Raw genomic sequence first — 70875 nt, 5'->3', positions numbered from 1 at the left:
TTTTTTGGTTACAAGAGGAAGGCTATTGTAATTTTTAATTTAGATTTGTTGCTAAAATGATTAAATTAAATTACATAGGAAAATTTAAAACCTAAAGCAATAATTTCAAGATGTATTAATAAATAAGTATTAATCTAACCAAGTAGAACGACGCAGTAGTTCATCACTTTATTCTTTAAGACAAGTGTTTTGGGGAATAAATTATTTAGTTAGTTTAGTGTGTTGATTGTGACTGTGAGGTAAGAGTTAGTCTCACGGCTACCAAGTGTGTATATACTTGTAAAAAAAATCAAAATATATTACAAATTACGTACTCAACATGTGAATAATGCTTAGTTGACATATGTTTTCTACTTCCACCATGAGATATGTGAAGAACAAATAGAGAAATGACTGAATGATATATGATGTGTAATACAAAATACAGAGAAAAATAGAAAGAAAACATGTTAAAATGAAATGAAAGGAAATGAAAAGTTAACATAGTTACCTTTTCTGATTTTGATTTATTGAAGAGTCTCTTTATTGAATGGCCTCTTTAATTTTATTTAAGGATGAAAATTAAAATTTTGATTGAGGCCTGGGTTGCATTGGGTCCGTCCGTGGGGCTTTTACCTCTTCACGCGGGAAATGTGGGCCAGTCACGGGGTGAAGTGGGGTCACGTTTTAAAGTATGATAACTTTGGGTTTTGGTGTGACCCACTATACTGGCCTCTTCACCTTTTGACTATTGTCCACCCTCGATTTTCACAATAACAGCTTCTCAAATGCTTTTCTTTAATACCAAAATCTAGCCCCTACATTCTTATATCTAGAGATAATTTATGCATTGAAATTAACATGATTATGCTCTTGGACTTGGTGCTCTTATTTCGGCAATATAATTGATATGCAAATATCATGATGTAAGAATAGTAGTATAAAATATTGACTTCAATTTATATGCATTTAGTTAGATTTAATCTAGTGAAGTTTAAAATATAAAATTATGTGACGTTTTAAAAAAGTTACATGATATTTTCTTTTTGGTAATTGGAAAGATAAATTTCACTAGTCAGAAATCTAGGGGCGGAGCCAGAAATTCTAATAGAGGGGCGAAGATTTAACACATGACTTATAAAAAAGTTTATTTGTTTTAGGAAAATTCTTCCTTCACACTTTGTCTCCACTTAGTTTTTTTTAAACAGTCTTCACTTAGTGAGAGTAGGATAAGAAGAGGGAGAAATGAGAGATATGATATTTTTTTGTTAGAAGAGAAAAGTACGAGAGATATGATATATGATGTAATAAAAAATATGGGAGATAAGAAAAAATGAGAAAAATGAAATGAGAGTCAAAACTCATTTTTTTCATATACATGATATGTGCAATAAAATTGATAAATAAATAATTTAAGTAACAATACTTCAACAAATAATTACACTGTAAAGTTAAACAAAAATGTTTTAAAAAATGGTTAGTGTTAAATTTATATTACTAAAATTATATGATAAAGTGAAAATGAAAATGTATAAATAATATTGATATTATTTTAATATCAAATAAGAATATTCATTTTGTCCTAAAAAAGCTAATAAATAATTAATGATGACATGCAATTCGGAAATGAGGGGCTCTATGATGTTGAGTAGCAATGTGGGACTCATATATTAACATAGCCATTTAAGCCACACACACACCCTTTTATTTCTTTAGTTAATAATGATGAACTAAAAAGCTGGGGGTGACTAAGCACCGGTGTGTCACCCCCTAGTTCCGCCATTGCAGGAATCGATCTCTGGACCTCCCCCTACCTAATTCATATGTTCCCCCAGCTCCTACCACATGAGCTATCATACAGGGACGTTATATGATATTTTCAAGTCGTCATTTGACTATCGCTTGATTATTAAATTATTTTAATTTTGATAATTCATAATAAGATTAAACAATCATAATTTATTTTAATATTTTCATATAAAAGGATCATTCTCATAAGATACATTATAGTGTTTTATACATATATTTGAGCTAACATGATCTTCACGACCTAAGGATGAATACACGATTTTTGTTTGAGTTAAATGAAGTGTCGGTGTGATCTTTATGCTTGACTGACTAGATTGATAGGGGATCACATTTAAAATGAACTTGGATTTGATACTCAAGTTAGTAAGTGTATGAGAGTGTCCCTTCATGGATTGATATGTTACTTGAATCATGATGGAAGACCCTTTATTTATATCTGGGGATGACTAGCCTGTTGTAGGTGATAGAGCGGTATTTGTTACAGTTAGTATGAAGGAGATATTTTGTTATATAGGAGATGACCAAGATATAAGGAGATATTCCATTACTTGGTGGGGATCAAGATGTGAAGAGGTATAAGTCGTAAGGGGTACCCCTCGGCCGAGTGGGCTGAGGTCATCGCCTTGTTGGGCTCAAGTTGTCGCCCTATTGGGTCGAGGTCAAAATCTCATGGGCCTAAAAAAGTCCCAAGAGTCTAGATTGGAACAAGAATCTAACAACTGAGTAGTGTGAATTATCTGCTTGGATGTATGAACCAACTCTTCGACCGAGGTGTGACCTTCGTCAAGTGTCACTAGTTGACACTCCTCCATGCATAGTTTGGTTGGTATCCCAAAGTGGTATTGAGATATCCCTTTTGCGGAAATATTTGTCCTTCCAAACTCTAAACAATAGGAATTCCTCTGCCGTCAATAGCCGTCACACTTGTTTTTCTAACAAGACATTATTTAAATCCTCCAAATCTATGAAACCCAAATGTTTCTGGCCCCACCAGAAATTTGTGAAGGAGCTTTCTATTTTATTACATATGCTTGCAGGTATATGAAAACAACTAATAATATAGCTTGGAATATATTGGGCTACTGATTTCAAAAGCACTTCCTTACCCGCTTTGAAAAGAGTCTTCCCCTTCCAATCTTGGAGCTTTCTCCACACATTTTTTAACCTTACGAAAAATGACCTTCTTTGAGCGACCAACAATAGTAGGAAATCCCAAGTATTTATCATGGATATCAACATCATTTACTTTCATCCAATTACAAATCATCTGCCTACTAGTTTTTTGCACATTTCGGCTTATTAAAATCTTCAACTTATCTATGTTCACCAACTGGCCTGAGGCATGCTCATACAATCTGACCAATCTCGAGAGGCATTTTGCTTCCTCCTTTGTGGTTCTAGTGAAGATAAGGCTATCTCTTGCGAAGAAAAGGTGGTTAGTAACCGATGCTTTCTGTGCTACTCAAACACCATGTAGAGTCGATCTCATTTCTACTCGAACACCATGTAGGTTAATAACATATGGAAATAGAACTCTGCATCGAGTCTTGGTAGGTCAGTTGGTGTCCAGGAAAAAGATCCAAGTTGCCACATAGGAATTGCATCAGCCTAACCTAGAGACGACAGTCGATCATGTGCAAAATTTGTGTGTATTGCTCACGCCGTTCTTGGCTGGTTTTTCGATTCATGCGTTTGGGCTACACTATCTATCAATGGCCTTTCTGATGAGCTCCTTGCTGCTATGCTCACATCAGCTCAATTGGGTCATTCGTTTGATGGTGATTCAAGGCCTCAAACACTTGAACTTTTGGAGCGCACGTCTGATCAGATTGCTGCTAGAAGGCATGCGCTACATGAATTTTATCGGTTTATCCTCAATTATTTGACCCTGGAACATTTGTGCCAAGTTCTTTTTCAATTATTAGTTGCAAATCCACAGAGGCTACCACTTGGGGAACAAAGAAAAGATGAGATGAAGAGGTCTTTTAGAGAGGAATGGTTCACTGTGACAGTCCAACATCTCATTTCTTGGGGTGAAGTGTTGGTTTCTTCAGAAGATAGGTTGATTGGAGGAGCCTTTCGCTTGGACATAGTTAATGCTTTTGTTGGGCAGAGTGTTATTGATTCTATAAGCATTATGAAATGGAAACAATGTTCCAAGCAGCCTTCATTTCTCGCCCAAGCAATTCCTCACCCTTGGCAAAATTCGACATTGTTTCAATTATGGTCAACATATAAATCAAGGGCGAAATTTGATTCACCGAAATTTTTGCTGCAAGCCTCATCCTTATCATCTCTCTAACCGCACAAGCTAGGAGAGCCACATGCTCTCACAATGACTTTTTCTTCACTTGATGCCTCCATTTGCAAGGGCCCATCCCACCTATGTACTTCTTGATAATCTTTTCTGATAGGTCAATACCTGTTGAGGTTCTCCAACACAGCTTACTTCTTTGGCAATGTCACGTACTGGGGATCATTATTTGTGGCATACCATTGTTGTGGAAAGGGTCCATTAAAGCACCTTTGGCAATTGGACATGGCTTTGGTTCTTATTTCTTTGAGTTTCAACTCAAAATTCATGAACTTGAATTGGACAAGTCAAGCTTGGTTTAGTTCAAGCCATAGTTCACTTCACTGACCTTGTATTCCTTCCTTAGATTTGGCTCACATAGCATTACACAAGATGAAAACCCTTCCGAGGAGAATGACAATGTTAATTGGGTTTCTGCTGTTTGGAGAAAACCCTTCAACCGTTAGATTAATTTTATGGCTGAGATTAAATTGACAATTGGTCTGATATGGGCGAATCAATGTATCTGACAATTGGGCTGACCAAACTTATGTACCAAATGGGCCGGGTAACCCATGGTCCAACCGGACTAAAACCCAAGCTATAAATAACAGGCACCGCCCAAGCGGTGGGGGACCTATCATTTCACGCATTTTTACTCGTTTGTTTACTTCTTGTTTTCTCTCTAGTTTGATTAGCCCTATCGGCAGTTCCATACCGGAACATTGGCGCCCACCGTGGGGCCGAAGGATACTTTCCTAGGATTCATTTTTCACTGCAATGGTGACTCGATCCGGTGCGAACGGAGAGAGGAATCATGTCCAACAAGATAATGTTCCTCCCGATGTTCTTCAGCGGATCATGGATGATCTCAATGATCTCCGTCAACACAATCAACAGTTACAAAATCAACTTACTGATCTCAATCAGACTCAGGGCTTACGAGAGGGCGATCGACGAATGGCTGAGACGGTGGTGGATTTCCAACCTTTCACAAAGGAAATAGCAAACACCGCCGTCCCAGATAATTTGAAGACACTAAAGCTTGATTCTTACTACGGCGACCCGGATCCAAAGGACCACTTAGTGTATTTTAATACAAAAATGGTTATTGTAGGCGCATCAGACGCGTTGAAGTGCAAAATGCTTCCATCAACTTTCAAGAAGTCAGCAATGATTTGGTTTACAACTTTGCCTCCAAGGTCAATCGTCAATTTCACGGAGTTATCAACAAAGTTCTTGTCTCAATTTTCAACTAGTTGTACTCAAAAGGTGACTCCAGCGACATTATTCAATGTTCGTCAGGGACCAAATGAGACTTTTCAGTCTTACATGGGGCGATTCAACCAATTATCTGTTCATTTGGAGGATAAGATGCCGGAAATTTGCATTGCAGCTTTTGAATTGGGTTTGAAGCCTGGAGGCTTAAACAACAATTTAAGTAGGAAACCTGTGGAAACAATGGCGCATTTACGTGAAAGAGTGCAAGGGTACATCAGGGAGGAGCAAAGCGACCGGATAAAAAACAACCGCCCAAATGCAGCGGTTACGGGGCAAAAACAACAGTTAGAGGCGAAGAAGGGAGCGGTTACGGATCAATATTCGAAGGGATGGACTGAACGTGGAGATATAGGATATAATAATCGAAACCGTTATGATAGTCGATTTGATAACCGTTCTCATTTCAAGAATCGTGCTCAACCGTATGGAGTGCGTGGGCCAGGGCATTCGATGGCGTGGACTCGGAATCAAAATGATCGTGCTGCACCTTTAGCGGTTAATTTAACCGATGCTTTGCACACGTGTTTGGAGGCGAACATTATCCGTTTTCCGCTGCAACCAAAGTCGTCAACAGGTTATGTGGATAAGACGAAGTGATGTGAATATCATAGGATTTCGGGACACAATACTGATGATTGTTTTACCTTGAAGAAAGAGATAGATAAATTGGTGAAGGTTGGGTGTATGAAACAACTGGAAGGGCGAAACAATTCAGATGAGGCAGGAACTTCAACAAAGCGAACTGAAGATGGAAAGGAAGTTGAGAGTGATAGTCAAAACAGACAATCAGAAGGGAAAGCGAAGGGACGAATTCATTCTATCTTTGGTGGATTCCAAGGTGGTGGAATAACTAATTCAGCTCGAAAGAGGTATGTTCATTCAATCAATGCTGTTTATTCTAATGATTGGGGAAGTTGGGCAACCAACCAGCTAGATATTACTTTTACTATGCGAGATTTTGAGGGAGTTCAGCCTCATGAGGACGATCCAATTGTGGTGATGCCGACGATCGCTGAATATGAAATTGAGAGGGTACTGTTGGATCAAGGGAGTTCAGCGGATTTAATTTATGGAGATGCTTTTGAAAAATTGGGGCTGACAGAATCTGATTTGCAACCTTATGATGGATCTTTGGTGGGTTTTTCTGGCGAAAAGGTGTTTGTCAAAGGTTATGTGGAGTTGAGCACTATTTTTGGAGAGGGGAAAAATGTGGAGACATTTGCTATTAAGTTCCTAGTAGTAAAATATACTTCACCATACAATGTGCTTATTGGGAGGCCCTCATTGAATAGATTGGGGGCTATCATTTCTACCAGACATTTGACAGTCAAGTATCCGCTGAGCAAGGGAGGAGTTGGAGTCTTAAAGGATGACCAAATCGTAGCCAGAAAATGTTATTCTGAAAGCTTCAAACAGTATGGTCATATGGGAAAGAAAGCTGTGAAAGAGGGACATCGGGTTTATGAGATTGAAATGAATCAAGGCGAAGCAAGTTTGGATCCTTGTGATGGATTTATAGAAAGCAAGATGACGTCAGAAGAGGAAACCAAAGTAATGGCAATTGGCGAAAGGAATTTAAAAGTTGGCACGAGTTTAACAGCAAGTCAGCAAGACAGGTTGGTTAAACTTTTGGCTGAGAACATGGATTTGTTTGCATGGAGTGCGAAAGACCTTCCTGGAATTGATCCGGAATTTATTTGTCATAAGTTAGCCTTAAATCCAGGAGCAAAGCCAATTGTTCAATTTAAAAGGAAGATGGGCGAAGAGAAAGCAGAAGCTGTAAAGGTAGAAACTAACAAGTTATTGGAAGCTGGATTTATCAGAGAAGTAAAGTATCCAACGTGGTTGGCGAATGTTGTTATGGTGAAAAAGGCTAATGGAAAGTGGAGAATGTGTACTGATTATATAGATTTGAACAAGCATTGCCCGAAGGATTCTTATCCTTTGCCAAATATTGACAAACTTGTGGATAAGGCGTCTGGATTTGGAATGCTCAGCCTTATGGATGCATATTCTGGATGAAGGTATGAAAAACGGTAGAAAGGGGGGTTTGAATAACGTTTTCAGTACAAAACTACCACCTTAAAGATTTTGACAAATCTTTCGAGAACTTAAGTGCTAAAGATAAGAGATAGAAAAGCACACAAGGATTTTATCCTGGTTCACTTGATAAATCACTCAAGCTACTCCAGTCCACCCGTTAAGGTGATTTCTTCCTTCTTAGAATGAAGGCAATCCACTAATCAGGTAAGAGTTACAACTGCACTTGAAACCTACAAGTGACTAACAATTACACTGACTTAGCTCACACTAAGATTCACTCTCTTAGTCTTCTCTAGGATCCGATCAACCTTGATCTCCTAAAGGAACTAAACAAACTGTTTTTCAAAGAAATGTTTACAAGAGATTTGCTTCTAAAAAGCTAATAGTAAACACAATGAATTTCAGATGAAAGAAAGCTTAGAATATTTTGAATATCTTGCGCGTGTGTGTTGCTTCTAGCCGCTTCTTTCAATCTTCAGCCTCTAAATATACTCCAAGGATTAGGGTTGAGCGTTGCATGGGAAATGCTACCGTTGGAGGGCAGTTCTGGAAAATCCAGCTTCTGCTGTGGCTGAGAACGTTAGGTAGGTCGTCAGGAAGGTACACTTGCTTTTGTACTTGGATAGCGACTTGACCTTTTAACCTAGGAGACTTCTGATCAGGGGAATACTTCATATTGGAACTTGTGAAGCTGGTTGATCAGAGTCAGAGGGAAAGCACAGATCCTCTGACCATTGTATCTTCTGATTCTGAACTCAGAGGGAAGAACATGGCCTTCAGAGTTTCTTGCTTCTGGACTTCAGAGTTTCCACTATTCAGCTTCTGGATCTTCAGAGTCTTCTGCACCATCAGAACATCTGAACCTTCAGTGTTTCTTGGTTATCAGAACTTCTGGATCTTCAGAGCTTCTAGCGACTGAGTCCACATCAGAGTTTGTATAGCTTCAGAACTTCTGAAGCTTTTCCACTGTTCATACTGAACATGGTGAATGCGAAAGCGTTGCTTGGGTTACCCTTTATACACAGTGCTTCTGATTTGTGTGAGATTGAGTTGAGGTCAGAGCCTGTAAATAGCACACTCAGAAAAACACGTTAGAGTACCACAATTGTTCATATCAAAAGGTTAACTTGTAATCATCAAAACATAGAGTTGTACTACTAGATCAAAACTTGATCTTACAATCTCCCCCTTTTTGATGATGACAAAACTAAGATTTTTGATGAACAATTCTTAAACATTAAACTGAATTCACTCAGAGTTTAGAGATATAGAATAAGACTTATCCTGATGTGAATAGTTTATCTTGCTCATACTGAATTCAAGTCACTGCTTGATTCTGAGCTTAGCTCCCCCTGAATCTAATACTTGATGAAAACGTTAGTAAAGTCTAGATTCTGAGCTAAAAATATAAGAGTTCAGAGTTAAAAGCTTATGACATAGATGAAAAACGAATAATCAGAGCGCATAAGTGATCAGAGTCATGGACAAGGTATCAGAGTCTTGGGTATCAGAGTCAACTTAGAATCACTTCAGAAGAAGTGAAATGTATTCCTTGTATTTGCCCAGTGACACATCTATGGTCATGAAGGTGGAACTCTTAAAATCTCCAAAAGAAAAATAAATCACACTAACACATCTTACACATCAAAAACTGGGTGTACTCCCCCTTTTTGTCATAAGCAAAAAGCTTGGGGTGTGAAAAACTCAGCTTGAAGTACAAGGTACTCCCCCTTAGAGAAGGTCTAAGTTTAAAAGAAAAAGAAAACGATGTAAGAATCAGAGTTAGGCGAAAATAAATAGAAGAGTTAATGCAAGGGATGAGCGTTTACCACCGGTCAAGTGAGTAAATAGAAGGGTCAGTTACCAAGAACTTAACCTCGAGAAACTGTAAGAGCATTAACTTTCAGAGAGAAAGTGAAGCCTATAAAAAGCGTTGGAGAGAAAGGTAAGCTTCACACCTCGAATAATTTTCAGAAGACAAAAAATGGCATCATACAACGTAGCACTAGAAGAACTGAGGAAGAAGGCCTTTGAAGAGGACTTGTTCCTGAACATCAGGCATCCAGAGGGGAAACTACCATCGCGGAGCTGACACGGACACTGCTGGAAGAGGACCTGCGTCCAGAGTTGGAGAGAGACCTGAAGGAATTTCTTGCCTTCGTGGAGGAGGTGCAAGAACTCAGCCGGCTTGAACTCAAGCTGCTGGAAGAAAAAGAGAGTTTGGAAGAGAAGCTCAAGACTTCAGAAGAGATTCTGGAGAGGGATGAGCTAAAGATCAGACTCAACAACATCCAGCATGTACTGGATCGTCTGGAGAAGAATAGGTCAGAGCAGCGCCAGGAGTGCAGAAGAATGAGGAAGGATCCTCCATTCTAGAGTTATATGATGTAAAGAATGTGATGTAAACATAGAACAATTATGAATAAAACAAGTTTTGCAAACATATGTGACACAAATATATATAGATATATGCATATAGAATCACAAACGAACAAATGAAAATAAGTAAATAAACAAGAAACAGAGTTTAACAAAAAGGAAAACAAAGTAAACGAAAGATGAAAAAGAAGAGATCCTAAGACTAAGGTTTGTCAGTGCGTCGCAGAAGTTCCATCATCATTTGCTTCATCTCAATCAGCATGGATTCATGAGTATCAAGACGTTGTTCCATGATGTCGAGTCTGGATGAGCTTGTCTGAGTAGAGCTGGAAGGAACGTTCTGAGCAGCTTGAGGTTCTGGAATGGAAGCAGAAGCAGCAGGAGTAAACATAACTGGTGCAAGTCGCTCTGCCTCAGCCTCAGCTTCAAGACGCTCTGCCTCAAGTCTGGCTTGTTCAGCCTGAGCTGCTGCTTGACGTGCAGCTTCTTCTGCTTGTTCTTTCTTTCGCTTGGCTTCTTCAATAGCTTCAAGAAGCTTATTTCTCTGTTCTAGTTCATGAAGAGCCACCCTTCTAGCAAACTTTTGCTTTGCAGCCTCAATCCTCTGACTTCCCTCTGCATGCAGGAGCTGCATCATGATTGGAAACTGAGCCACTAGCCAAGTGCTCAAATTGTTCCACTCATCAGCCACATTTTCAGCATTCTCACTGAGGTCAGTCTGACCGTGCACATGGCGGAGCCTCAAGGAGGCTTCATGATAGAAAATATTGATGCACTCAGAGAGAGATGTGGGTTGGAGGTGAGTATAGGGAATGATGGAGAGGTTGGTTTCAGGAGAGGCTGGGTGATTGCTGCTATGAGCTTCAGAGGCACCTTGTGGAGAACCAATGTTAATTATGGGAGCATTGGGTTCAGAGGTTCCACGGTGAGGGTCTGAAGTTTCAACCAGAGGGTGAGGTGATCTAACCGAGGATTGGTTAGACACTGATTGTTCGGGTTCAGGGTCTGGTTGAATTGGCTCTTGTTGGTCAGGGACAGGGTGAGCTTGTTGAACTAGGGGGTCTGCCTCTTGGATAGGATTGGCCAAGATAGGTTCATCTGGGTTAACTAGACGTTCAGGTCTAGGGCCAGGATATTGCCTAGGGCTTGGACAGGTAAGATAATATTCCTCTAAGGCAGACACTTTTTCTTTTCTAACCTCCATGAATTTTCTATTAGATTCAGAGTTATTGGAGGGAGAAGAATCAGCAACATTGATTGGAAAGGATACAGGGGTGAAGGCTGTTGAAGAGTCTGTATCCGTGGTTCTGGCGGCAGGACGTGCTGATGCTCTGGGAGCAGAGTGATCAGACGTTCTGGGTTGTGGTTCTGTTTGGTTGGGCTCAGGTTGGTCTTGGACGATTGGTTCAGAAGATAATGGGTCGTATGGAATGGTAAGGAGAGAGGTTGGATCTTCTGACCTAGAGGTTGGGTTCTGAAGCAAATTCCAGAGTGGTGCTTCAGTAGGAGAAGGTTGAAAGAAGGAAGATCTTGGGGAATGTGGTGGAGAGGTGGTTTGTGCGGCTGGTTGGGATTCAGGAATAGGAGTGAGGGGATTTGAGGAGTGTTGAAGCAAGGCAGAAATAGGAAGTGCATCAAATAAATTCAAATCATCATCAGAAGCAAGTGCAGGCTTACTTGAATGTGCTGATGATCGAGTCACTCTGGCAGGAGCTTCAGTCCTTCTGACCACTGCAGCAGCTGGTTCCACCCGAGTAGGCTTCACCACAATTCTGACTTTCTTCTGCTTCTTCTTAGGAGGACCATCCTCACTATCATCACCATCATCATCATCAGGCTTGCTCTTCGGCTTCTTGACCAGAGGGACATCAGATTCCTCTGAGGATTCTTCCAGAACCATCTTCCTCTTGGTTTTCTTCTTGGGAGGAGAAGGAAACTCTGGTGCTGGTGGAAGTCTGCTGACAAAATCATCAAGGTCAATCTCGAATCCTTGAGCCCTGAGGTCTTCAACATAGCATCTGATGGCGTCAGGATGGTCTGCTTGAGTCCACAGAGGGTAGTCATTCAGAGGCATTCTTCTTCCTCTGATCTCAGAAGATGTGTCTTCATGAGCAGGAGCAATCTTCTTCTGGATTAAGCCCATCTTCTTCAAAGAATTTGCAGTGAAGACATCGCTGACAATTGTGCTCAAGTCCTCTGTGCAACCAGCATTGATCAAATCTTACACCAAGTTGCTTTCAATGAGAAAGTCTGAGAGCAGCCTCCCAAAAGGGATATATTTGATTGCAGACTTGATGGAGGCGGTGGTGCGAGACTTCCGGATGCATTCCTTCAAATAGGAGAACAGGAAGTAGGGAAGGCAGATCTTCTCCTTGTCTTGAATGAAAAACAGCATCGCCTTCTGGTTGAAGTTGATGTAATCTGGAGAACTACCCTTCGGTCTCTGATTGATGCAGTTGAGCAGGATCTTGTGCCAGATTCTGAGTTTGGGGTGAAGGTCCATCACCTTGTAACTCGTCTTGCCCGGTTTGAAGGTGGTGTACAGGGCCTTGTTGACGATGTCCTTGGTGCTGGGTTTCAGCTTCGATTCCGTCAGTTGGAACCGATACCCATAAGCAGTTTCTGCTCCTAGCAGATTCACGAATGACTTCTCCGTGATGATGATCTTCCTGCCAAGAATGTGAGAGACCACCTGAGTGTCATCGCAGTCTGCGTGCTTCCAGAATTCCTTTACCAACTTCTCATACACCGGTCCTCGAAGTCGATTGAAGTAGTTTCCCCAACCTTGAGCTTGGACTTCAGGACGAAGATCAAACCCATTTGCAGCCAAGTTATCGAGGTTGAATCTCCATTCTGCCAGGTCTTGGAGTTCCTCAGGAGGAAATACACAGTGAACGGCACAGCCCCGTTCTGCAATAGGAACAACCTCCTCTTGAGCTTGAGCTTGTTCTTGTGCTGGGTTCTCAAAGCCCCTTTGACCCGTTGCCAAACCGACTACCATGTGAGGGAACTGAGGTGCATCTGCAGTAGATCTTCTGGTTTGTCTCACCATTTTGAAGAGGTTGAAGGTTTGAGGTAGAAGATGAAGTTTGAAGGATGAAGAGAGATCGAGAGAGAATTCGAGAAAAAGGCGGTTTTGAAAAGCAGAGAGTGCGAGAGTGAAAACCGGAAGTGAACGAGAACGTGTGTGTATAGTGGGTTTTATCAAATAACCGTTGTTGATTCAAAAAGCACTTTAAGATCAACGGTTGAAAATTAAAGATAGATAGTAACAGTAAAATACACAATCACACACAGGAGATAAGCATATCTACACGCAATCATAACAGACTGTCACACGGGCACAAGGAACTATGCATCAGAAATTCTGACGCACGTGTTGTTGTCTCAGCTTCAGAGTCAGTGCCAGTGGGCACACACACTCTGATTGAGTTACCTTCTGGACTAGACATCTTCTGATCAAGAAGTATCATAGTCAGAGGTTCTGATCCATCTTCACTCTGGACAAAAGTCCATGTTTAGATTTTTCAGAATAAAATTAAATCTATCTTCAGCTAAGGGCTTTGTAAAGATGTCTGCCCATTGATGGTCAGTATCAACAAACTTCAGAAGAAGTACGCCCTTCTGTACATAATCTCTAATAAAATGATACTTTACCTCAATGTGCTTTGCCCTTGAATGCAAGATAGGATTCTTACTCAATGAGATTGCAGCAGTGTTATCACAATAGATTGGGATATTGCTCTCAAGGATCTGATAATCCTCCAGCTGATGTTTCATCCAGAGCATCTGAGTGCTGCATATTGCTGCTGAGATATATTCTGCCTCTGCAGTTGATAGTGCAATGGTTGATTGCCTCTTGCTTGCCCATGAGACTAGATTGCCTCCCAGAAATTGACAATTTCCAGAAGTACTTTTTCTCTCTGTTCTATCTCCAGCATAATCAGCATCACAATAACCTGAAAGCTTATACTCTGATGTTTTCTTATACATCAAGCCAAGGTTAGTGGTGCCTTTCAGATACCTTAGGATCCTCTTAACAGCAGTTAAGTGGGTTTCCCTTGGATCTGATTGGAAACGAGCACATAAATGAACACTAAATAGTATGTCTGGCCTAGATGCAGTTAAGTATAGAAGTGAACCTATCATGCCACGATAGAGCTTCTGACATACTTTACCACTTGTATCTTCTTTTTCCAGAATGCATGTTGGATGCATTGGAGTCTTGGCCACTGTAGATTCCAGCATATTGAACTTCTTCAGAAGTTCTTTAGTATACTTGCTCTGATGGATATATGTTCCTTCTGGTGTTTGATCAACTTGTATTCCCAGAAAGTACTTTAATTCTCCCATCATACTCATCTCAAATTCAGCCTGCATCATCTCAGAAAATTCTTTGCATAGAGATTGATTAGCAGAACCAAATATAATATCATCAACATAAATTTGCACAATTAAGATATCATCTTTATAAGTCTTGCAAAAGAGAGTTGTATCTACTTTACCCCTTACAAACTCATTCTCCAGAAGGAATGAGCTAAGTCTCTCATACCATGCTCTGGGAGCTTGCATCAGACCGTAGAGTGATTTCTTCAATTTGAACACATGGTCTGGTTTCTTTTCATCTTCAAAACCTGGGGGTTGATGAACATAGACTTCCTCTGAGATATAACCATTTAGGAAGGCACTCTTTACGTCCATCTGATGTAGAACTATGTTGTGATTTACTGAGAAAGAGATCAACAGTCTGATTGCCTCCAGTCTTGCTACCGGAGCAAATGTTTCAGTGTAGTCTATTCCTTCTTGCTGGCTGTAGCCTTGAGCAACTAGCCTTGCCTTGTTTCTGACTACATCTCCTTTCTCATTTAGCTTGTTTCTGAATACCCATTTCGTTCCAATAACATGGACATTCTCAGGCTTCTTCACTAAGCTCCAAACATCGTTCTTGGAAAATTGATTCAATTCTTCTTCCATGGCCAGAATCCAATCCTTGTCCTGAAGAGCTTCATCTATGGACTTGGGTTCAATTAAGGACATCAATCCTTTCAGACTCAGCAAGGTCTCTTCAGAGGGTCTGAAGGCAGATCTGGTTCTGATTGGTTCATCTTTGTTGCCTAGAATCAATTCCTTAGGATGAGCTGCAGTGATTCTGCTCTTCTTCAGAGTTTGTGAGTTAGAGGGACCAGCTTCTTCCTCTGGTTCAACTTCCTCTGGAGCTTTGCCTTTGTCAGAAACATTAATGCTTAAATCTGCAAACTTTTCAACTAGCTTTGACTGGTCAGAGTCAAGCTTATCATCAAATCTAACATGAATAGATTCTTCAATAGTCTTAGCATCAGTATTATAAAATCTAAAACCTTTAGATCTATCAGAATAACCAAGTAATAGACACTTAGAAGACTTAGCATCAAATTTATGCAATCTATCCTTAGTATTGAGAACATAACAAACACAGCCAAAAGGATGAAAATAAGAAATGTTGGGTTTTATGTTCTTCCACAATTCATAAGGAGTCTTATTCAGAATTGGTCTCACAGAGATTCTGTTCTGAATGTAACATGCTGTATTTACTGCCTCTGCCCAAAAGTGCTTAGCCATGCCAGTTTCTTGGAGCATGGTTCTAGCCATCTCCTGAAGAGTTCTGTTCTTCCTCTCAACAACACCATTTTGTTGAGGAGTTCTGGGACAAGAGAAATCATGTGCAATTCCATAGGAATCAAACAGACTCTCAAACTTGTCATTCTCAAACTCTCCACCATGGTCACTTCTGACACGCACAATCCTGCAAGCCTTCTCGTTTTGCACTTGAGCAATGAAGGTAGAGAACACAGCATGAGACTCATCCTTGCGGGTTAGAAACTTTACCCATGTCCAGCGGCTATAGTCATCAACGATAACCATCCCATATCTCTTGCCACCTATAGACTCAGTTTTCACTGGTCCAAACAGGTCGATATGCAGAAGTTCTAACGGCCTTGAGGTTGAGACAACATTCTTTGCCTTGAAAGGGACTTTTGTGAATTTGCCTTTCTGACATGCTTCACAAAGAGCGTCTGAAGCGAACTTCAGATTGGGTAAGCCCCTGACAAGGTTTAGCTTGCTCAGCTGAGAAATCTTTCTCATACTGGCATGCCCTAACCGTCTATGCCATACCCACTGCTCTTCATTAACAGACAGAAGGCACTTCACATTCTGAGCCTCCAACTCAGATAATCTGATCTTATAAATGTTGTTCTTCCTCTTGCTGTTAAACAGAACAGAGCCATCGATCTGACTTACAGCCCGGCAGGACTTTTGATTGAATATAATATCATAACCCTTGTCAGCTAATTGACTTATAGACAATAAGTTATGTGTTAAGCCATCTACCAATAAAACATTATCAATGCATGGACTACTATCTACACAAATAGTGCCAGTACCAATAATTTTACCCTTTTCATTTCCTCCGAAGCCAACTTCGCCTCCAGGCTTAAGTTTCAGCTCTCGGAACATACGCTTTTCTCCCGTCATGTGACGCGAGCATCCACTGTCCAGATACCATGATTGGTGTTTCAGTGGAGCTATCAAGGATATCTGCAACATAGATAATCTTGTCCTTAGGTACCCACTTTCTGGGTCCTCTTTTGTTAGTTACCCCAGAGGTTCTGATCACCTTGGGTGTCTCAACATAATATTTTAAAGGAATATTTGCATGATATTTAGTCATAGAGAAAGATCCCTTTTTAAGAGGGTTTTTAGCAACTTTAGCAGGTACAGGATCAGACAATATGGTACCAGAGGGAACAAAGCATTCATACAAGGATTTAGCTTTAGACACAGAAGGCTCATTTCTAATTGGTTTAGAATAGCCAATGCCATGCATTCCATTTCTGCTTACGCCATAGATCATTGAAGCCATTAAGCTTCTATCCACGCTTTTAGCTAGGAATCTTTGAAAAGACTTTTCATACTTAGATTCATTTCTACAATCAGAGGCATCACAGGCAACAATTTCTTCTAACTTAGCAATCTGGTTCTTAAGCACAGAGTTAGAATTTACCAAAGCATGATTTTCATTTTTCAAATCGGAAATAATTTTCTCATGTTCAGAAGGAGTCTTGGAGACAGCAGATAAGTTCTTTTTCAACTTTTTATGCTTAGACAATAAAGAGTTATACTTATCCATGATATCAGACAAAGCATGTTTCAGTTCAGAGGTAGAGAAAGAAGCAAATACCTCATTTTCATCGTCTGAGTTAGGATCTCCTTCTGATTCTGAGTCAGAGTCAACAGCTTCCTTTGACTCTGCTCCTTTGTCTTTGATAATGGCCATGAGTCCTTGGACTTCACCATCAGAGTCAACATCCTCTGACTCTGATTTATCAAATGTCACCATCAGACTCTTCTTGGTCTTGAAGTGCTTCTTTGGCTTCTTGTCCTTCTTCAATTTTGGACAGTCACTTTTGTAGTGCCCTGATTCTTTGCACTCAAAGCAAGTGACTTCCTTGATTGATGACTTCTTCTGACCTGAGGATTCAGACTTTCCTCTTGCCTTTCCAGAGCCTTTGAACTTGCTCTGCCTGTGCTTCCAGATGCGGTTGAGTCTCTTGGAGATCAGAGTCAGCTCATCTTCATCAGAATCTTCTGATGCTTCTTCAGATTCTTCTTCTTCAGCTTGGAGAGCCTTTGACTTCTCAACTTTAGCCTTTTCAGATTTGGATTTCAAGGCTATGGACTTTTTCCTTAGATCTTGCATCTCTGAGCGCTTCAGCTCATGGCATTTCAAAATGCTGATGAGTTCTTCTAAACTCATATTCTCAACATCTCTCGTGAGCTCTATTGAAGTCACCAAAGGCATCCAACTTTCAGGAAGACACCTGATGACCCTTATGACATGATCTTTTGTTGTGTAGCTCTTGTTGAGAGGTCGTATGCCAGCTACAAGCAATTGAAATCTGGAGAACATTTCTTCAATTGACTCATTTGGCTCCATGATGAAGGATTCATACTTTTGGATCAAAGATAATGCCTTTGATTCTTTGACTTTCTTGTTTCCTTCATGAGACATCTTCAGAGAATCAAAAATGCCTTTAGCAAACTCACGATCTGTAATCTTCTGGTACTCCTCATAGGAAATAGCACTTAGAAGAATTGCTCTTGCTTTGTGATGTTGTGAGTACAGCTTCTTTTGATCTGCAGTCATCTCTGACCTTGGGATCTTCTTGCCATCTGCATCAACTGGACGCTCATAGCCATCCACAATAATATCCCAGAGATCTGCATCGAAACCCAGAAAGAAACTTTCCAGTCTATCTTTCCAATATTCGAACCTTTGACCATCGAACATAGGAGGCTTTGCGTTGTAACCATCTCTTTGAGTTTCACTGGTGGTGGCAGCCATTGTTTTTCACACCGGCCCGGATCACTGAACACTGTTAGGTGTGGTAATCAGAACTTGCGCTCTGATACCAATTGAAGGTATGAAAAACGGTAGAAAGGGGGGTTTGAATAACGTTTTCAGTACAAAACTACCACCTTAAAGATTTTGACAAATCTTTCGAGAACTTAAGTGCTAAAGATAAGAGATAGAAAAACACACAAGGATTTTATCCTGGTTCACTTGATAAATCACTCAAGCTACTCCAGTCCACCCGTTAAGGTGATTTCTTCCTTCTTAGAATGAAGGCAATCCACTAATCAGGTAAGAGTTACAACTGCACTTGAAACCTACAAGTGACTAACAATTACACTGACTTAGCTCACACTAAGATTCACTCTCTTAGTCTTCTCTAGGATCCGATCAACCTTGATCTCCTAAAGGAACTAAACAAACTGTTTTTCAAAGAAATGTTTACAAGAGATTTGCTTCTAAAAAGCTAATAGTAAACACAATGAATTTCAGATGAAAGAAAGCTTAGAATATTTTGAATATCTTGCGTGTGTGTGTTGCTTCTAGCCGCTTCTTTCAATCTTCAGCCTCTAAATATACTCCAAGGATTAGGGTTGAGCGTTGCATGGGAAATGCTACCGTTGGATGGCAGTTCTGGAAAATCCAGCTTCTGCTGTGGCTGAGAACGTTAGGTAGGTCGTCAAGAAGGTACACTTGCTTTTGTACTTGGATAGCGACTTGACCTTTTAACCTAGGAGACTTCTGATCAGGGGAATACTTCATATTGGAACTTGTGAAGCCGGTTGATCAGAGTCAGAGGGAAAGCACAGATCCTCTGACCATTGTATCTTCTGATTCTGAACTCAGAGGGAAGAACATGGCCTTCAGAGTTTCTTGCTTCTGGACTTCAGAGTTTCCACTATTCAGCTTCTGGATCTTCAGAGTCTTCTGCACCATCAGAACATCTGAACCTTCAGTGTTTCTTGGTTATCAGAACTTCTGGATCTTCAGAGCTTCTAGCGACTGAGTCCACATCAGAGTTTGTATAGCTTCAGAACTTCTGAAGCTTTTCCACTGTTCATACTGAACATGGTGAATGCGAAAGCGTTGCTTGGGTTACCCTTTATACACAGTGCTTCTGATTTGTGTGAGATTGAGTTGAGGTCAGAGCCTGTAAATAGCACACTCAGAAAAACACGTTAGAGTACCACAATTGTTCATATCAAAAGGTTAACTTGTAATCATCAAAACATAGAGTTGTACTACTAGATCAAAACTTGATCTTACACTGGATACCATCAAATCAGAATGTATGGACCGGATGAGGAGAAAACAGCTTTCATGACGAATCAGACGAACTACTGTTATCAAACCATGCCATTTGGGCTCAAAAATGCAGGAGCAACTTATCAAAGGTTGATGGACAAAGTTTTTGATAAACAGGTGGGGCGAAACATGGAAATTTATGTTGATGACATGGTGGTAAAATCAGATGAAATGTTAACGCATTGTTCAGATTTGAGAGAGGCTTTTGGGGAGCTCAGAAAGCATAATATGAGACTTAATCCAGAGAAGTGCTCGTTTGGAATTCAGAGTGGAAAGTTTATGGGTTTTATGATCACAAGAAAGGGTATTGAAGCAAATCCTAATAAATGCAAAGCTATTATTGAAATGCAGAGTCCCACCTCAGTGAAAGATGTGCAAAAGTTGACGGGAAGAATTGCAACCCTGGAGAGATTCTTACCATGTTCTGGAAATAAATCAGCTTCATTCTTCCAGTGTTTGAGGAAAAACAAGGCGTTCCAATGGACAGAGGACTGTGAAGTGGCGTTTCAAAGTTTGAAGGAGTACTTATCAAAACCACCAATCTTATCAAAGCCAGTGCCAGGTATTTCGCTGTCAATATTTATTTCAATATCTGATAGCGTTGTTAGCTCAGTTTTATTGCAAGAACTTAAGGATGAACTGAGGATCATATATTTCGTGAGTCACGCACTCCAAGGAGCAGAATTGAGATACCAAAAAATAGAAAAGGCTGCTTTGGCCTTGATTATATCCGCCAGAAAGTTAAGACCTTATTTTCAAGGCTTTCCAGTGGTAGTCAAAACTGACTTACCACTTCCCCAAGTGTTACAAAAGCCTGACTTAGCAGGAAGGATGGTTTCATGGACTGTTGAATTGTCTGAGTTTGGAATTTCGTTTGAGAAGAAGGGACAGGTTAAAGCACAAACTTTGATTGATTTTGTTAATGAAATGTCTCCAAACGAGAAAAGTGAAGAGTCAGGTGAATGGAGTTTATCTGTTGATGGCTCGTCCAATATTAAGGGTAGTGGACCTGGAGTAATTTTAGAAGGACCAGGGGGAGTAACCATTGAACAGTCATTGAAGTTTGATTTTAAAGCCAGCAATAATCAGGCAGAGTATGAAGCTATAATTGCAGGGCTGAGATTGGCGGTCGAAATGGGCGTACAAAGCATCAGGATCAAGACAGATTCACAAATAGTGTCAAGACAAATCCAGGGAGAATATCAGGCGAAGGATGCACAGTTAGCAAAATACTTGGTGAAGGCTCAGAATTTGATGAAGTAGGTGGCGAAGGTGCAGATCAACCATGTTCCAAGAGAAGAAAATACGAGGGCTGACATCTTGTCAAAGTTAGCAAGTACCAAGAAACCAGGGAACAACAAGTCAGTGATTCAGGAAGTTTTAAACAGTCCCAGCATTGAAAATGAGGAAGTTATGGCAATTCCAATGGTGATAGATCAAGACTGAATGGGTCGAATCAAGCTGTGTTTAGAGGCGGAATGAGCTGATTTGCTTTTATTTACTAAGGATAAGATTCGATAAGCGAGCCACTACACCCTTTTGGGCGATCTATTGTACAGAAGGGGAGTAGGAGTTCCACTGTTGAGGTGCGTTTCCAAGGAAGAGGCTGACCGAATTATGTTTGAAGTGCATGAAGGAGTGTGTGCTAGTCACGTAGGTGGAAGATCTTTAGCAGCAAAAGTCTTAAGATCAGGGTTTTACTGCCAACACTGAGGTCAGATTGTATGGAATATGCAAAAAAAGTGTGTAAAGTGTCAGATGTACACAGATTTGCATAGAGCACCGCCGGAGACGTTGAGTTCAATGAGTTCATCATGGCCATTTGCAATGTGGGGCGTGGATATCTTGGGACCTTTTACTCCAGCAGGTTCACAAGTTAAATTCGTCTTAGTGGCAGTAGATTATTTTACTAAATGGATCGAGGCGGAATCAATGGCGAAGATAACAACTGAAAAAGTTAAAAAGTTTTACTGGAGGAAGCTAATTTGTAGGTTTGGTGTTCCGGCTACCATCATTTCAGACAATGGGACATAGTTTACTAGCAGAAGTGTGAAATTTTTTTGTGCAGAAATGGGTATTGAAATGCGTTTTGCTTCGGTGGAGCATCCACAATCAAATGGGCAGGTAGAGTCCGCAAATAAAGTGATTTTGAATGGAATCAAAAAGCGTTTGGGCGAAGCAAAAGGATTATGGGCAGATGAATTGATTATTGTTATTTGGGCATACAATACAACTCCACAGTTCGCAATGGGCGAGACACCTTTCAAGTTAACTTATGGGGTTGATGTTATGATCCCAGTGGAAGTTCAGGATGTAACATTCAGGGTGGCGACTTATAATGAGGAACAGAATGATATGAATAAACTTGTTGATTTGAATTTGGCTGATGAGACTCAGGCAGAGGTTCGTTTGAGACAAGCAGTGGTAAAGCAAAGGTCAGAAAGGCGATACAATACAATGGTGGTTCCAAGAAAGATGGAAGCAGGTAATTTGGTGCTGAGAAGAAAGGCAAGAGGACCAGACGATTCAAAGTTGTCACCAAATTGGGAAGGACCTTACAGAATTCTAAGGGAGTTAGGACAAGGGGCGTATCATTTGGAAGAATTGTCTGGGCGAAGGGTACCGATGGCTTGGAATGCACAGCATCTCCGTTACTATTACAGTTGAAGTGCAAGATGTTCGTCCAGCTTGCTCTGTGTTTGTACAGTTTGTTTTAGTTTGTGTATGTTGAAGACTACGTTCGTTGTTTCAGTTGTGTGTGTGAAAGATGGTATTGGTTCTCCATGTTGTTTAGGATTATGTTTGTTGTGTAAGACTAAGTATGATGTGCTCTTTTCTCTACCTGAAAAGGAGAGTTTTTAACGAGGCATCACATATTAATGAATAACGGGTGTGCACTCTTTTCTCTACCCCAGGCGGGAGAGTTTTTAACGAGGCATAACCTTTTAAAAATGTTCAAGGGCGTAACATTTTATTTTTTCCTATAGCGGAAACGTATCAACTAAGGTCTATTAATTGGGCGACGTCAGACAATTGAGAAAGAGTAAGTCTCTTAAAACAAGAGCATTTGACCACGAATTCATAAGCACAGCCTTAAATTGGATTTAAGCTTGTCCAAACTAAGCACAAGTCTCCACGCGAGCATATTAATGAAATCAAATATTGTGACTTTATCCACAATTCGGGCGTAGGGATTCGATCCCTCATAGTTGATAGCCAGGTCAGGATTGAGGAAGGAGATTTGCTGCATCGCCTTGGCGAAGCCGGCTTCCAGTTGGTCTAGGATAGAGCACTTTAGCTCGGCAACTTCTGTTTTCAAATTGGAATTTTCTTCAAGCACTTGGTTGTGCACAACAGTCAGTTGGGTAAGATCCACCTTCACCTTCTCATTGTCTTTAGTCAATGCTTGAATAGAAGCATTGCTCTCTTCAACAACCTTCTTCAACACTCTAACTTCTGAAGCCAAGTCAGCGACTTTCTTTTCATTAGCTTTGTTGGATTTTTCCAACAGTTTCATTGTTGCTTTCATCTTTCCAATTTCTTTTTCTTTCTCTTCAATAAGTTTGGCACTGGCAAGGCCATCAAATCTGGCGGACTCAAGATCGATCATCTTGGAAATAGCAGCGATCTCCAAACCCTTAGTCATCATGGCTTGACAAGCTTCCTTCAAACCAATCTTCCTCATTTTCTCCCGGTCCGCCTCGAAAACCAGGTTCGTCTCCACCAGAGAGTTGAAGTCGATTTTGGAGTCCCACAGTGAAGTCACTTCCTCTGAAGTTAATTCTTCAAATTCCTTCAGCAAATTCTTCCAGCAAGGGGGCGGCACGCTTGACGAACAACCTTTATTCGCCTCAGCAGCATCACCTTTGTTCATAAATTGTTCTAGTGACGTTTGGTTTGAAATCTTAGTCTTGCCAGAAGCAGGGTCTTCATTATTCTTCTTCTTTTTTGCGGGGTGACCAGTTTCGGTACCGGAATGACTGGTATCATGTGGCCAGAGACTTTGCGGGATTTCTCTTCTCTCGAGCAGCTTGTTGTTCACGACGGAAGCGAAGGATATCCTCTTCAGACAGGCGAGCCATTTTTCCTGCAACAAAATATGCTGTTAGAATACTTGGAAAATTTTGTAAGTTATGCGAAGGCGGAAGAATAAGTTAGAATCCTTACCAACATATGCACCCACTTCATTTTTAGAAAGGGCAGCCATAAAGTCTTTAAGATTTAATCCTAGGCCAGACAGAAGTCGACAATCTACTAGCTCTTCTTGAGTCAGGGCATCATCAGGAATTTTGACGATAACTTCATACTGGTTCATCCAGTAGAAGGGAAATCGAGGACTTCCATCGTCAAAGTAGAATATGTCTTTGCAAGCTTCAGACTCGCGAAGTTTAAAGAATTTTCCTTTAAAGTGTTTATAATGGCTTTTGAATAGAGTAAATAGCCCTAGACCCCTAGCAGTGGTGAGTGAAACATACTCGCCCTTAACGTTCCGCCCACAGGTTTCAAAGAAATAGAAAAATTTATTACTGGTGGGCTCAATATTCAGCACGTGACATAAAGTTTCAAAGGCTTTTAGGTAAGCCCAAGCATTACAATGAAGTTGGGTAGGGGCTACGTTTAGGAGAGTTAGGACGGAACAAGTGAAGTCAGAAAAGGGTAGGTTGTATTTTAAATCAGAGAATAGGTTTTCAAAGAGGTAAGTGAAGTTTCGCCCTTGACCATCTTTTTCACCTAAGCAGCATGGTTCGTCGGGGGAGCAAGGTAGTATGTCTAGGTGGGCATCTAAACCATCTTTTCGAAAATTATATTTAGTGACTAGATATATAACAGCCTTAGGAGTACAAATTTTTGAAAATTGTATTTTGATTTTACTAGCAACCCATAAAGAGTCAGCAGTGGTTTGAACATTAAGCGCAGAAGTTTCCCTACGAGTTCGTTTGGCAGCCATTTTTTCAGAAGGAATCCTGAAAGTAAAATTTTAGAAAGGTAAGATGAAGGTAGAAGTTGGGTTTAAGTTGTAGGTTCGAACATGCAAAAGATTCATAACAAGTTTCTGGGTTGAGAAAAGTTTAAGTTTCTGGGTTTGAAAATGCAAAATGTTCATACAAAGTGTAGTGCGAGATTAGACATGTTAAGTATACAGAAGGAAAAAGGGAAGGGAGATTTACCTTGGAAAGATGAAGACTTGAATGGTTTCTGGAGATGTTGCCACTGAATGTGGGTGGAAAATGGTGGGTGTCATGTGAACTCGGTGAGAAAGGACTAAAAGCTTGTATCTTTGTTAGCTATGGTAAAAAGAGATAGTATGGATATGGGAAAATGAAAGTGTAGAAGAAGGGTAGGAATGTTGGACTTTATATAGAAAGAGGAGTGAAGATGAAAAGGTGAGTTAAATGGTGAGTGAACGGACGCGTGCCTTCATACGTGGGCCCGAAGCACGAGTTCTAACGATCGGATCAAAAGGACACGTTGGTCAGGGAAATTTGAATTTGAAGGGATGTGATTTGTTGAAAGGATAGATTGAGGGGGTATTTCAGTCCGGGGGATGTGACGCTTCAAAATTAATTGTGTTTCAGGAAAGGGTATGACCTTTCGTTTATAAATTTAATAGCACCTTTATTACATTACTTCCGTCTTGATGATTATGTTAGTGGAATTTTAAAATGCACGATAATATTGTAGCACAAAGTTCCCAAAAATATGCAGGATATCCACTTGATGTACTTATGGCAGGTAAAACAATAATGACTTTGAAATTTGCCACGGTAAGGGCATATGAAGTGACAGCTGAGGGGATCTGACAAGTTTGATTCTACACGCAAAGATGATTATTATTATCTGTTTTGTCAAAATTTACAAGTATTAGAATTTACACGCCCTTTGTTGGCATTGTATGTGATTTAATAGTTGAGGGCTTATTAAAGACACATTCGCCTTATACTAAGTCTTAGTGTCTTGAGGGCTTGTGGTCTGATATGAGCAAATCAATGTATCTGACAATTGGGCTGACCAAACTTATGTACCAAATGGGCCGGGTAACCCATGGTCCAACATGACTAAAACCCAAACTATAAATAACAGGCACCGCCCAAGCAGTGGGGGACCTATCATTTCACGCATTTTTACTCGTTTGTTTACTTCTTGTTTGCTCTCTAGTTTGATTAGCCCTATCGACAGTTCCATACCGGAACAACAATATATAATTATTATAATTCATGAGTATAATTTTATGGACCACAAGATGAATCTGACGGCTACCAATACTGCAGGAGGGGTTGGACAGAAATTTCTGCAGGAGAGGATCCAGATTCCCTTGAAATACATAGACTTCAATATGAATCCCACTTTAAAGTTAATGTGTCAAAATTTTATTTCTCCAATTCACGTTAAACTCAATGTGTCAAATTTAAACTTCTTCATTAATGCATTGAAATACATAAAATTATGTTTACCTTAGCTAAAAAGCCAAAACAAACATCCACTTAGACTATTAAAATCCAACACAAGTTCACAATACTTGGAAAAGTTGGATAATACATCCAAAATTCTTCTAATTGTTAAAGGGTTTTTCTATTCTCAAGCTAACATAAAACCAAACAAACCTTAAAAGTAACGACATTTTGAAATCTTATCTTAATTTTATAAAAATGAAACAAACAAACAATTTAAAAGTTGTAAAAAATATTATTTTAATAATAAAAATAGGTTTCTTCAAAAAATGGTAACCAACATGGTTTTAAATTTAAAATCCATGATAGAATGGCAAGGTAACACGTGCCATCCCTCAACACGCGTAACTCAGTTAATGGATAAATACTAAATACTAAATACTAAATAGTGAGACCAACACCACTTCGCTAAGATAGCGTTACGCTTCGTTTCAGTTTGTCTCGGAGCGCGTGATCGGAATCGGAAAATGGGTGGCGGAGGAACCATGAGGTCGGCGGCGAAGATTGCCGGAACCACCATCGGCATGGCCAGGTCAGGTTTCAGAGGCTCGCCGTCAACGGTCGTGACCGAGAAGTTTTCTCGGAGGCCGTCGTCGCGACATGCGTCGCCGGTGAGGGTGAAGACGTCGCAGGGAGGTAAAGCGGCAGAGGCGGCGCCTCTTCATACTGCGGCGGCGGTGGACCTGAGTGACTGGGAGTTTGCTGATGCCGGCGATTTGGTCATTTCCGCCGGTGAGCCCATGCCGAGAGTGGTGTTCGGCGAGGTTCCTAGCTTTCAGGAAGCTAAGGAAGCCACCATTGAATTGAAGGACGCTATTGAGAAGTATGTTGTTTTTTCAATTTCAGTTTTTTGTTGAAGTCTTTGGTTTTTCTTTGTACTGTGATTTTCTGTAGTTTTCATTGCTATGCTGTTTTTGAAAGCTTGTTTTGGTTGGTATGATGATTGATGAGTCTTAGGGTTTCAAAATGAGTTGCAATCAACGAAAAATTGGGGTTTTCTTACTCTGTAAAGGATTGAAATTAAATTCTATATGGAAAATCCCTTATGGAAACTCAATTCTGATTGAAAAAGAGTTATCTTGTTTTCATTGTGATTGAAGTTAGTTATAGGAGTGTGACATGGAATTGATATTCTGGGAAATTTTACTTTCTATTTTTGGTGCTTCATTTAATTGATGTGAATTATGTGAATGTGAGCTTATGTTCTGAGTCAATTATTTGATAAGAGATATATAAGCTTAGTTTTCATGGCTATATTAGATGGATTTTACAATTGGTGTGATGCCTTCCTTAGTAGAAGTTTTAAATGTATGTACTTGTGACTGTGCTAAGTATTTTCCTTTTTTAGTTTTCAGAGAAGTAAGTTTGAGCATGATGATTATATGAATGGTTGGAACTGTAGGCACATAATCCATTGATTGTTCTTGGTATCATTAGGCTTGAAATTTGTTGAATGTTGGCTTTGAGGTTGGACACTAATAAATTTATGCAGGTAGTAGTAGGACTCTTTCTTAATCTTTTTAGCTCGTTTTATCCTATTTCTAGATACTATTATCTCAGTAAGTTTGGATGATGTAATTTGTATTGTTTTTCAGAATGCTCGAAGTTGACTTCTTCATTGTTTGTCAGTTCAATCTGCGTATTTAGTTGTGGTCGTGATAGAGTTGTTGCTTGATGGAGTTATATCATCTTAATTCCCTTTCCTGGGTGCTGAATGCAATTGTCAGGAAGGATAGCATTGCTCTTATCTTTGAACTTTGGATACTTATGAGTTTTTTTTTTTTGTTTCTTTCAGGATGTACCTTTCCTCTGATTCTTCTCAGTATGAGGAATCATTTCCTGATAATCAAATCTCAGTTCTGCCTCATACTCTTTTTGAGCCTGTGAACAAATCATGCGATGTTGAGGGGGCTATTTCAAATCTTTCAGTGCCAAAGCATGCCATTCAGGCTTTTGAATTGCTCAGTGCAAGTTCTGAGGTCCAGGTAACTGCCTGATGTTTTGTGTCCAAATGAGAGCTACTCAATAGCATAACCATCTTCATAGTAATATAATATTGTTCTGTGCAATCTCTGAAATGTTTACTGAAGTTCATTTTTGAATTCACTTGTCTTTGATTTCAACTAGACTGTTGTGGCTTCGATTGCTTCTGACTCGAATGTTTGGAAAGCTGTCATGCAAAATCCTGCTGTCAGCTCTTTCTTCCAATCACAACAGACAGGTATCATTATATACAGTTCGTCTGGTTTATGGTTAGATAGTATGTAAACTGCATCAAGATGTGTTTTTCTTTTTTCTTTTTTCCATTTTCATATTTTTGAATGGTCAACCAAACAGATAATGGTTTTCTTATTTTCTCGCATGATGTTAATGGAAATTGTGTTGCAGTGGCTGATTTTGAAGCAGAGGGAACTACTGCAAAGGTGGTAGAGCTGACAGATGATGATACAGTTACTGGTTCTGAAGAGCCTGAGATTCACTCGGGAATTGCTTTCGATTTTATTGGTCTTCTGCAGAATTTAAAGCTTACAGTTGCTGAAATGGTAAGCAGAGTGTCCAATTACCTTCAGAACATATTCCCAACAGGTGAGAAAGAAAAATCGTCTGGTGATGCTGATGGAAATACAAAAGCCAATGTCATGGATAATATGAATGTCATGGGAGGAAGTTTCATGGGATTGGCAATGCTGGTGATAATGGTGGTACTTGTGAAGAGAGCTTAAACTCTGGTTGGCTAAATTACAATTTGTCGAGCTTTCTAATCGTCGTAGAGATTGTAGTTAAATAAGTTGTACATTTGGAGTGACTGAGTATGAAATGGTTTGCTGCTCGTTAATTTATCAATTTGGTGATATGATACTTTGCTCTTTGCTTCTCCAATTTTCAACTAAAATTTCCCCTATGCTTACACCTTTTGGTTAAGTTATGTGACATGGCTTTCAAAAAAGAAGTTATGTGAAATGAAGACTTTTGAATTTTCTTAGGGAATTGCACACTCGGTGTTGAAAATACCAAATTAGAGTAACTTGACTGCAACTGATTGAAGCTCAATAAGAAACTGCTTGGAATTTTATAATGGTAGAAGGCACCAATAAGTAATAACTATCAAAACGAACAATGAGGAGTCTCACAACTAGACTAAGCATGGCACAGAACTTCTATCAATGTTGATGAATTATTTTGAAGTTGGGCGCAAAATTGGAGTGATGCGTATTTTCAAAGAAGTCTCTCCTATACAGTATACATAAGTATCTAAATTGGGAAAAATCTAGATGATTATAAATGAGTTGCATAAAATTCATGGATATTAAATGGAATACAGTAAATAAGGTGTAGATAACATATGAATGAAGCTACATTTAGTTATTTACCACCTCTAATATGGGAGCGTGGAAAATAAATTCAACTAAGGGAATGTGTAGAGTTCATATGTCTAGCAAGATAAAATATCATCCCAAAAAACTTCTCTTAGTAATTAATGTAGGGTTTTTTGTTTCACTTTTCTAAATTTACCATTTCTACTCTTTTAATAACACAACAAACGTTTCTTCCTTCTAGTAGCGGCGATTGCTTTTTTATTTTTTTTTCACATTTCCAAATTTAAATGCATAAATCTTTATCTAAATAATGGTTGATAAAAATTATAACTAATATTTTCCTAAATAAATTTACATTATTTAAAAGGTGTGCAAGTGCCATATGTAAACCAAGTGAGATTCCGAGGATATAGCATTTCTCGGTGAGAGGGATGAAGGACTAGTTTGATTGCCGTTGTTTTTTGCATTTAAAAACAGTTCTTTAGAGCTGTTTATGAAAATTGTTTCTCAAAAGAAAAAAAAGTTACAATTAAATGTTTTACAATATGAAAAAAATTTATAATTTGAAAACTAAAAACTGAAACAGATGACATCTGTGAGCTGTTAATTATAAAAACTGAAAAAGAAAACTGTATTTCTATTTTGGTCAATGAAAAAATTTAAAAAAAGGTTTTAAACAAATTTTTAAAATTTTCAGTTTTTAAAAAGTAAAAACAGAAACAGTTTACAAAAAGTTAAAAACAGTAATCAAACAACCCTCCCTACTTTTCCTTCTGAAACAAAAAAAAAAAACCCTCCCTAAATCTACTTAAAAAAATTATTGAAGGCCTAAAGCGTAATTAAGCCAATAAATTACTAACAACTTTTTTTTGAAAGTAAATTACTAATAACTTTAAAAATGTGAAATTTAATTTAACAAAGAATATCCATGATCCAATCCGGATTTAGAGTAAGAGGATCGGCAACAACATGGTGTGTTGTACGTAGCGTGTTGGGTGGTTTGTGGCAATACTGACAAATAGCATAAGGCATAAGCACCTTGAGATAGGTGGTTGGAACTTGGATACAGATAAACAATTGAATGAGAGGAAGTGCTGCAAGTTTGGCTTATATGCTATAGGAATTCAAGGAAGGTCACTTGCTTGTTCTTTTCTAAGAAAGGATTCAAAGACAAGTATTTTTTTTAGTGGAGCTATCATAATCAAGGGAACTTACATGTATACAAATAAAGTTTGTGATTGTTTTTTTGGATAACTAGCATTTCTCTTATAATATTCTCTCTATTTAACTCCTTTTAACTAACTAAGAAAGAGGTAACCAATTTAAGAAGATTCTATTGTCAAATATGTCACAGATTTTATTCATAGTTTGCGCAGGTTCTAATTTGGTCTAACCAGTCAAAATTATGAAGCTGCATTTATTCTGCATTTTTAAAACTGATACATGTTAAGTTTAAAAAATTACACCGCCATAAGTCCCCATCAGATAGGGAGCCTTTGCACAACGGTAAAAAGTTGTTGTCATGTGATTGAGGTCATGAGTTGAAGTTATGAAAACAGCCTCTTGTGTAAAAAAACAAGAGGAGGCTGCATACATGTTATTAACTGTTAATATACATGATGTCTTCCTCTTTAATATGCATCGACCCTCGTTCTCTTCTACCTTTCGCTTGGTTGTTGTCTGGTTGGCCTCGCTGTAAGTTCACACGGAAAAAACCCTTTTCAACTCTTTTGCAACAAGTTTTAGAAGAAAAAGTTGACATAAGATTGCATTATCAACATAAAGCAGGACCCTCAAGTATTTTGTTACTGACCTTTCTCAATACAAATGTCATGTATATATATGCTGCATCCCATTCATCAGCTGAGAGTGTACCTGATGAGATAGAAGTAAAACACACTATAAGGATTCTTGTTATCAGGATAGCTTAAGAGTGCTTTCCAAGCTTATGTTTGATGAAATTTAATGGAAATTGAAAAGAAGATAGCTGCATAGGCATACTCTGGTCTTGGTTGCCATCCCCCAATGCTCCAAGTCTTCGCATGAGCTCCACGAATTCTGGTTTTTTCAGATACTCATGCACAAATTCATGCGAGTTCTTGGCAAAAACAAGCTCCATACCATACTGCAAAGGATAAATTCATATGAAAACTCTAGTATGGTTGTGGGGTTGAGAATTCTTGGGGTGGATGGGTCTTCTTATAATTTGACAGTTTCTCAGACAGTGATATATACCTCTTCAGCTAATCGCTTGAATACATTGAAGGGGACAATCCATTCAGGACAATCAACTGCATCCTGCAATTAGAGGTCGCATCTCAAATGGTAGTGTACGTATCAACAACATGCAAGAGTTAAGGAGCTCTAAATAAGAGGAAAACGTCACCAAATGATAACACTTATTATGCAAAGCTTCTCTAGTATGTGCTTATACCAACACATACATCTCATGGTAATTTGACATGTAAAAATGTAAAATCCAAATCAGCAACAGCTATTTGATGCTAAGTAAAAAGGATAAGAATAAAAAGAAAGGATACCTCCAAATGGAAGTAGTACTTGATTCCAAAAGGGTTGGAAGCTTTAAATTTCTGAATCACACAGGAATTTTCAGGTTAGAAGAACAATTCACAAATGTTCCAGCTATTAAAAAATAAATGAAGCAGCAGCAGGATGAGGATTAAAATTACCTTATCTTTAAACTCTTCATCAAAACGCACCCAATAGACACTGTTGCCAAATGCTAACCCTTCAGCTGCAAATTCAAAGAGAAAATAGAAATCTCAAATACAGAATGGCAAAAATGGTTTGCTATGCCAAACAAAATCCACACGTATAGCATAAAAACTTGTTGTTTATCAATTGAGATGGAAATGAAAAAATACATCACAGTAGATTTCATTTATTGTTAATCAATAAAAAGATCACGACAACAAACAAAAATAGACCTTCAAAGCCATTGTTACTTGTGAAGCCTATGTCCTCACAAAATACTTTCTACATCAATTCAACTGAAATTAGAAAATCTCACATGCAACGGGAGAAGAGTGTGAAAGCGGAAAATGCTATTCCTGGAATATATTTTTCTAGTAGATAGCACCAACATGGGAATTCCATAGTAGATATCATAGTGAAATATGATAAGCGGAATAGACTACTAAAACAAATTAGGCTTTTATTTGTCTTGAGAAAATTCACATGACAAAGACCAAATAACAAAAAAAATTCTTAAAACATATAAGAAAACCCTTTGTGAAATGTCTTCATAAAAAACTTATCAATTTCTGTTTCGTTTATTTGAAAAGAACCACAGCTCTAAGCTTATCGACAACTTAATTTATTCTACAAGAATAATAATAATAGTAATAATAATAATAATAATTGTTCTGCACCCTAACCTGCTCTAAGCTTCCTGACAATCACATTGGCATCTGGCATAGTTCCAATAAAAACTCCTCCAGGGCGAAGTAAAGCTGACACATTGGCCAATGCTTGCCGAGCACGGGCCTCTGTCGACCAGGAGTAGTGCAATGCAAACTGCAGCATTTGAAACGTTCATCCGATTAGAAAGCAAACAACACTTTCATATGGAAGGATAGTCATCATATCTATGTAGTGAAATAAAAGACAAACAGTATACACGAACAAAAACAGTACGGTGGTTTTGCTTATTGAAGAAAAAATAACAGTCATCAGGGTGGGAGGCAGTCACTAAATTATTTAATTCGAATTAGGGTAGCAATAATAAAATTAGACATCAGATGAATCAAAGCAATAATTGTAATAAAATAAAAGCATAAGAATTTTTAACAAGAATATATGGATCAAAACTGACGCAAAAACAAGGTAGTAAATTGGAGGCCACTTCTAAAATTATTACATTTCTAGAAGAATACAACAATTTCTCTTTCTGCATTAATACATGGATGGTTTAACTTTAAAGTTAACTCAAGAAGACATTGTTCACCTGGCAACTACAGATATCAAAAGGAGCATCATCTGCAAGAGCTTGGTCTAAGCGAACCTGAAATTTCAATGATGTGAACAATCAAATCCCATTTTCAACACCTAAACAAATTTACAGAAATTAGTATTGAAGCTGAAGATCACACGATTACTTTCTCTAAAGGAAAATTTTACTTGATCAACAACTATTGTATAAGGTTCCTGTCGACCTACACAATTCATTAAACCAGAACCCGTTATTTAATAATCTGAAAAGGGGAGGGTGGGGAAGGCTGGAAGTAGGTGTCCTAAAGTTCTAATTTTGAAATTATAATGCCAAAAGGTATGGAAGTATAATTGTATAGTTGCTAACATGTCATGCACAGCCAGAAGAAAACAGCAAAAAGAGAAAGAAAAAAAGTTATTAAGGGGGAGTCAAAAGTGATAGCCTCAAAACTTTCTGCTCCAACTTCGCTGAAGTTATTATAGTCAGTTTGAATAGAGTAATTTGGAGGGGAGTGAATCTGAAGGAAAGAGAAAAAATTTGTGAATCAAACATTCCATCAATTACTCATGATATCGTTCCACTTTCATTTCTTCCATTTTCATTCCCTTCTCAATTGTATCCACCCAAACCATTAATGTCTGTAGAATATACAGCATGGTAGTCAAACTCGGGATTATGACCGTAATCAGGATTGGGGTGTTAGTCGTACCTCGCATAATCGTAAGCTTTAGCCGATTTACTATTTATGTGTGTGTGTGTGTGTGTGTGTGTGTGTGTGTGTGTTTGTGCATATAAATTCATATATGCATATCAAGTAACATAAATAACAAGTAAATGAATAAATTGAAAATGTTAAATTGATTAATATTCAAAAATCAAAATAAACAAAATAAATGATTAAATTGAAAATGTTCAAAGTAAATAATACCCTTCCTGGACCCTCTCATCTTTCCCTTTACAGCTTCAAAACACTCAACGCAATCCTCTCCCAGCCACCCTCTTCTCTCTCTAATTCTCTTGATTCATGTTCAATCATCAATTCATCCAAAACAGAGAAATACAATCTCTCACATGAACTCACCTCCTTCATGTCTTTCATTCTCACATCAACTCCGTGAGAGCGTTTGGAGGGAGACGCGAGCTTAGGTTTTCTCCAACAGTTTAGCGCATAAAAAATATGTCAAACCCAGAAATTTTTGGATCCTCCCTTAATCGCAAACTCCCCCTAATCGGGATTTTGCTACGATTAACGGAGTTAGGGTGCGATTTCAGTCCGATATAGCTAGATTACGATTTTTCTTACGATCAAACTTGTTGGGGGGTCATGCGATTTTGCGAATCGCGATTTTGCAATTTAAATCGCGAATTATCATGATAAACATAGATGAAATGTGAAGTGCACTTCAAAATATAAGTGAGGGAAACTCTTTAGGGATCTAATGATGTTATCAAGCATGAATCAAAGAAATACACATTTTTTCCAAAGGATAGAAATATCAATCACCTCAAAACAATCTCCACATATGAGGCGAGAAGGAAATGAAAACTTTTTGCGTCGCTGATGATGGTCAGCATCACCATTGTAACGTGTACGACAGTCTTTGATCTGGACAGATTGTTGAATTCAGGGAACAAACAATGAGGACTACAAACACATGATAACTACAAATAGTTTGACACAATATGGTATACAATGTTTCATAATTGAACAAGGACTTGTGCTATAAAATATAAGTTTATCGCCTAAAATTATAGAAATATATAGTTGCAATGGCAAATTTGCTAGCAGGAACTTTATAGCACCTGGTTTTCCCTTTTGTAGTAATGTGAAGAAAATGAAATGAACTTTTGGATATTGTAAAAGCAAGCCCGAATACTATTGTGCAAAAACTAAGGTTAAGTGACAAGTGTACGCTACATTGTTGTCTAGAAATAACTTTGATGTTAAGTGATTATGGAACCGATGAGATAAGGAAAACTAGTGGAGAATTAAAGTAAATTGTAACACTTACCGAGCCTTCAGCTATGTCAATACCAACATAATATCCAATTTTGGCCTTGTCCCATTTGATAAGATCACCACCCTGGCGAAAATTTATAAAATAAAAAAGAATGCTTAGCAAGAAACTGGGAATGACTTGTAGTATATAAACAAAAACAGAAGATCATTAACACCTTGCCACATGCAAGGTCAAGTACAGCATCTCCTCGACGAGCATAAAGCTGAATTAAGACGCTTTTAATCTGTTAAATAACAAAATAATTGACAAAGCCATTAGTCAAAAATCATGTTATACTCTGGTGGCAACAAATCATATATTACCCAATAAAAACATACCCAATTATTGAGTTTCTTCAAATGAATTATTGGACTAGCCTCCCGCTCTTCTAGAGTCTGGTTGGATCTTGCACTGTAATGATCAGCCACTTTCCTAGCAATATTCTTGGTGCTTACATCCTCCTGAAAGTTTGCATCACCTATACAGGATATGTCAAATGAAAATAAGCTCGAGAACCACAATCCCTTATCAGCTTTCCACAAGGAACCAGCAAAGAAAAATATGGATGATAGCAACTTGTTAAAGTCATCATATATTCGTCATCATATATTCACTAGAGGGAGAAAGTTCTTTCCTTTACTTCCCACACCAAAATCATACAAACCCTTTACATGCAGGAATTCATAATGCCAATTAGTGCGAACTTTCATTAACATTCAATTGTTAACTCAGCAATGTCCAATGTGACTTTTTTGATAATAAGTTACACATACCAGGGGCAGAAAACCTATACATTTTAACTTTACTTCCCAAACCATAACCTAGTCTCAAAAAACTATCAACTCAGTATTACAGACAAATCTCACACCCAATACAAAATTCAGAATTTTCCCATCTCCCTCACAATTCCACTGAAAATTCCACCTTCCCATTGATTCATGAGCAACCAAAAGAAGCATAAAGCACCAAAACCAATGAACCCCAGATCCACATACCACCAATATTACCCTTCAAAACGTGAATTTGAAACATGGGAACAAATGGGGTGGCGCAAAAATCATAAAAAAGTTACCTTGAGGATCATGTCTAGCTTTGGAATGAGGTGGACCAAATGAGGTTGAAGAAGATTCCGGGTATCCTCGTTTCATGGGGGGAAGATGAAGAATGAAACTACACGATGACACCCACTTCTACATACACTCACGCTGTGACAATCGTTGTTGGTTTCAGAAGAAGCTGTGTCTTCGGAGATACAATGGTTTTCCAAGTTTTTTGTCTTTTTGGAGAAAACAAGGTGGAAAATTGGGTATTGTTTCTGGGTTGTGTAGTGTTTGTGGGGTTTGTCTGTTAAAAGAGAGGAGGAAAATGTTAGAACAACAGGGATTGATTGAGTTGAAGTATTTATATGGGCAATAAAGATGGTGGCGGACTGGCGGTGAAGATGGAGTGGGACCAATTGATCTTGAATGATATCTAGGATAATAGGTTTGTCTTTTTTTTTCTAATGCTTGATGGTTTCTCACTTTTGGATAGTTCTATGTTGCATTGATAGGAGAGGTGGAATGTGATTGAGTGATAGAGTGTATTATGTTCAATTGTTTGGTTTTGTTAAATGTCGATCAAATGAAATGGAAGGTGGTGGTATCAATTCCATTACATTCCATTATTCCATTAGTTACCATCATTTCTCATACCTTTGCAGAGGTACTATATCATTGTTTTATTTCATTTGGGCATCACAATAAAATGATTTCTGCCACCAATGTGCTCCTCTTGATTCTTTGCTATGACGTGCTGCTACATTACGTCCTTCTTAGGTGGCTACCCTCAAGTTAGCCGGTTTCTAAGGAGCTTTCTTTAGCGTGGGTGCGACCTCCTTAAAATTTGGTGACTATCAATTTTAATGCTTATGTTATCACGTCTTAGTTCAGGTGATTTTTGTTTTATTGTGCGAGAAGCTAGTGGTGAGGTTCTCCCAATGGCGACTTCATCTTCTAGTTCCTTTGCAATTTTATCCTTGATGCTTGTTGGGGTTGTGTGCTTTCGTTGAGCTCTTTCTCTAACTTCTAATCTTTGCTTCCATCGTGTATGTTTTGAGACAAATTGTATGCTTCTATTAGAACCTTAGAAGAGACCTTTTGGAGGACACTCTTATTTATCTACTATTGTTCGTGGCCGTCTTGCTTTAGTTTCTTATTTTGATTTTGTGGATTTATCTTTTGTTCGTTGAGCAGGTAAATGTCATCTTTGAGGATTCTCCATGGACTGAGGAGTATTTCCTACAGCAAATCCCGATTTTGATTTCGGAGTGTGATGAGTACTTAAGCCCTCCTTCCCTCTTGGTCTCTGCCATTCTAGCAAGCTTTTTGGGTCTTTCCCGAGTGGTGCTACAGTTAAGCTTACACTGATGACAACTTTGATGTGCGCAAGCAACTGATTAGTTTTGGGGACCTTGTTCGCAATGCTTATGGTTTTTCAAACTCCTCCAATTGGTCGTGTGCGCTCTTGGTTGAGTTGATGACCATCAAACATGGTTTCCTCTTATTGAGAGTTGGTCTTTCGACATGTCGTTTGATGCTGTTAGGATGTTGGAGTCTACTCCTTTGACGTCCAACAAGGGAGCTTTGTTGATGGAGATCGTTGAATTTTTACTTGTATGCGTGTTAGCTTCTAGCATGTTCCGCGGGAGGTTAATATGTATGCTGACAAGCTTACTTCGTAGGGTTTGCACTTTCATTTTGATCCCTGAAATTAGTCATTGTCCCGTGCTATTTTGAGTCTACTACTTATTTCGGAGCGGCATTGTTGTTGTGCTCATCTTGTTTAGCCCTTGTTTTCTAGTTTCATTGATCCAAAAAATATTTGGATATCAACTACTAGCTACATGTCTCTCCCCCACCACCTTACCTCGGAACTTGCCCTTTTATTCACATCCCTACCATCCCCATCCGGGGGTTTGGGTGGTTGACTTGAACTAAAGTTTGCGACCTATGTCCATCATATCGAGCGGATACTACCAAGAAAAATTTGATATTTGGTACGTTACTATTTTTTACTCATTTGCTAATTTCATTTCGTTTCATTCATTAATTTTCAAATAACTTTACAATCACAAAATGAGTTTGATCATGCATGACAAAGCAATTCAAATTTCACTCCTGTTCTCTGCTTCAAAACTGAGTATGTTCTTGAACCATTGCGCCGAAGCTTTTGGTATCCTAGTAAGATTGTTACTATAATCCACATAGTAGAGTCCAAACCGTACAGTATATCCCAAGTTCCACTCCCAATTGTCAAGCAATGACCACACAAAGTAACCACGTACGTTGCAATCATCTTGCCTGCATTGAAATCATGTTATCTCATGATTAAGAAAGCATGCAACAAAGTTATGTTGCAAAACCTAGATGCAAGGTTTTGCAATAGAAGGAATTCAAGGACTTGCAACAATAATACCTTATAGCAGCAGATAGGTTAGAGAGATAGTCTCTATGGTATCTTATCCTCTTGTCATCTTTTAATGCCTTTTCTAAGGTCATAAAGGGTCTGCCTGGGTCATCCATTCCTGCCATCAGAAATCTTATGTTACAAAAACTATGCTTGCGTTAGAATCAATTCTGACATCTAGAAGCTGCTCAGTGCGTGTTTGGATTAGTGTTGTCTAAAATTGATTTTGGTAAAATTGAGTTGAACTTGAAACTTGAAAGTGATATGTGCACATTTATGACCGGATACCTCCACGAGAAACGTGGTAATGCTGTGAAATTCTGCTGTAAAATCTCAAAATTGATTATGTTCAGCGCATAAACAACTCTCTCTAGCTTACAACAGAATTGATTTAGGGGTTGAAATCAATCCTCCAAAGATTTTCCTAAACATTTATATTCTCATCCAGAATTGATTTTATGCTATCAGAATAATTATAGAGGGCTTGATTTAGGCCTTAGAATCCACTATAGAGGGATTTTCAAACATACATTATGATTAGCTTTGCAACCACAAAACTACTCACCATTCTCTGTAATAATTACTGGTGTGTTCCCATATTTGCTTTTCACATATTTTACCAACTTTCTGATGCCCCATGGAACAATGTGAAGCCAATGTGAAGCTGCCTGAAAAAGAAGAATTTTTTGTTGATTTAGCATGAAATGTACATGTGCATTCTAGCATTAGTGGTTTTCTGAGCATACCCTTTCTCCAATTGCAGATCCTCTTCTGTATGCTAGGATGCAGAAAAAGAGGAAACATGAGAAACTTCATTCAGCTTCAGTTATGTGTTTAAGGCAAAGAATAAAAGAGTTTCACAATTTGCATTAATAGCTCACCGGTTGTGATGACAGCAGCATCAGATGCAGCATCCTGCATAATCAGTTTATGAATTCGAGTCCTGTCATTACGAGTATACACTGAGGTATAGTGATTTATGCCAATAAAATCTGAAGATCCCACAAGCAAGTCTGAGGTTGTTTCAGAAATCTCTGGCAATCTCTCACCCACAAGATTTTTCATTGAGAGAGGATATTTTCCAAAGATAAGTGGGTCAAGGAACCTGATTCACATTAGTGTTGTTACACATCTTTTAGGTGGAAGATAAGATCTTCCTGTTTGTCACAAGTTATTAACTTTTATGATGATCAAGGGTTCTAAATTGAGGCCGCAATGTAATGGGTTTTGAAATCTATGCAAGAGCATCGCGACTGCAATTGCAACTGATTCGACCCACTTTTGTTCACATTTCCGCAACATAGCCACAACTTCAACCGCGGCCGCAATTGAAAACCCTAATCATTATACTAAAGTTAGAAAGGTTACCAATTACCATCCAAGTGAAAAGTCCATAGCTCTTGCTGCTGCATCTTTATCTTCATCAAGTTCAGTTATGGGTTCATACCAAACTGCATCTAGTGCTATCCCTATTTGACCTCCTTGTTGTTCCTGAATTAACCATCACATAACAATATTACTATTGATATCTTCAGCTTCTTTAAGACTGCTTATAACATGTTTGCATCAGCTTCTCTTTACTCAGAATCAATTCTGAAACCAAAAAGCTAACCACATAAGCTTCTTCACAGAATTGATTCTGATTTTAGAATCAATTGTAGAAGAATGTCCAAACATGCAATTACAGGAATTTTTGTTTATGTATGAGTTGTGAAGATAATCTTTTGAAACCTTGAAATGTTGTTGGTAACTTCTATAGGCAGCAGCGTGGGATAAGAGAATGTTATGAGCAACAATGTATGGTTCAGTGGATGATTTTCCCTTCTTGCACACAAGATGACCCAGAAGGGAACATCTTCCTGGTGCTTGAATGCCTAAATCATAACCATGGAGAGCAAAGTTATGAGGTTCATTGAAGGTAATCCAGTGCTTGACTCTGTCGCCAAAAGCTTCGAAGCAGGTATAGGCATAGTGCTCGAAATCTTTTCTGCAAGTGAACAGAACATGAAGCTCAATTCAACCATTTGTCTCAAAAGATCAATAGCATTTTATTTACTTACATGATTTGTGTGCTTAACCATCCTTCATATTTATCTTCAAGCATCTGTGGAAGATCCCAATGATATAGAGTCACAAAAGGTTGTATTCCTGATTGGAAAGAAGAGCTAAAATTTTAATCCTATTGGTATTTTTTTTTGCTATACTAAGGTCAAATTTCCAGAATAAATTCTCAAGTAACCTTTTTCCAGTAAAGCATCAATGAGGCTGTTGTAATATTTTATTCCCTCTGTATTGGGTTCCCCTGTTCCATCTGTTAAGTTGTTACAAATACAGTTAGCATTAAAATAGACTACTAACATGTTTTGATTTACTTATCTTTCATCAAAATCAATTCTGACAACGAGAAGCTACTTGGTGCATGTATGGAAATTCTTCTACCATGATTCTAGAGTCAAAATCATTTTTGAGGAGAAGCTTATGTAAGTAACTTTTTAAGTATCTAAATTGATTTGTAAGAAATAAAAACTGATCCAAACATGCTATCATAGTAACTTCTCTCCAAAATTGATTGATTTTGGCTTTAAAATGAACCGTAGAAGAATTTTCAAACATACACTAAATTACACAAAAATTAAAAGGATTTGAAAATACTACAACTTACTTGGGAAAATTCTAGGCCATGATATGGAAAATCTGTAGGAATCCATTCCCAAATCCTTCATTAAGTTTATATCATTCTGCACAAAATGGAATTTGTATCTCCTTTAATTGACTGTTTATATTTTGTGTAATGTTATGACAAACGACTGAAGATAAAAAAAGAAAAAGGAAAAAACCAAAACTGAAATCACATCAACATAATTTTATAAAAATAATGATGTCAATGGAAAAAGTTATGGTGCAGTTATTATTGTATATGCATAAATACAAAAAATCACCGTACTATATAGTAAAAAGATCATTTGCAAACTCCTTACACGCTTAGTAATCAATATCATATAGTATTCTCTAATATTCATTTCTGAGACGGTGCTTATTCTGAATTGTTTATGCAATATTCTAATCCTGAATTGGATACTAGCCACATGCACCTTAATTGTGGCAGAAGAAGAAAATTGGAGCAAGTAAAGTTGAAGTCAGCAAATTTAGCCTTCTAGTTCACCTGAAATCGGTGATAGTGATCCACTGCTATGTCTGCATTACTGAAGTCCACAATTCTCCCTGTAATCATCAGAATGCAAAACTAGAATTCAGAATCTTCTCTGCAAATTCTATGTTCTTGAGTGTATTAATTTTGATGAAATGTGTATGGTGTTTTTTTCCCTTATAAACTTCATGTGTATACCTGGTATTTTTGAGAAAGTGTCCCAAATGCTATCTCCTTTATTCCCTTCATCAACAGCTCCCTCATACTATGACACAAAACAATGCCTAATTGTTAGCTTCAATAAACGGATTGAATAGCAGGAGGAAAACTTGGATGCATACCTGAAAAGCTGAAGAAGCAGTTCCAAAAATAAACCCTTCTGGGAAATCTCCTCTGCTTATTGATTCTGCTCTCACAAGTAGTTGGATTATGAGAAAAAGAGTAAAAGTTATATCAATACTCATGGTGGTTGATGTTGTGAAATTTTCTGTAATTGGTTAGTGTTTTGTGGTTAAGGGGCTATATTGCTTTGATTTTCTATACAGCAAAAAAATGCAAGCTATCTTTGTTGTAAAGGTGAAGGCTGTGACTGAAGAATTAATAAGAAATGGACTAGAAAGATGAGTTTTCCTTAGAAACTGGCAAGTTTTGTGAGATGTGAATTCCCATTTTTGTTCATCTTACTCAACTTCTTTGAGACTATGCTCATTGATGAGCATGTGATTTTTAGTAAATTGTTCTTAGAGCAAAAATTGGTAGTATAGTGTGTGATTGAAGGGAGATGAAAAAGGTGCATTCAAACTATGAGGAAACTTGAGCTTGGGGGAAATGACGGAGTCTACATCAATTGTAGGTTGTAGTTGCGGTTAAGAGACCATTTGTGTTATTTTCTCAATGCCACCTTGAGCGGTGCCTTCCCCTTTTATACTTCTCCATTTCTTGAGAATCTTTCTGTTTTTGGTGTGGGTGGGTAAGGGTCTCAATAATGATGTTATACTCATAAGTAATGATTTAAGTGCCTAACATAAACTCTGATTACGATGTTTGCATATAGAATCTAACCCTTTTGTCATGTATGATGAATTAAATGATTATTCCCAAACACTTAATAGTAGGGGTTGATAGAGATTAATCATGTAGTCTGATCCATATATAATTTACTCTAAGAAATTTAGCAAAATTTTTCCTACCAAGTGATATTAGTGAGTTTTCATACATTTACATTTCACATCTTTTTCTATATCATTTATTTTCATTTTTCTTTCTATCTTTTTCTAAATTTTCTATCACATCACATATTAGATCACACATTTATCTCTCTTCTATTCATATATCATCCATGTGGAAGCATTCAAAAAGTGTGTACATATTTTTTCTCAAAATTAGCGCATTATTATTAAGATATATTTGATTTAGAGTCTGAGATACTTTGTCCTCGTTTAGTGCATGTCTCATTCATTGTCTCACTAATTTAAATTATGACATGTCATTTAAAATCAAGCATGTGAGGTTGTAATTGTCAAACTCAAGCTGACACAATTTAAATGATGGAATATGATCTTAAAATTTGATTTATGTCTAACTCTGCCACCAAAGTTAGTTTAGAGTGAGAGTTGTTCTACTTTATAAACACTTACTTAATCATATCTTTAGTTGATTTGAATCTTTTTATTACGCGCGCTAACTTCCAGGACTGAACAACTAGAGAATGAAATTTGCGGGTGGCCCTTACACAACTTATCTCCAAGAAACATATTATGGTAGGCTCTGATACCATCTTAGCATTTGAGTTTGATCTAACTCTACCACAAAAGTTAACTTAGACATGATGTTTGTTCTATTTATAAGGACTAATTTGGCCATACCTATAGTTAACGTGATACTTCTCAAAACACTCATCGCCCCAGGGCTAGACATATAGAGCATGAAATTTGGAGAGAATGTATATCTACGATGACTCGGTACATGAGTGGTCTTCAATAGATGAATCTAGGATAAACATTGATATCATCTTAGATTTCAGTTAGGTCTAAGTCTACCACAAAATCAACTTAGGTTGAAGGTTGATGTACCCTTTATGAACACTTATTTTAACTCTAATCGGAACAAATTTAAACTATATAGACAATAAGCGCACTCGCTTAAGGGCTTGGAGTGATATGTGACCTCCCGAACGGATTTAAACATTAAAGCCCAATAAGCGCACACGCTTAAGAGCTTGGAGGGTTGTGATCCCTCCGAACGAATTTAGACCTTAAAGCCCAATAAGCGTACCTACGATAAATTAAGCCCGTTAAGCACCAATACTTAAGCATTTGGAGGGCTTTGTTCCCTCAAGATTAAACGAAGCCCATTAAACATTCATGCTTAAGGGATGGGAGGGCTATGTTCCTCCTGAGGCTAAATTAAGTTCATTAAGCATAAAGGCTTGGAGAGCTATGTTCCCCAAAGTCATCACATGACCCATGCCTTGGGCCCCACTAAGGGCGTAACTAGGAGAAAGAAATGTTGTAAGACCAAGGTCCTCACAACGGCTTAGAGGCACCATTACTGTTAAGGCACCGGAATCCAAGGACAATAAACCATGACAAATAGATGTTTGTAACCACTAAAGAATAAATGATTCAGTTAGCACGATTATTAAACGTGCAATGATGCATATAATGATTGATAAACTCCCACCAACCCAAGAGGTAATGGAAGAGCCTATAAGAGGAACCAAGAAGTTAAGAGAAGTGCATCTTCATTCTAATAAGCCCGAAGCTTGGATTGGCATCTATGAGCCTTGTAGAGCTGTCCAACTAACCGAGGCCTGATCTAAAGCCGTGCTATTCGAGGTCTTTTTTTCTTCCCCGGTTGGTCTTTGGTCTAAATTTTGGAAAGAAAAAAAAAACGATTTTAATGGTTTTAAACGGCGAGCTTATATTGGAAAAAATTCTGTCAAAATTTGGCTTGACCGAAACTCTTATCATCCCTTCAATGCCTTGCTCCATATGTCTTCTCTTCTCCCATTCCCACCAACCCTAGTTGCCACCACTATCTTCTCCCTTTCCCAGATAACCCTAGCTACCACCATCATGTCTCTTCTCCTCTCCTTCATAGAAAACCTAGCTGCCGCCACTATGTCTCTTCTCTTCTCCCCTTCCCAACTAACCCTAGCCACCACCACCGTGTCCCTTCTCTTCTCCTCTTAGAGATGACCTTTCACGCGTCCTCTTCTCTTCTCCACACTCTCCTCCAAGACCGAGCCACCACCACAACTTTGTCACACATCTCTCTAAAGGCTCGATCACTTTTCGACAACGTTTGATTTGTCTCATCAAGGTGGGTCACAACAAGATCTATGAACGACGATGAACCTTTCTATGTGATTGGGAAACTATGGATGCAAACCCTTCTAGGAGATTGAGTTATTTTTATTGATTAGTTGTTGATGTTTCAATTTTTTTCGTTGAGGTTACTCTTCAATTTTTCTGTATTGTTTGAGGTTATTCTGTGTCTTCTTCCTTTTGATCTCTTCTTTTTTCTCTGTAACCATTCAAACCCACCCGATATACTCAGGGCCGGCCCTGGGACTGTTCAAGCAGGCCCACAGCTCAGGGCCTCCAAAAAAAAGGGGTCTCAAAAAAAAAATTCAAATACTTTTTACAGCGTTTTTACTTAACAAAGCGCTGTATATAGTCAATCTTTTACAGCGCTTTGTACTGCTGTATACTATTTAACAGCGGCGAGAGGTCCAAAGCGCTGTAAAATGTCTTTTTTTGGCTTAGTGTTCCTATTAAACTTTCTCCAAAAAAAAATTTAGGGGTCCATTTTTATTATTAACCCAGGTCCTCCAAAATGTCGGGACCGGCCCTGGATATAGTCATAATCTCCCTTGTGAATGGAGAGTGGCGAGCCCGATGGTGGTGTAGTGTTTCTCACCTTAAAAAAACCAACTTTCTTAGCCCAAATTAAATCCGTCTAAAACCATTTTGTGGACAGCCCTAAAGCTTGGATCCCCTAGAAATAAGGGAGAACATATGTAATATAATCGTCATCAAATTAAGACGGAGAATCTTCATTGGCTCCCTGATAAGAAATGTACTTATGGGAACCAAAGCACAAAGTTTATTGTTGAAGAAATTACACGTATTGAAGTTCTAAAGTTTGGGATGAGCCATAGCCTCCTTACATCAACTTGCTAGACTTCTCTCTATAATTTTTTTGTTTACAAGTGGAAAATGCTTCGCCTGATATATTATCATATTTTATAGAAAAAAGATTGCATATAAAATATTTAATTACGTAGAAGGAAAGACGTACGTGTGAAAATTGTTTTATACGACAAAAAATATTTCAGATAAGCATTGGACATGGAATCTTGTTGGCAACTTCTGAACAAAGCTAAATCACCAACCAGAGCTACTTATCCAAAAAACCGAAGAACTCGGGTTCAAAGTCCAAACCATCTTCTTAAAACACATGAAAGGTTGTGGATAATCTTTTGTACTGTTTTGTGTCTGCCACCACCTCCCAAAACAATTTAGCTAAAAAAAATTAGCAACATGAAACAGTTTTATTTATATATTAATGAAACATAATTTTTTTTACACGTTTCGTCGCGATACATTGAAAATTTAATTATTTTTCCTCACATTTTGCTCTTGTACTTTTTGTTTTTACACTTTTTAATGATTTTTGTTAATTCTTTTAAAAAATAATTGTGAATCAGCTCTCGTGGTGGATATAGGCGGATTATGATTCTATAAGCTCCTCGAAAAAGTGAGCTAGCTAAATTTAAATCATTTTTCTTCTAACTCGTAATGAGTCAGCAGCTAAGTGATGACGGTAACTTTGACATTTCTATCTCATCTATACAATTTTCAGTTCAGTTTATAAAACTCTACATTTCACTTGGAGAGGTTGGCCTTTTTTTATGCCTATCGCCTTTGCAATTTGCATCTCTAGCTAAGATACAAAGTCTACAATCAAAACACAAATCAGAATTGAAATAATAAAATTACAATACAAATGTAATTTGCTGAAAGTCATCATCAAGATGGCGGTTTTTGGGATATGATCAACTTGACGTGTTCCTAATTATTTTATCTCACAAACAAGAACATGGTGTAAATGATTGGATTCCTTTTATTAATCGCCATCAGGTTGAGTACGTACGGGGTAATTAAGATTAACTTTCCAGGAACTCAAATTGACCACAATAATACTTTATTATTTATAATTTTCTGTAAAATATTTAACACTATATTATCATTTTAAATTAGGGTGTTCATAACCGAACCAATACAGTAAAAACTGAACAATCGATAAAAAAACTCAAATTCAATTAAACTGAAACCCGAACGGATCCAAAATCAGAAAAACCGATATTTTTATTGGATTAGATCAGATTTTGGATTTAATTGTCAAAACCGAACCAATCCGATCTAAATCACAAATATATATAATTTTATTTGTACATCTATAACTTCATTCATCCTAACATATTTATGTCCTATATGTTTGTGTAATTATTATATGACATGTACTTATTATATGACATGTTGGTGGGAATTTTATTCAAGTTCATTCCACTGCGACATCGTGTGTTAAGTTATAAGCATTACCTAATAATATATATCAAGTTTACCACTGAGGCCATACAAAAACTACGCATAGTATTGTGATGAATATCGAAAAGATGCGGGGGTGGTGGCATCGGTGAGCCACCACTGTGGCTCTGTTCCTGTGAACACATGTTGCTATAGAGATGCTTACTGATCATCCACCAACAAAACTCTTATACCCGCAACGAAAATCAACAACATTTTGAGTGGAAGTAATTTGTTCTTACCAACTAAGTTAACATATATTAGTCATAAGTACTTATTCATAAATTTGTCATAAAGCTTATTGAACAAGCTCAAAATAACATATATATAGTTACAAGTGCGCTTATTTATAAGCAAGTTATACAAAATTATAAAAATAAATGCTTAATTGCACATTTGGTCCCCCAACTTTGCCCTTCCTGTGAAAATCGTCCCCCAACTACGAAATTAGCAAAAACCGTCTTTTTGGGGGACGATTTTCGCAGGAAGACAACAGTGGAGTGTAAACTTCCAGGACGGTTTTTACTAATTTCATAGTTGAGGGACGATTTTCGCAAGAAAGACAAAGTTGGGGGGCCAAATGTGCAATTAAGCCAAAAATAAATTAAAAAGAAATAATACAATTTTTAATAATTTTTAATTAAAATTTAATTATGACATGACAAATTGATGGACATTAGTTAGATAATTATGTAACACATTTTTACACTTTCGGTATAGAAATTAAACCCATATAAAATAATATGTATCTCTAGATATCCGCCAGTGCCATGCATAAATAAAACTCGCACGGTTCTTAAGACACAAATGTGTACTTAGTTGATTTAAATTTCTAAAAACGAACCAAAATTTTAATTAAAGCAATCAGTTCGAATTCAGTAACCATTCCCTTTCTCTTTTTGCATGTATGATTTCTTGGTCTATCGCGTTCTTTCACTTTTATGCAGAAGACCCTACTGGCCAGAAAGAAACACTTTAGAAACTAACATTCTTAATTTAAACCTGTGGTTTGAGATAATTTTTTTTTGATACCTCGGAAAATGGTTCGAGATTATAAGCATAGTGCTCAGTTATACAATGTAGTTTTTTCCTGTCATGTTAGAAGGTAAGCTAATGAGATAGCCCACACTCTTCCTTTAAATGCTTTTACTTATCCCTCAAATATAAGGTGAGGCGATCCTCCAACATGTATGAGTTTATGCCTCTATGTAGAGTTAGTTTTTTCTAGTCAATATAATGAACTTTCTTTAAAGAAAGACCACAAATTAATTCTTAATGGACAAATATCAATATAAATTGAAATTTACTACTGTTTTGTATTTTATATGATTCTCAATTTTTTATCAATTTTTTCTTTTAATTTCCCCTTTTTATTTTTCTTCCTCATGTAAACAAAAAAAAAAAGTATTTGACCCACCTTATTCTAAAATTCTTGACACACTTGGGCTCCTAATTATCACATCGAGACCATAGTCAGACTTGTAGCCTTTTCTGTTCAATTCTATAAAAGCCGAATAATTTTTATTGAGAAAAGCAAAAACTAAAATTTGATGCCCAAATACAACTTATGGGCTCTGACCATTTAGCCCAAATCAACACTTTCAGTATCCCAAAAACAAGTGAAGCGATGACTTTGGTTTGTTTAATTTCTTTAGTTTCCCAAATATTTTAATTTTGAAAAGAGGTTTTATTTTATTTTTCCTACCTAGGCAAGACAAGTAGACAACCAGGCGAGGCATGGCCAACACATTTTCTTTCAAATAATTTATAAAATCAGATGTGTTTCAATTTTTTTATAAAATCAGATAGTCTTCTTAACAATGTAATGATAAGATAATGTGTCACGTTGACACAATGAAAATAAGTGTTGATGCCAGTTGTGTATAACTCCACTAAAAGAGAGCATAATGTAATGAGGTGTCTTATTCTTTTAGTGGTTGTTGCCTTGACCCATTGTCTTTTGGGCTTCTTGCACTACAACATTTTGGGTCTATGTCAACGCATCTCTCATTACTACGGCTAGAAAACCGTTACCTTAGAGTTCATTAGAAAACACTTTCTTACCGTGTTGTTTTAGTTATGTAAATATACATCATCCATACGCAACGGTAATTAAATAAGTGTTCTCTTACAATGTTTTATTTTTTAATAATTATTTATCTATGTGAAATTTAAATATATAAAGGAAAAAAGAAAAAGAAAACACGATGGAGCACATAAGCACTCCAGCATTCACCCAGGCGGCCGAAGGAACTAAAACCAAATATTAATGCAAATGTTAGGGACCACTTTCCACACTTACACCGGTGAAGGACTAAAACCAGATATATGGCAAAGGTTAGGGATAAAAAACTTAATTAAGCCTAAATCAAATTCTATTGTGCACTAGTACTATTTTTGTGGTGTATATTAGGCAAAATCAAATAAGAGATGTGTATCAAAATATTCACGATCCGAGTGCTTTGCCAGATTAAGTGAATCCAAATGTCATCTTAATTTCAATTCATCAACCAATATTGTCCTATTGCTTTCATATATGTATGTTGGCCAACTTTGATTCATGTGTAGTCAGTTTGATTGACTTGGATGGGATCATGAAGTTCACACACATCGATCTAATGCAACTCCATCATCTAACAACTACTAATTAAATCCAATTAATTAGTTCAGTTTCACTCACACACATGGACCAAAGTTAACAAAGCCCCATGAAAGCAATTCTGAACTGGACCAATGGCATGATGAGACCAATGCATGCCCTCTTGGCAAAGCAACACGAACAATGTTTGGTCATTGAGAGTAACAAAACATTGGATATTTTTTCCATTCCAATTTAGTGCTTTGTCAGTGACACTAGATTTGGACAGTAATGAAAGTCCTTATAATGCTGAAATTGGAAAATGATGAAACTAATTAATGCGTTTTCGTTTCTCAGCGGCTTCAACCTTATCTTTGTGTAAGACAAAACTTTCCCTACAAGGTTTACGTGGAGCTTCTTAATTTGTTACAGACATAAATGTCGATATTTTACTTGGTGAGAAACGATCGAGTATGTCGAAAATGGTTACACGACAAAGTGTCTACTACGTGAGAATGGAATCTATGTACCTTTTGAAGAGAAAGAATCACTTCTCTCTTCTTCAAAATTTGTTGCGTTTCTTGCTTTTTTTGCTTAGCAGTGATGCAAAATTAAAAGTGTTATTTCATGGAAACCATGAAGAAATGAAGAAAGAAATACTGAGGGGTTAACTTTCGTTTCCTGTGTTTAATTCATATAATAACTTCTATAATTTTTCATACTTATTTGGTGCTTGTATTCCTTGGTCATCCTTATAGCTAAAACAAACTTTTCTAACCTATAAAAGTTCCAAATATTGTTGTACTATACTATTGTTCTTCTGGATAATGAGAGGATGCGCCTTGCTTCAGATGTGGCGGTGCACTAGGGAGAGAGCCACCTCATTTCGGGATGTCGGAACACCAGAAAATCTAGCGAATGAAATATATGTAAAAGACACTTTGATGCTCTAGTTAACTTAAGATCATAGAGAAACTCAGAGATGAGACTCTTGTATTTGTCTTAAACATGGTGAAAACAAATTCTTTCAATTGATTCCGAGATGTAGATCTCGTCTTCTATCTTTTGGGAAATCATATTAGAAGAGGTTAATTAGAACCAAGTTTAGTGATTGATCTCAGTTGTTTTATAGATCATCTTAGATGAGGTTGAAATCAAGTCTTTGTGATCTAAATCAAGATGTAAATCTCATCTTCAACTTCAGGAGGAATCATTTTAAACAAGGTCAAAATTGCATTTTTTTTTATTGACGTCCAATCTTTACAGATTATCATAGAAGAGGTTAAAACCAAGTTTTTGTGATGAGGAGATGAATAGTGCCTAAGTTGTAGAATGACCAAATCATTTTTTTATAGACAAATGTTAATTGTTAGAAATGTTAGTAAATTAATCTCTCCTCCGGGGTTCGATCCCGGACCCTTCACCTTTCACTCCACTCAACTTTTATGTCCATAACTCTTACCACTTAAACTATCATTTGGGGACGAACGACCAAATCAATATTTATAGAATTTGATAAGAGTGATAATGAAAATATATAACCCTTATAGTAAGTAGCTTTTTTAAGAAGATAACTCTACTTTTGTAGTTTATAAGACTTCATTTTAGTTGTCCTTGCCACATCAATTTAATCAAATATATGATTAATTATTTTAATTAAATTTAAAATTTATTTTCTGAGATAGCAAACAACCATTGTATATCAATGAAAAAAAAATTGCACTCACAGTGTATATACATGAAATCATTGTATTTTTTGGGTAGTTTAAATCACTAATGGTAAATATTGGGAAAAAAGTACCTTAGTCTTAGGTGATCTAATAGGATTTTGACATGTGTCATGAGATAAAATTTTTAAGATACATATCAAAATATTATTTAGTTACCTAAATTAAGATGATTTTACCTAAAGTAAATCTTGGATGATTTAGATAATTCTATATATATTTTTTAAAGTGATAATAATCCTATGTATAATTGTGAATATATTATATTGTTTCCATATTTCTACAATTATAAAAATAACATAAATAAAATAAAAAGTATTATAACAAGTTTTTTTATCATGAACAACGAAACTTCAACCTAAGTTGAGTCTCCGACAAATTTTGTCCTGGTAGATTTTTGTAGGCATCTTCTAGTTTCGGACATATGTCAAATTCTCTTTAAGGAGACCTGGTAAGAAATGATCCAGTTTTCTCGATGCCAAATGGTTACATGACAAAGAATGCCGGGGAGCATATGTGTGCTTAGATATGTGGTGGGAGAATATGTTAACTGTGAGTCATTTTGCATCTTTGTCAGGTCCTGAAACCAAATAATTAATGATGATCATGACTCCATGTGTGAATGGAATCTAAATTAAGTTCGAAGAGAATCACTTACCCTTCTTCTGAAGACAAAGGAATGAAGTCTAGTTGATGAATAGCACAAACTCTCAATCTTAATAAATTTATTTGGGGCTTCCTGAATTCCTTCTACATGTGGTTATAATTTTAGCTGATATGAACAACCTTTTATATGACCTTTCACAAGAGATGTGGAAGCTAAAACACCTTTAGAAGTTCGACATACATTTCTCAACTCTTGTTTTTTCCCCAATTAAGTTCATTTCTCTCACGTTTCTTTTCTACTTCTATCTCTATTAATATTAGACTATTACTTCTTTGGGTGGAACTAGCTAGGTATAGTTTAAAAGGGACAAGCACCTGCAGATGTTATATATTTTGTTGGTATCTAGATACTAGTAGGATTTAAACCCTGGACTTGAGAAATTTTAACCCATCAAGTACCATTTAGGCTGATATGATGGAATGATATAATCATCGTGCTGGTACCTAAAAACCTGATTTGATACAATATCTAATGGAGGCTGATGACCCTAGTGTAGTAGTGTTTTTATGGTCATTTCTTTGTTTGTTTTGAGTCTTTTTGTTGAGTCTCATGTAGTGTTTTATGCATTGTCATGCATTTTTATCTTTTATTGAGTCTTTGCTTCGTTTTGGTAATTTTGTAGTTTTATAGGGAGTTTTCTTGCATTTTAAGTAAGTTTAGGACTTGCATGGTTTTATTGTTTTAATTGAAGGTTCTCCTTGCTAATTAACTCTTTGAAGCTTCTAGATATCTCTTTTACTTTGTGCCTAAGTTACCAGGTCTGAAACTGATGGATGAGGAATGCCAAGAAGCTTGGAATTGAAGGAGGGCTTAAAGAGGCTTGAAGAGGAGTTACAAGGAGTTGAAAAGTCTGTTCCAGCGAAGCTTGAGCGCCTAGGCGTTGGGAATTGGCGCCTAGGCGCTAGTGCAATTTCCTAAAGCTTTTGGAATTGGCGCCTAGGCGCGGGGAATTGGCGCCTAGGCGCCAGACACCTCCAGAGAGCATGTTTATGGGCTGGAATTGGCGCCTGAGCGCCTAGACTCGCATGTTTTGCCTATAAATTGGTTTTTTGACATTTCTCTTGGAACCTTTTGTCATTTTATCATATTTTCATAAGTTAGAAGAGAGGGTTTGAGTTCTGGAGCTTGAGGAGCTTTCTCTAAGCCCTATGTTTCAGGTTTCATCTTTATCTTCTTGTATGGATTCTATAGCCATGCTTGGCTAAACCCATTTTGCGTTGGATTCTTTGTAAGACTTATGATGTTTTAATCTTAATTCCTATTTCTATTCATGAATCCTCTGAGTAAACCCTTGAATCCCATATCCATGCTTTATGTTTCAAGTTAGAACATGTGCTAGCTTTATACTTTTCTATAATAGAACGGAAGTTTGTTATAGATTAGGGACTTGTTGTGGGATTACCTCTTCTATACTTGCTACTAGGAATAGAGGAAGGGTTGGGGTTTGTTGATCTGAAATTGAAAACTTAATGCCTCAAACAATTGTTTAAGTACACAAGGAATTGGGCTTATCCTTTGATTTGAGAGTATTACCTATGCGAGACATCGATAGGTAGTTGTTTAGATTATAGCATCAAGGAGAGACTCAGAGTTTTGTGGATAGAATAGGTTGATTAGAACTGAGTTAGTCAAGCAAGAACCCAAGGCATTTTCACCATTGATTCTCACACACTTATATTTCAATTGCTTGTTAATTAGTAACCTAAACAATCAACCTTAAAACTGAATTTTACTTGCTTTCTTACCGTGAACTCGAGGCTTAAACTGAATTGCCACACCAATTCCCTGTGGTTCGATAAATTAAAACCGGGTAGATTCTGTACACTTGCAGATTGACCAACAAGTTTTTGGCGTCGTTGCCGGGGAATTGTTTGTGATTTTTGGTTTAAGTTTTTAGTTTGTGGTTTCATTTTTTGTTTTTATCTTTGTCTAGAATTGGTGCTACTAATCTTTCTCTGTTTGAGTGTCACACTTTCAGGTTGCCCTCGAGAGAGACACCGTCATGGGTGGCCATATGATGGAGGAGGAGATGCAAGCCCATATCGAGGCAAGAATCCAAGAGGGGATCACCCTCCGATTATGTGAACAAGAAGTTGAGAATGCCAACCGGTCTCTTCGGGAACTCACTTCAGCTACCATGAGTTATGACTATCCCAGGAGCATTGTCTTTCCCGAGGGAGTGGGAAACTTTAAGTTGAGACCGGCATTCATCAACTTAGTGAGCCAAAACCAATATGGTGGAGGTACTTTGGAAGATCCACATGCTCACATGGAGAGGTTCATCCGGAATTGCAACACTTACCGTGTGAACAATGTTCCGACGGATGCAATTCGGTTGAGCTTGTTTCCATTTTCTTTGAAGGATGCAGCGGAGGAATGGCTGAACTCACAACCTCAAGGGAGTATCACTACTTGGGAAGACCTAGCAGAAAAATTCACAACAAGGTTCTTCCCAAGAGCTCTTTTGAGGAAGCTGAAAAAAGACATTATGAATTTTGTGCAAACCACTGAGGAAAATCTCTATGAAGCTTGGGAGCGCTTCAAGAAGCTATTGAGAAAATGTCCTCAACACAATCTCACCCAAGCTGAATTGGTTGCAACATTTTATGATGGTCTACAATACTCTTGGAGGTTTGGCCTAGATGCGGCTTCAAATGGGGAGTTCGATGCTCTTCCCCCACAAGCGGGGTATGACTTAATAGAAAAGATGGCAGCGAGAGCCATGAACTCTGAAAACGATCGCCAAACCCGAAGGGGTAAGATTGAAGTGGAAGCTTATGACAAGCTCTTGGCCTCCAACAAGCAACTCACCGAACAAGTGGCGGAGATTCGAATGCATATTAAGGAGACCAAGACTATTGGTGCAAGAATGACTTGTGTGGAGTGCAAGTCTTGTGGTGGACCTCATGTTAGTAACTTTTGTACTGACAATGCTGAGAGCAATGAAGCCAAAGCTATAGCTCAAGGAAGCATAGTTCCATCCTCAAATCATGGACCTCTTGTCCAAACACAAGTCGTTGGAAAGGTGAATTGCAAGAAGAGTTTAGAGGAGCTATTGGAGAGTTGCATCAACCGCATGAACAACAACCATAAGAACCAAGAGGCGGCTATCAAGAACTTGGAGAACCAACTTGGCCAGCTAGCCAAGCAAATTGCCGAAAGGCCTCAAGGTAAATTTCCTTCCGATACTATCCCCAATCCCGAACAAGAAAATTCTGCTGTTGTTACCACTAGGAGTGGGAGAGTGTTACATGAGTTAAAAAAGAAAGTAGAGGGAGAAAAAAGTGAGAAGATAGTTGAGAAGGAAAGGAGTGTTCCTATTAAAACTAGAGTGATGAATGATCCTATTCCTGAGCTTAGCAAAGTTCCATTTCCTAAAGCATTGGCTAAAAAGAATTTGGATAAAAAGTTTTCAAAATTTATGGATGTTTTTAAGAAACTCCATATCGATATCCCTTTTTCTGATGCTTTGGAGCAAATGCCTATCTATGCTAAGTTCATGAAGGACATTTTAAGTAAGAGAAGGAAGTTGAGTGAGGTTGATGAAACTATCATGATGAGCGAGGAGTGTAGTGCCATTTTGCAAAGAAAAATTCCTAAGAAGAGAAGGGATCCTGGGAGTTTTACCATCCCAGTGGAGATTGAGGGGTTGACTATTGTTGAAGCCTTGTGCGACTTAGGAGCGAGCATCAACTTGATGCCGCTTAGCATGTTTAGGAGGTTGAACTTAGGTGAGGTTACCCCAACTATGATCTCTTTGCAAATGGCGGACCGATCCCTAAAAACACCATATGAGATTGTGGAAGATGTTATGGTGAAGGTGGACCAATATGTGTTCCCCGTGGACTTTGTGGTGCTGGACATGGAGGAGGATGCAAAGATTCCTCTCATTCTAGGCCGACCCTTCTTAGCCACTGGTAGGGCTAAGATGGATGTTGATAAGGGTCAGCTCATTCTCCGAGTTGGTGAGGACAAGGTAAGATTTTCAGTTTTCAATCCTATTTTGCAAACTAACCTTAATGATGATTTTGTTTGTAATGTGATCAAAAGCTTGTCCAGGTCTTCAAAAGAGACCCCCAAAGTGAAGGAAAAAGATGGTGAGCTCAATCGAGCTCTCATCAAGCTTGTTAGTGAAAACAAGTATGGGGGTCTAAAGATGAGAATTTCCAAGCCCACATGGCCCGGTTCACTCAAGCTAGTCACCTTGTAAAAATGGAAGGTGTGACTAGTGATGAGCTCAAGGTTAAGCTTTTCCCTCACTCCTTGAAGGGGGGAGCAAGGATTTGGTACGATGGTTTAGATGATACCCTCTCTTGGGATGAGTTGTTCCAAAAGTTTTGTGCAAGGGTCCTACCTTGCACATGTGGAAGAAAGATTGATGGTAAGGAATTTCCTTCCTAACACCAAAGGAAGGAGAGTCCACCTAGGACTATAACTTAGGGCTGCTTGGGAGACAACCCAAGTCTTGTTTTCTTTTACTTGTTTGTTTGTTGCATTTTGCAGGGAATGAGAGCATGGATTCTGGAGTAGGAGGTGTATCTAAGGCCTCCAAGGTAACTTGTAAAGAAGGTCGACTCTTTCCCTTAGTTTAGCTCATGCATTGTTACATATTTTTCTTTTGTAGCTTTTATTTTTCTTTTGATCATGCATTGTTTTATTATAGTCGTTTTTGGGTCTTTACTTCCCTATACTCACATGCTTTTGCCCGTAGTTATGCTCTCTAACATGTTGTTGTTTTTGAAAATGTTTTTATGAATACTTGTGTTGTCTTTTGGGGATGAGTGATTGCATGCTTTGGGGAAGAGAGGAGGAGACTTTGGTCTTCCGAGTGTTTCTTGAGGATAGAGTTGGTGTGAGTCCATAAGGGTCCATCTTTGACCCTTCACCATAAAATTTCTCTGGAGGATCCTGACTCACTTGCAATTCTTGGTTCTGCATTAATTTCACTCATAGCATGCTTTGTGATTCTTGCTTTATTCTTGAGACTTGTAGGATTTCTTGAGATTCTGAATTAGTTGATTGAACATTGTCTTTAGTTGCCCCACTTGAGCCTTTTTGGAGATTTTATTGTAGCCAAGTGATTGGGGCGGATGTTTGGTTGGAATATTGGGGAGTGATGGTCCTTGATTATATTTGTATGGAGCTGAAAAATTGTGAATTAGTCTCTTGCCCCGAAAAAAAAATCATAGAAAAAAAAAAGAAAAAGAACTCCTGAACAAAAGCTGGAGTTGTAAAAGAAAAAAAAAGAAAAAGTTGAAAAAAAGGGGGGTATAAGAGACTTGTGCTAAAAAGTTTATTGTGAGAAGCTCCGGGGGGTTTTAGAATTGGACCACACTCAATGTGCTTGAAGCCTAGAATTTCCTTAGGGACCAACCACCATCATGTTCTACCTAGCCAATGTTTCAACCCTTTTTAAAGTCTCTTTGAATATTTGCATGTTTGATCTTTGTTGCTATTGAGTGAATGACATTCAGGACCTATGAACTTGCTTGTGTGCTCAGTGCACTAAATATATATCTCATCCTAGGATTTTAGATCTATATGCTTCTCATGATGGACTCTACACTCTTCTTTGTCTAAAAGTTGCATGAAGTAGGTTGTTGTGTCTTTCTTTTGGAACCAGCTGTAGTTACTTTATCCCCTGTTTTTGTGTGAAGTATTCCTTGTTGAGAGCACTTGTTTTGGGATCATTTCTTGCGCTTGAGGGCAAGCGAGTGTTGTTTACGCTCGAGGGCGAGCTGTCGTTGAGTATAGTGGTGTGATGACCCTAGTTTAGTAGTGTTTTTATGGTCATTTCTTTGTTTGTTTTGAGTCTTTTTGTTGAGTCTCATGTAGTGTTTCATGCATTCTCATGCATTTTTATCTTTTATTGAGTCTTTGCTTCGTTTTGGTAATTTTGTAGTTTTATAGGGAGTTTTCTTGTATTTTAAGTAAGTTTAGGACTTGCATGGTTTTATTGTTTTAATTGAAGGTTCTCCTTGCTAATTAACTCTTTGAAGCTTCTAGATATCTCTTTTACTTTGTGCCTAAGTTACCAGGTCTGAAACTAATGGATGAGGAATGCCAAGAAGCTTGGAATTGAAGGAGGGCTTAAAGAGGCTTGAAGAGGAGTTACAAGGAGTTGAAAAGTCTGTTCCAGCGAAGCTTGAGCGCCTAGGCGTTGGGAATTGGCGCCTAGGCGCTAGTGCAATTTCCTAAAGCTTTTGGAATTGGCGCCTAGGCGCCAGACACCTCCAGAGAGCATGTTTCTGGGCTGGAATTGGCGCTCAGGCGCTCTGAATTGGTGCCTGAGCGCCCAGACTCGCATGTTTTGCCTATAAATTGGTTTTTTGACATTTCTCTTGGAACCTTTTGTCATTTTATCATATTTTCATAAGTTAGAAGAGAAGGTTTGAGTTCTGGAGCTTGAGGAGCTTTCTCTAAGCCCTATGTTTCAGGTTTCATCTTTATCTTCTTGTATGGATTCTATAGCCATGCTTGGCTAAACCCATTTTGCTTTGGGTTCTTTGTAAGACTTATGATGTTTTAATCTTAATTCTTATTTCTATTCATGAATCCTCTGAGTAAACCCTTGAATCACATATCCATGCTTTATGTTTCAAGTTAGAACATGTGCTAGCTTTATACTTTTCTATAATAGAACGGAAGTTTGTTATAGATTAGGGACTTGTTGTGGGATTACCTCTTCTATACTTGCTACTAAGAATAGAGGAAGGGTTGGGGTTTGTTGATCTGAAATTGAAAACTTAATGCCTCAAACAATTGTTTAAGTACACAAGGAATTGGGCTTATCCTTTGATTTGAGAGTATTACCTATGCGAGGCATCGATAGGTAGTTGTTTAGATTATAGCATCAAGGAGAGACTCAGAGTTTTGTGGATAGAATAGGTTGATTAGAACTGAGTTAGTCAAGCAAGAACCCAAGGCATTTTCACCATTGATTCTCACACACTTATATTTCAATTGCTTGTTAATTAGTCACCTAAACAATCAACCTTAAAACTGAATTTTACTTGCTTTCTTACCGTGAACTCGGGGCTTAAACTGAATTGCCACACCAATTCTCTGTGGTTCGATAAATTAAAACCGGGTAGATTCTGTACACTTGCAGATTGACCAACAGAGGCTTTCAACCGCGGTTAAACGAGAACTGTTAAGAAAACAAATCAGAAAACATGTTTTTGATAGTACTGTCAAACCGTCACGAAATTTGTGCAGTATTTAATATGCAAATAAATTTTGTGTTTTAATTTGTGCTATTTTCTTTAGCTTCAGTAAAAAACTATCACTAAACGTGTATGTCTCTTGAATGTCACGTCAAACTAGAGTTCAAAAATCATTATTGTATAATCACCTCTTCTCTTCCATAATATATGGACAAGGAAAAATCTAGTTCATAAATTAAGATGATGTTCAGTTGCGAACCCTAAGGGCTGATCCCGACTATCGATTCAACACCTAGTTCATAAGAATACAAAAGTCGCCTCTTATTGACTGATGCCTTAATTATGTCAATAAAGCCGCTTCATTTCATGTATGACGTCTCACCTTAATTGCGACCTCCGTCTTCACCCTCGACACGACGACGCCGTCTACTGACGATGTTAATCCTTCAAACTCGACGAGTGTGCTTAATATGATAATTTTAACATAGTCAACCATAAAGTTGTCTATAACGACATATTTTTCTTTCAAATTAAAGGTAAAATTAAAACAAAATACTAACAAAATCTATATTAGTGCGATCAACTGAAAAAGAAAATGAAAACAATTGATAGACCAAAACAAAAGATAAAGATAATATTTACATGTATTAGTGTGTGAGAGAATAAATTATTTTACTATTAAAACACCTAGCTATATGACTTTATCAAAACTTTTGTAGTTTTTACTTTTACAAATATTAATGATTAATGAAGTGGTACCTTGTCAAACTTAAAATATGCCTAAAAAATACAACACGTGAAATTTTTATATTTGTTGTGGGGAAGCTAAGTACATCTCTCCAATTTAAAAATAGATTTGTTTTTTAAGTGGATAATTATTATGAAGGTTATTCGAGCTGAAAACATCTACTCCTTCCGTTCCAGAAAGTTTATAGTTTAAGGTTCTGGCACAAAGAGTAAGAAAACAATTATTGATAGCATAATTTGACCATGAAATATTTCACATTATAATATTTCAATGTTATTTAAAGAAAATTGAACATGTATCACTTGAATCAACCATATGTTGATATTAAATTTAGGATCATTGGTAGACAAATAAATGACTCCAATGTGTTTTTAGCAGCTAATTGGTTCGGCAAAGACAAAAACAATCGCCATATACAGGACTAGTATTTTTTACTCTTGGAATGTGCAGGGATATTCATTTTTATTTATTGCGTAAAATTTAAAAATCTGTGTTATTGTTGTTATATGTATTAAAAGATAATTGACATTCATATTAAAATCAACCACACCTATTATTATCATCTCCAATGTGTACCGCACCCAAACTTCATCTTCTTCAGCAAAAAGACACTAGATCCATCCAGATCCGATCCAACCATAATTTGACTACCTTCTCGCGGAGTAGGGCATTGTCGCGACCCTTGATGAGGCTAAGGTGAGGGTCGATCTCATCAGTACCATCAATGGTGAGATTGAGGAAGGGTTTTCGCCGACACGAAAGGTAAACAGAGGCATAGGCAAGTGAGAGCAAGGAAGGTTGTGGTTATGGCGGTGCGACTTCATTTTAGTCCGAGTTTTGGATCGGTGGTGGCTGGGTGGTGTGGAGGCTTAGAGTTGGGGTTAGATTTCCAGAAGATGATGATGATGATGAAAATATGTTGAAGATGATAATGAACAAATATTAAAAAGGATGTGCTTTTATTACTATAATTAATATTTAAAAATATATATACTAGTTAAAAAATTTTTTATTCATATTTTAAATTAAATTTAATGAGGATTTTTTTATATTTTTTATTTATTATTATATATTACGTGGCAACCACGTAGACCCATCCATGTGTCATTTAACGTGACACATGAGCTTCTCTGTCCTAGGGACTAACAGAAACAATGCAAGAGGACTACTATAATCGACGGTTGCAATTTCACGATTTTCTTGAGCTAATTCTGGAGTTCAGGAAATAAAACGCCCGACCCCTACGCTTTCAAGGACCATTTAGACGTTGATGCTGAACTCAAGAAGCTAGCGGAAGAAGAAACAAACCAGCACATGACGAATGACACGGCTAAGGACCAAACTGGTGATTCCTCCATGGCGGGCAGCAAGGCCAAAGTTTATGACACAGGTAAACCAGATGGTGGGGAAGGTTTTGTGGTTGATAAAAACGCTCCTCCTTTCTGTTTCTCTAGTACACAAGACTACCATAAGAAGCCGGCTAGTGGCAGCAGGAGCTATGTACCAAAAAGCTCTCGTAGCGCATCTGATGTTGATGAGACTTCTCGTAAGAGAATGGTGGGAGGGCCAGGACCAATTTTCAACACAGCTAGCACCGGGGCGTCTCCCCCCTTTAAGAGACAAAACAGTAATATGGGATTGGGATTGGCGGAGCCTGTTGATCAGGTCCGCCCACCTCAATGAAGCTCCTTTCTTGGAACTATCGTGGGCTTGGGAACCCACGTGCAGTTCGAGCCTTGCGAAGGCTCATCCGTACCAAAGCTCCTGACGTGGTCTTCGCCATGGAGACACGTCGCTCTTGTAGTGAGATGGCAGCCCTTCGTGGCGTTGGTGGTCTTGGTAATTTATTTCCTGTTTCTTGTTCAGGTACAGGTCGCTCAAGAGCAGGCGGTTTATGCCTCCTTTGGAGCGATGATGTTACAGTTACGGTGGTGAACTCCTCCGTTAATCATATTCTTTTCATGTTACAACTTCCGGATTCTAATGTTTCAATGCAGGTTCTTGTGGTGTATGGTTGGCTAGATGAGGGGAACAAATGGCGCACCTGGCAGATGATTAAAAATTTCAAACCCGATGATATGACGCCTTGGCTCTGCATGGGAGATTTTAATGATGTGTTGAGACCGACAGACAAGCAAGGAGGCCAACCAGTGAACCTGGCCCATCTTCAGGTGGCCCAAGAGGCCTTGTCTGAGTGCCAGCTTATGGAGGTGGCCTATGCAGGATATCGTTTCACATGGTCAAACAAGAGGAAGGCTCCACACAACATACAGGAACGCCTTGACTATGCTCTTGTTAATGAGCGATGGCTTGACTTATGGCCCATATCTGATGTGACTCACCTCCCCCGCCACCGTTTAGACCACAATCCGATCCTTCTCTTTTGTGGCACACGGAGGCGCTCCGAACCTCGCGGTAGGGTGCATATGTTTCGTTTTGAGGAAGTTTGGCTCCAGAGTGGAGATGAATGTACCAGTGTGGTGGCTAATGCTTGGAACAGTACAGGACCAGATTTGGTGTCTAAATTATCAGAGGTTGGTGGGTCTCTTGATAGTTGGGGCCGAGATAAGTATGGCGATGTGGCACGAAAAGTCTCTGATCTTAATCACAAATTGCAGGGTCTTCAACAACGACCTCAAACGGAACAGACTTTAGCCGAGACAGCAGAGATTGAGAATGTTTTGGATGTACTCCTCGAACAGGAGGAGGTGATTTGGTGTCAGCGATCCAGAGCCAATTGGTTACATTATGGAGATAAACACTCACTTCTTTCACTCCAAAGCGTCCCAACGCCGTAAGCATAATTCGATTGAGGAATTAAAAGATGAACGTGGCCGCACCATGGTGGAAGACAAGGATATTTACAGGGTACTAGCAGACTATTTTATGGAGCTTTTCTCGTCTAGTGCACCCACCAATATTCCTGCAGTGACATCTCTTGTGGCTGGTAGGGTTACACCGCACCATCTACAACTGCTAGCCGAGCCTTTTACAAGGGAAGATGTCGAGGAAGCCCTAGCCCAGATGCACCCAACCAAGGCACCGGGGTGCGATGGTCTACCCGCTTTGTTTTACCAAAAATTCTGGCATATTATTGGGGATGATGTTTCTTCTTTTTGCTTGCGAGTCCTTCATGGCGAGGTGTCACCAGGTATTATAAATAAAACTCTCCTTGTTCTAATACCTAAAGTTAAGAAACCCATGCATGCAAATCAGTTTAGGCCGATTAGTCTGTGTAACGTTATTTTTAAAATTATTACTAAGACTATGGCGAACAGATTGAAACTCATATTGCCTGACATTATTTGTGAATCCCAAAGTGCTTTTGTTCCAGGCCGTCTAATTACGGATAATGCCTTAGTGGCGTTTGAGTGTTTTCACTATATGAAGAAAAAAATATGTGGCCGTAATGGCGTGATGGCTCTGAAATTAGACATGTCAAAAGCCTATGATAGAGTTGAGTGGCCTTTTTTGGCGAGTGTTTTGGAACAAATGGGGTTCCCCCCCAACTGGGTCCATCTGATCATGTCATGTGTTACTACAGTTAACTTCTCTATTATGCTGAATGGCGCGCCTCAAGAGGCATTCTCCCCAAATAGAGGTTTGAGACAGGGAGATCCTCTCTCTCCTTATCTCTTTATTTTGTGTGGAGAAGTGTTTTCTGCTTTGATTAATCAGGCTGTCTTATCTTCAGCTTTGCATGGCATTAAGATTGCGCGTTCTGCCCCTGTAATCTCACACCTGTTGTTTGCAGATTGATAGCGAATCTGCAAGTGTACAGACTGCTCGAAGTAATAAAAAGATCAAACCACAGGGATTGCGTAGTTTATACTCTAAATTAACTAAATTTAGAATGAAAGGACACGGAAATAAAAGTAAAAATAAAGATATGATTGGTTGTTTGTAAGTAACTCAATTGCAATAAAATTAAAGAAAGCAAATAGCAAGGGTGAAGTGAATTCAATTTAAAAACGCGCTAGGGATCCTGATTTCGTTAACCCTCTCCCTATGTATCTCCCCAAACAGTTATAATTATGAATTCAATTAATTATCAAGGTGCTAAGCCTAGATGTCCACTTATCAATTCCTTGCATAAATGTCCCTTCCAATTAATTAGTGATAGCTAATTCCTTAGTACCTAATCCTAACTAATCAGAGATAAAAGTCCAATTCAATTCAGGCAAACACAAGCAATTCGTTACCCTTATTCCTAAGGTGTACAGACCCTTGCCCAATTTCTCCCCAAATCCCTAAATTCTACCAATTTTCCAATTGCATAGAAAATAGTATGACAAACTATTGCAATAGGAAGTTTCAATTAAAACAGAGGAGAAATTCAAGAACTAAAATAGAAAGCATAATCATAACTGAAATTTGGTTCAAAACATAGTTTAAAAGAAAACTAGATCAATCACCCTAACACTAAGAGAGTTTAGCCTGACATAGTCATGGAAACAAATCAAAATTCAAGCCAAACCTCAAAATCTTGACAAAGAACCAAGTAAGCTCTAAGCAAAAACCCAAAAACGCAGCTCTCCAAGTTCTAACGTGAAAAAGTGTCTAAATTAGGTTTAAAACGCACTTAAATAGAGTTTGACAGATATTTCGTGCAAATGCGCGAACTTCGTGAAGGAACTCGCGCAAAACTGGCGCAGAATTTTCCAGCAGCTACTTCCTTGGCGCGTCTGCGCGAAACGCAACAGGAAATTGGTGCAGAACTGGCGCAAAGAAATCCAGATTGCTCCAGACTTCGAGATTCTTGGCTCTCTCCCTTGATTTGCTCATTGATTCCACATCTTCTCCTAAAATAACAATAATAATAAAGGAAAATAATTAAAAACCAATAATAGAGATTAACTAGAAGATAGAGTAAGATACCGAATTCAAATAACTTGATTAAATCCTAATGAAATCTATAAAAATAACATAAAAAATATAGAAAAATACTAAAACTAAATGAAAACATTAAAATGCATGAACTAAGCCTAAAATGTCCTAAAATGACCGAAATATCCTAAAAACTATATTAAACTACATATAAATAAACCAGGAAAATAGCCTTAAATCCCGGGTCATCACAGATGACAGTGTTATCTTTGCTCGTGCTACGACGCAAGAAGCACTGACAATTAAGGTTATTCTAGCCTCGTATGAGCAAGCTTCTGGACAAGTCATTAACCTTGACAAGTCTATGCTCTCCTGTAGCCGAAATGTGCCTGAGAATCGTTTCCATGAGCTTAAACAACTATTGAATGTAAAGGCAGTGGAGTGTTATGACAAGTATCTGGGACTTCCTACTATCATAGGTAAGTCAAAAACCCAGATCTTCTCTTTTGTCAAGGACCGGGTTTGGAAGAAGCTAAAAGGGTGGAAGGAAAAGTCCCTCTCACGAGCAGGTAGGGAGGTTCTTGTTAAGGCTGTGGACCAATCCATTCCATCTTATGTTATGTCCTGTTTTTTATTGCCTGATGGTATATGGTGGGGTGGTGACGTCACTAAGCGTGGTATGCATTGGTTAAGTTGGAAATCATTGTGCAAATCAAAGGATCGTGGTGGGATAGGTTTCCGGGATTTCAAAAAATTTAATATGGCTTTGGTGGCGAAGAATCGGTGGCGCTTACTTAATTGTCCTGACTCTTTGCTTGGAAAAGTGTTTAAAGCGGTCTATTATCCGAGGGACACAATCTTTACTGCGAAGAAGGGTTGTCGTCCGAGTTACGCATGGTCTAGTGTTCTCCGTTCAGGACAAGCTCTACGGAAAGGTGGTATGTGGAGGGTAGGAGACGGTAAAACTATTCGAGCTTGGCAAGATAAATGGGTGCCAGGGAACTCCCCTTTGGTGTTTAGTGAGACGTTAGCACAAGATTTGGGTATTACAAAGGTGTCAGACTTGCTGCTACCTGGTTCTTTAGCTTGGAATAAACATTTAATTGTTTTTATGTGCTGCCCCCCCACGGCCAACTCCATTATGGCAGTACCTTTGCCTCTGTTTCCCCAGCAGGACATTTTCTTTTGGCCCATGACTCCAAATGGTTTTTATTCAACAAAGACAGGCTATCAATTCTTGCAAATGGAGGAGGAAAGCGCTGCTGGTATGGCTTCTTCTGTGCCATCTTTGACTAGTGCAGCACCACCCCTCTCGGTGGTTGCGTCCATCGGCTGGCCTGTTCAAGATTAATTTTGACGCCTCGGTTACGCGGGAAGGTCAGGGAGGTTTCAGATTCATTGCTCGTGATTGGCAGGGAGAAGTTCTAGCTTCAGCTGTTTGGCATTATGGACCGGTCACATCTCCAACAGTGGCAGAAGCTTTGTCTATGCGGTGGTCGATGATTTTGGCACGAGACCTTGGTTTCCGGCGAGTTGTTTTCGAAACCGATTGCTTACCTTTAAGTGAAGCCTGGAAACGCAATTGTGGTTGCTCTTTTTTGGATTCGATTGTGAGGGATTGTTATTTTTTGCTTTCAAACTTTGATGTTTTTTCTTTATTGTTCGTCCGTCGCACAGGTAACTGTGCGGCTGATGCTTTAGCTTCTTTATCGTTTTTGTTTGGTGAGATGGTCTGGATTGAGGAGGTTCCTCCACAAATTATTGGCTTTGTCCAATCTGATGTACTGGCTTCTGTGCCGTTTGTTTCTTCTTAATTGAATGAGGTTGATTTCAAAAAAAAAAAAGACCATTTAGACGATTCACTTGTAGGTCCTCCCGGTAGGGACCGAAGGGCATGATTTGTAATAAGCATGAAAATGGTAGGGCAAAATGCTAAAAGGAAGCGGATAACAACAAATGATTGTTGGTGAGGCAAATTGCGTGGCGAATCTCCCGCTATAAAAATGGGGATCTCAAAAGCCAAACCCGGCGATTCACACACAACACAACTCAAAGCAAGCAACCACAACCTCCACTCAATTATTTCCTCTCATTTTCCCCTTCGATCTCATCTCTCAAGCAAACAATGGAATTCAATTTTTCCTTCCTCTCCTTCTCCCTCCACCGGCAAATCTTTCTATAGCGAGTGAATTCGTTTTCCCCTCGTTTTCCTTCAGAAAATAACGAAATTGCCGAGGAGAAAAGAAAAGAGGATGAGGTTTCTATTCGAGTTGGTTCCTTGTTGTGGCTCACCAACGCGCCGCTCGCAGGAGCCGGTGGTTCCGTCGGAGGATGAGGAGAGGTGGCTTGTGTCGTTGCCGGCGACCGCCGCCGCCCCCTCTCGCCGTGGCGGCCGTAAGAAGCAGAGGAAGCCCGGCGCGCCGGATTGGAGGCCGTCGTTGGGATCGATCTCGGAGGATCTCACGCCGGCGCCGAAACCCGTCAACGGCGCGGTGGTAGCTGCCGGAAAAGGCTCGAAGAAGAGAAGCGCGGCTGGTGGTGGTGGCGTGAAGGTGCATCACCCTAGTTACAGCGATCGCTATAGCGGGTCAGTATTGAATTTGATAAATAAAAAACAACGTTTAATAATTAACATACATAAAATTAATAAATATAAATTATTTGATTAGAACTTGTTTGTTTTCAATTAAAGGGGCATAATTAGTAACCTGTTAAAATATGACATTTATTAATCGATTATTTCGAATATAAGGAGCTAAATTACGGAAAAAACATGGTAAATTAAAACAAAATTTATGAAACTTCTCCATTTTAAGATGAGTACTATAGAAATTATACCTTTTATAAGTTGGGACAAAAGATGTGTAACCATTTGGAAATAAGATGCATCCGAATTTCATAATTCCTATCAACTTTTGAAAAAAATTCGTAGATTAGTCTCCTACCATTTACAAGTGTATTATGCTGTTAGCCAGCTTAAAGATTAGCTTCATAACTATCGGCTATAAATATGTTGGTTAACTATCGGCTTCATAACCATCATGTAGTTGACTTATGTAATGAAAATATGAGATTTTTCTTTTTTGTGTGGGGTAGTGGTACTCTCTTTTTTTTTGGTCAACGGTATAACTTTTTTTTAACTTTTGTTGTATGTTGCAGGTCATCTGCCATGCCTACATTCATGCCAGCGTTCTCTCCGACGCCATTCATGTTCTGAACACTAGAGTTAAATTGATAAAATTAAGCAATGTATATAGAGGGTATTTGAGTTAATGATAAAAAAAAAGTATGTAAAGGTTTCTTGTTGCTGTTGTCAATGAATGTTAAATTCTACTCTACCACTTCGTCTTCGTGTGTGTATATATGAACAGATCAATTCATTTTAACATTGCGTTTTGCTTCTACAATAGCAAAACTTAGATATGGAATATTTCTCTTAAAATGTTCTGACCCCAAACTCGATAACATCTCCTCCAATATGGAATTAAAAGGCGTAGAAAATCCTATTCATGCTTTGTTAGTTCCTTAAGAAGTGCCTTGAGCGTCATATGGTGTAACTCAAAAGAAAAATATCAATATACTAATTGGTGGCCAAGTTCCAATTTGAACTCAAATAGAATTCAATTCGTTGCACAGTAGCACAATACGTTGGCCTTCTTGATATTGGTTTTTTAAATTCTAAAAAACCAATTCTTGAAATCAAATGGTCAATTTAGACCAATATATCAAATCAACGAGATAACGTCAATAACTGAAATTCAGAACTGGACCATAAATGACACTGAAAAACTTAGTTTTCACTAAAATGGTCCCACTGGGCGTGCCAATTTGTTTACACTGAATTTTGGTAAATAAACAGAATCCAAAAGCAATTTAAGGACCGGATTCGGAGTCCTTTCTGGGTTCTTTAGTGAAGACGTTTTAAATGTCAAGGTTGGGTTTTTGTGAAGAACGGTATGAACAAAAGGGAAAAAAAGTAGAGGATTGAAAGGAAAAAGAGGAACAAAAAGTAAAAGGAAATCAAAATGGCAAAGGAAATGAAATTGCATTGAAAATTAAAGGTGAGAATCACAGCACACTCTTAGTCTCTTTGTAGCCATATGTCACATGAGACTTGGAGGCATCCATGGAGAGTTTTGAGTAATTGTGTGAGTCTACTTACATTACAATCAGAACTAGTATTTATAGACTAAGTTTCTGATAACTACTCTTGCCCACTAAAGGACATGTGTTTATTTAAAATAAACTGCCTAAGCCACTAATAACCTCCACTTAAGCCACTAAGTAAGTGCTAGTAATTGCTTCCTTTGACAACCTCTTCCAGTAACTTTCCACCTCATAACTTCTGCTGCTGACTCTTCATCCTTTGTTCGGCTTCTTTCCTTCGAGGGTCTCCATATATTCATCGAAAAAGTGGCTTCAAATGCTGTTCATGGTTTAGTCGAAAACATCACTATGTCGAGCTCTATCAATTCTTAATATGCATACATATATAGCATCCAAATCATGTTCCAATAATGTCATGATTGGTATTGCCACAATCTCAATCTAAAATCTAAAAGATATTGACCTTGGCATAATATATAATAGTAGCCAAATCCATTAGCCTCCAACATATAACATCGAGTAACTCTGCCAATATATGTCATATATATATATTTCGACTAAAGTACACCTTGGCATTAACATGTTGCCATGTTTTCTCACTCTGTCTAATAGCCTTTGCCATTGATTTATATATACTATCAACACTTGGGTCGAAGAAGTGCTTCTTTTATCTAGTCGACATACTGGTCCAATATAACCATACAATTTCAACCCCAGCAACTTCTACTAATTTGGCAGTAAAGTATAAATTACACTGAAACATGCCATGCATCCACGTACACCATATTTCAACGGCTAATTTCCAAACCTGTAAATTTTGGTGCTAACAGAGGCCCCCCAAAATGTTGTTTCTCGAATGAAGTGAGAGGAATAACATTTTGAGTTATATCACCAAAATTTTAAGCAAACACCCCATAGCCTTTTGAAATCACTTAACCACTTTTCCTTTGAATTTGTAACTCTCCATTTCGATTGCCACCTACCATCTTCAGTATATAAAATACGACTGAGCCATTTAATGGCTAAGAGAGTCAAAAATTAAAGAATTGGAATAGTTCATGAGCAAACCATGATTCATTCTCTTTGGTCGAAATGATATCATTTTCTAACGTGGTCGAGATACGTCCAGTACCATCCTGCAATTTCAACATTTCGACATTGGCATTTGGATATTACCATGGCAATATGTTTCATCAACATATAATATCAATCCAAAGCCAGTATCAAATCTCAACCATGACCCCAATACTTAGCAACACAAACTTCGACCAATTCATTGTTTCTTACCAAGTTGGCATATCATTTTGCCACGAAGAACATTTCTCTTTTATTTTCGGCAACGTGTGCCGAATTTCGGCAATGTATGCCGAATTTCAAACAAAAATATTTATATTTCAGCCAACCCCTTTTGGACTTGAGGTCCTTGGCAAATTCTGGCTCCTTTTCACCATAACCTTCTGATAGTCACTTGTAGTCTTCAATCCTTTATAGGATTTTGCTAGAAATTTTCCTTTGCTCTCACCTTCATAAGTATAGGGAGACTTTGGCTTAAATTCAGCCATATTCACCTCATTTTCATCACTACCACTATCCTCATCAGATTGATCAATTTCATCTTGATCAATTTCAGGACTTTGAGTGGCTCTTATGCAAGAACTTTCTTCTTC

General features: G+C 38.1%; 5 protein-coding genes and 1 non-coding gene across 7 annotated transcripts; 3 read left to right on the top strand and 3 right to left on the bottom strand.

The window, feature by feature from the left end:
- The first annotated feature begins 26316 nt into the window (after positions 1–26316).
- Positions 26317–28774, top strand: LOC130748512 (uncharacterized). The gene is made up of 4 exons (XM_057601743.1): positions 26317–26753; positions 27726–27915; positions 28058–28151; positions 28319–28774. Exons 1-4 carry the CDS (start codon positions 26398–26400, stop codon positions 28651–28653), a joined length of 975 nt encoding a protein of 324 aa, XP_057457726.1. The 5' UTR covers positions 26317–26397; the 3' UTR covers positions 28654–28774.
- Positions 28775–30583: 1809 nt separating this feature from the next.
- Positions 30584–36725, bottom strand: LOC130749189 (mRNA cap guanine-N7 methyltransferase 1-like). The gene is made up of 13 exons (XM_057602506.1): positions 36272–36725; positions 35538–35677; positions 35375–35443; positions 35212–35283; positions 34704–34805; positions 33215–33271; positions 32646–32784; positions 31938–32002; positions 31788–31838; positions 31483–31545; positions 31249–31372; positions 31061–31122; positions 30584–30940 (listed from the first exon to the last, which is right to left on the bottom strand). The coding sequence occupies exons 1-13, from the start codon at positions 36345–36347 to the stop codon at positions 30848–30850; spliced, it is 1113 nt and encodes a 370-aa protein (XP_057458489.1). The 5' UTR covers positions 36348–36725; the 3' UTR covers positions 30584–30847.
- A 1533-nt stretch (positions 36726–38258) lies between these two features.
- Positions 38259–42694, bottom strand: LOC130749170 (putative beta-glucosidase 41). 2 transcript variants are annotated; one of them, XM_057602480.1, is made up of 13 exons: positions 42136–42694; positions 41993–42059; positions 41810–41868; positions 41309–41384; positions 40886–40957; positions 40707–40794; positions 40378–40633; positions 40022–40137; positions 39528–39589; positions 39393–39424; positions 39212–39314; positions 38656–38764; positions 38259–38540 (listed from the first exon to the last, which is right to left on the bottom strand). In XM_057602480.1, the coding sequence occupies exons 1-13, from the start codon at positions 42256–42258 to the stop codon at positions 38345–38347; spliced, it is 1359 nt and encodes a 452-aa protein (XP_057458463.1). In that variant the 5' UTR covers positions 42259–42694; the 3' UTR covers positions 38259–38344. The 2 variants fall into 2 exon arrangements, with proteins under 2 accessions (XP_057458463.1, XP_057458462.1); XM_057602479.1 differs by having other exon boundaries at positions 39528–39751; positions 42136–42693.
- A 12136-nt stretch (positions 42695–54830) lies between these two features.
- LOC130709730 (small nucleolar RNA R71) lies at positions 54831–54937 on the bottom strand. Its single transcript, XR_009010200.1, has one exon. It is a non-coding gene; the product is annotated as a small nucleolar RNA R71 (small nucleolar RNA).
- Positions 54938–63115: 8178 nt separating this feature from the next.
- On the top strand, positions 63116–66452 carry LOC130743612 (uncharacterized). The gene is made up of 3 exons (XM_057595852.1): positions 63116–63425; positions 63609–64003; positions 65325–66452. Exons 1-3 carry the CDS (start codon positions 63116–63118, stop codon positions 66450–66452), a joined length of 1833 nt encoding a protein of 610 aa, XP_057451835.1.
- Positions 66453–67118: 666 nt separating this feature from the next.
- On the top strand, positions 67119–68487 carry LOC130749558 (uncharacterized). Its single transcript, XM_057602932.1, has 2 exons — positions 67119–67688; positions 68261–68487. Exons 1-2 carry the CDS (start codon positions 67354–67356, stop codon positions 68316–68318), a joined length of 393 nt encoding a protein of 130 aa, XP_057458915.1. The 5' UTR covers positions 67119–67353; the 3' UTR covers positions 68319–68487.
- Positions 68488–70875: the final 2388 nt, after the last annotated feature.

This window comes from Lotus japonicus, chromosome 3 (assembly GCF_012489685.1).
Source record: "Lotus japonicus ecotype B-129 chromosome 3, LjGifu_v1.2".
Taxonomy (NCBI): Eukaryota; Viridiplantae; Streptophyta; class Magnoliopsida; order Fabales; family Fabaceae; genus Lotus; species Lotus japonicus.
This window is presented reverse-complemented; position numbering and strand designations above follow the sequence as displayed.

Coding starts and splice junctions, on each gene's coding strand:
- LOC130743612 (XM_057595852.1), top strand. CDS start 63,116: ATGGTGGAAGACAAGGATATTTACAGGGTACTAGCAGACTATTTTATG. Junction 63,426..63,608: donor TCATGGCGAGGTGTCACCAG/GTATTATAAATA, acceptor CTTTTGTTCCAG/GCCGTCTAATTACGGATAAT. Junction 64,004..65,324: donor AGATTGCGCGTTCTGCCCCT/GTAATCTCACAC, acceptor TAAATAAACCAG/GAAAATAGCCTTAAATCCCG.
- LOC130749170 (XM_057602479.1), bottom strand. CDS start 42,258: ATGAGTATTGATATAACTTTTACTCTTTTTCTCATAATCCAACTACTT. Junction 40,634..40,706: donor TGGTTAAGCACACAAATCAT/GTAAGTAAATAA, acceptor GTTCACTTGCAG/AAAAGATTTCGAGCACTATG. Junction 39,752..40,021: donor ATGGACTTTTCACTTGGATG/GTAATTGGTAAC, acceptor AATGTGAATCAG/GTTCCTTGACCCACTTATCT.
- LOC130748512 (XM_057601743.1), top strand. CDS start 26,398: ATGGGTGGCGGAGGAACCATGAGGTCGGCGGCGAAGATTGCCGGAACC. Junction 26,754..27,725: donor TTGAAGGACGCTATTGAGAA/GTATGTTGTTTT, acceptor TGTTTCTTTCAG/GATGTACCTTTCCTCTGATT. Junction 27,916..28,057: donor GTGCAAGTTCTGAGGTCCAG/GTAACTGCCTGA, acceptor GATTTCAACTAG/ACTGTTGTGGCTTCGATTGC.
- LOC130749558 (XM_057602932.1), top strand. CDS start 67,354: ATGAGGTTTCTATTCGAGTTGGTTCCTTGTTGTGGCTCACCAACGCGC. Junction 67,689..68,260: donor TACAGCGATCGCTATAGCGG/GTCAGTATTGAA, acceptor TGTATGTTGCAG/GTCATCTGCCATGCCTACAT.
- LOC130749189 (XM_057602506.1), bottom strand. CDS start 36,347: ATGAAACGAGGATACCCGGAATCTTCTTCAACCTCATTTGGTCCACCT. Junction 35,284..35,374: donor TTGACCTTGCATGTGGCAAG/GTGTTAATGATC, acceptor AATTTTCGCCAG/GGTGGTGATCTTATCAAATG. Junction 32,785..33,214: donor TTGATATCTGTAGTTGCCAG/GTGAACAATGTC, acceptor CAAATGCTGCAG/TTTGCATTGCACTACTCCTG.